At 39.5% G+C, this 72,089-nt stretch overlaps 1 long non-coding RNA gene and 3 other non-coding genes across 6 annotated transcripts; all 4 read left to right on the forward strand.

Annotated features, from left to right (window-relative positions):
- The first annotated feature begins 24,019 nt into the window (after positions 1-24,019).
- Positions 24,020-52,682, forward strand: LOC149002270 (uncharacterized). 3 transcript variants are annotated; one of them, XR_016170200.1, is made up of 5 exons: positions 24,020-24,192; positions 46,969-47,110; positions 50,888-50,936; positions 51,033-51,156; positions 51,681-52,682. It is a non-coding gene; the product is annotated as an uncharacterized LOC149002270 (long non-coding RNA). The 3 variants fall into 3 exon arrangements; XR_016170199.1 differs by having other exon boundaries at positions 50,888-51,156; XR_016170201.1 differs by having other exon boundaries at positions 50,888-51,156; positions 51,690-52,682.
- Positions 25,377-25,474, forward strand: LOC149002271 (small nucleolar RNA snoR113). Its single transcript, XR_016170564.1, has one exon. It is a non-coding gene; the product is annotated as a small nucleolar RNA snoR113 (small nucleolar RNA).
- LOC149002272 (small nucleolar RNA snoR113) lies at positions 26,411-26,513 on the forward strand. Its single transcript, XR_016170566.1, has one exon. It is a non-coding gene; the product is annotated as a small nucleolar RNA snoR113 (small nucleolar RNA).
- Positions 27,759-27,854, forward strand: LOC149002273 (small nucleolar RNA snoR113). The gene has a single exon (XR_016170565.1). It is a non-coding gene; the product is annotated as a small nucleolar RNA snoR113 (small nucleolar RNA).
- Positions 52,683-72,089: the final 19,407 nt, after the last annotated feature.

Below are 72,089 nucleotides of genomic sequence, written 5' to 3' on the forward strand. Positions count from 1 at the left end.
TCGGGAACTGCCAGCTTATAATGTTATCCTCGGGCGACCATCTTTATCCAAGATAGGTGCTATTGTTTCGACCAAACACCTGAAGATAAAATTCCCGACTGATATGGGAATTGGTCAAGTTTCCTCTGACGAGAGGATCTCTCAGCAATGTTACGTTGCCTTTTTAAAAGACAAGGAGGGCCCGAGGAAGGTGATTGCCCTACCTATAGAAGTTCGAGACGATCGGGAAGAAGCAGAAATGCAAAGGCCCGAACTAGTGGAGAAGCTGGAGCAAATCCAACTGTGTATCGAAGATAAGAAGAAGATTACTTATATCGGGTCTGAACAGCTGGAGGAATTCAAAGATGAGTTGAAGTTATTTCTTCAACAGAATAAAGACATATTTGCATGGTCCGCTGAAGACATGCCAGGAATCGATCGGGCTATCGCAGAGCATAAACTCTGGATAGATCCGAAGGTGAAACCAGTGATACAAAAAAGGAGAAATTTCTCCATTGAAAAGTATGAAGCTGTTCGGGGCGAAGTTGAAAAATTGAAGAATTCTGGTTTCATAGAACCAATTGAATGCCCAACTTGGTTGGCTAATGTGGTAATGGTAAAAAAGGCGAATAGGAAGTGGAGAATGTGTACAGACTACACAGATCTCAACAAGGCTTGCCCTAAAGATTGCTATCCGTTGCCTCGGATTGACCTCTTGATACATGCGACTGCAGGATATGAAACTCTAAGTTTCATGGATGCCTACTCAGGGTATAATCAGATCCTTATGAATAAGGAAGATGAGAAGTTTACGGCTTTCATGACTGATCGTGAAAGCTACTATTATAAATTCATGCCATTTGGCCTGAAGAACGCAGGAGCTACATATCAGAGAGCCGTCAACAAGATTTTTAAAGATTTGATAGGAAAGAATGTTGAAGCTTATGTTGACGACATGCTTGTGAAGAGCTTTATAAAAGCAAATCATATCGCAGATTTGACTGAGGTATTCTTAGTACTGCGAAAATATCAAATGAAGTTGAATCCAGAAAAGTGCGCCTTTGGAGTTTCCTCAGGCAAATTTTTGGGCTTCATGGTGTCACAGAGAGGTATTGAGGCTAATCCTGCCAAAATACAGGCTCTGATTGATATGGAGGCTCCCAAAACTGTTCGTGATGTACAGTGTTTAACAGGGAGAGTTGTTGCTTTGAATCGATTCATCTCCAAGTCTGGAGAAAAGTGTTTGCCATTCTTCAAGGCACTCAAAGATTTGAGGGGCAACAAGGAGGCAAAATGGACTGAAGAATGCCAGAAAGCTTTCGAGGAGTTAAAAGAAGCACTCGGACAACCGCCGATCTTGTCCCGACCAGAGAAGGGGGAAATATTACAGCTATATCTAGCGACGTCCCTTTCAACGGTCAGTGCAGTACTTGTTCGTAAGAAAGATAAAAAACAATGGCCGATTTACTATGTGAGCCACGTATTGCTAGATGCGGAGACACGATATTCGCAGATTGAGAAGCAGGCTCTGGCTCTCATGATGGCCGCCAGGAAGCTAAGGCCATACTTTCAGGCTCATCCAATTGAGGTGTTTACAATTTTTCCTCTCAATAAAGTTCTTAATAAACCTGATTTATCTTGAAGGATGGTGTTCTGGTCGGTTGAACTCAACGAGTTCCAAGTGAGCTTTAAGCCCAGAACCGCAATCAAGGCTCAGGCGTTAGCCGATTTTGTAGTAGAAACTACTGCACCAGTGGAGTCCACCATTGAGGATCCCATTATACCAACCACTTGGGAGGTATATGTGGATGGTTCGAGTAATAAAGATGGAGCAGGAGCTGGAATTCTATTGAAAAATCCAGCAGGATTTATTATTCGATATGCTTTGAGATTTGCATTCGGAGCAAGTAATAACGAAGCAGAATATGAGGCTCTGATAGCTGGACTTCGATTGTCAAAAGCATTGTCTATCGCAGATGTTACTATTTATAGTGACTCTCAACTTATAGTCAACCAAGTCCAGGGGGAGTATGGTATTAAAGAACCACGCTTGCAGAAATATCAAGAGATAGTGCAGGCATTTCAAAACCAATTTCGGAATTTGAAGATATCTCAGATTCCGAGGACTGAAAATTCAGTGGCAGATGAGCTATCCCAACTAGCCAATGCCAAAGAAAAGAATCTAGACCCTTCGGTCTATATTGAAGAGATAACATTTCCAAGTTATCATGAGAAAGAAATTTCTTATATTGAAGCAGAGCGTTGCTGGATGGATCCGATAATTGAGTATCTGAGAGATGACAAATTACCTGAGGATCCGAAAGAGGCAAAGTTGATCAAGATACGATCGGCGAGATTTGTCATTCAGAATGGGAGACTATACATAAGATCTTATTTTGGACCCCTTATGAGGTGTATAGGCCCCGAAGGAGCAAAGTCAGCTTTGGCTGAGGTTCATGAAGGAATTTGTGGAGCTCACATGGGTGGACGAGCCCTGGCCCACAAAATTCTAAGACTTGGGTTATATTGGCCTAAGATCCAAAAGGTTGCTATGGAGTATGTTCGTCGATGTGGCAACTGTCAAATTCATGCTATAGTATCGAAGCGCCCAGCGGAAACCATGACTTCAATTCTAGATCCCATTCCCTTTAAGATGTGGGGAATTGATATCATGGGCAAATTCACCAAGGCGTCAGGCGGACGGGAATATCTGATAGTAGCAATTGATTACTTCACAAAATGGGTTGAAGCCAACGCCCTGGCAACAATTACTGAGAAAAAAAAGGAGAAATTCGTGCTTGAATCAATCATATATCGCTTTGGGATTCCAAAGATTATCGTCACTGACCATGGTACTCAGTTCGACTGTCCGCAATTTGAGCAATTTTGTGGAACATATATGATCGAGCATCGTATGTCCTCAGTGGCATACCCCCAGAGCAATGGACAAGTAGAGGTTACTAACCGAACGCTACTGGAGGGGATAAAGAGAAGACTCGAAGCTGACAAGGCTTCTTGGGTCGAGAACTTCATAATGTACTGTGGGCCTATAGAACTACGGTTCGAACACCCATAGGAGAAACTCCATTCAGGTTAGCATATGGGTCCGAAGCATTGGCACCGGTGGAGATAATGGCGGGGACATTACGGGATCGAAAGTTCGAGGAAAAAGCAAACGAGCAGGGACTGCTTGATAGTCTTGATCTGTTGGACGAAGTTCGGGCAAAGGCAATAGCACGAACTCAACATTATCAAAGAAGGATAGCGTCTCATTATAATACTCGAGTGAAGAATCGTCGGTATTTAGCCGGAGATTTGGTGTTGAGAAACACCTTAGCTTCCGACCCGCGTCACCAAAGAAAATTGGATCCTTCCTGGGAAGGACCTTATATGGTTATAACACCAGTTGGTTCAGGAGCTTACAGGCTGAAGAACATCAACACCCAAAAAGAGTTGGATCGTTCGTGGAATGCCAGGCATCTCAAAAAATTTTATCCTTGATGATGATTTCAATTTTGTTCGTGATGTAAACATTTTCAACTCAATCAATGCTATTTTTGGCTTTCAACAAATTATCTTTTGATTGGGGGGCATCATACACCACATTCAAGAACGAGATCCAACTATAAGGCATCGGACGAAAATCCGTGTGGGTCCTTCAACACTTATGGATTTTTTTCGGAATTTCTTAAGTCGAGGCATCGGATGAAAATCCGAGTGAGTTCCTTCCGCAAGGCGTCGGTTTGAAACCCGAGTAAGTTCCTTCAAGACTTATTGAATTTTCGAATTATCCTTAAGTTAAGGCATCGGTTTAAAACCCGAGTGAGTTCCTTCTCAGACTTATTGTATTTCTCCGGAAATCCTTAAGTAAAGGCATCGGTTTAAAACCCGAGTGAGTTCCTTCTCAGACTTATTGTATTTCTCCGGAAATCCTTAAGTAAAGGCATCGGTTTAAAACCCGAGTGAGTTCCTTCTCAGACTTATTGTATTTCTCCGGAAATCCTTAAGTAAAGGCATCGGTTTAAAACCCGAGTGAGTTCCTTCTCAGACTTATTGTATTTCTTCAGAAATCCATAAGTAAAGGCATCGATTTAAAACCCGAGTGAGTTCCTTCTCAGGCTTATTGTATTTCTCCGGAAATCTTTAAGTAAAGGCATTGTTCTAAACAACTAAGACCTAGTACAACAGTGATTCAAGTGGCTAGCAAAGTTCAAGATGAAGTTAATTTCTTATTTCTTCAAAAGACCAGAAGAGGCCGGTCTCAACATCAAACATAAGGTTACAAGAGTTGGATACAATCTTCGGTCCAAAAAGAAAGTCATCATCGATGATCATTAAGAAGTCATACAAGATCGGCACAACTTTGCTAGAACAAACACATGAGTCAATCATTGGCATGGATTCAAGGAAAAGAAGAGGAGAAATGAGGATTACAAAAAAAACATTTCAGTATGTATAAAATCCTCCGCAATTTCATACTCTTTGTCCAGCTTGTCCAGGAGAAGTATGATCCTCGATCAAACTTGCATTCAAGCCGAGCTCGTCATAATTGAATCCTTCCAAGGGAGAATAAACAGGAGAATCTTCCAGATAATGCATAATATCTGGATCAGAAGGCGAAGGATCAATCTTATTTTTGGTCCAGTCAGGAGGAGGAAGGCCCAAGTTGGTAAATACTTAAGGATGGCAAACAACACTATAGGGAGTCATATCAAAATGAGGATCCTTCCTTAATATTGATTCCCATACTTCGTTCTCACCATCCCGGTACGCCTGCAAGTTATAAGCATTCAGCATATCAACAAAGGGCTTACTGTGTAAATACTTGAAGACGCAGGCTCTGCGAGCATCAGTTGGAAGGGATTCGGGCAAAGGAACGACAGCTTGCCTTTGGGGTAACGTTTCAGATCCTTTGGCTCCTGACTTTCCAACTCCTCGTTCCAGTTGCCGGATCTTCTCCCTAGCATCATCCAAGTCTGACCGAAGACGATCGATCACCGAATTCTTTTCTCCTGCAACCTCCCAAGCTAGTTTCCTAAGGCGAGCAATCTCAGCATCTTTAGCTTCAGAGATTTCCCGAAGCCTGGAAACTTCATTGCTCAACCTATTGAGCCTAGAGGCTGCTTCCACTTGGTTGTGGAAGTTACCAGTAAGACTCATGCAAACAACTTCTAAGTTAAAAAGGAGCAGAAGAGTAATATTCAGAATCAAAAGATAATGAAGAAAGACTTACATCACCAGTGACTTCATAAAGACTTCATCTGGAAGTTTGGAAAGAACTAAGCTCTCAGAAGTCATTCGAGTAGCAGTGCACCATTCCAACGCTCTGTCAAACTCGTTTGACACTAATTCGGGTGAAGGATGAGAAGGATGAGCTACACCAAGAGAAGGATGAGCTGCATCACTTGTCACCCGACGGCGCTTCCTGGTGGCAAAATCCTCCAACTCCAAAGGAGAGGAGGAGGATGCCAAACAAGCACTAGAATTGGAAATAGGAGCAGCACCTGCTGGGACCACACCTTCATCAGACGCCAACATAGTTGCCTCAGATGCCCGAAGAGTCTCCTTCGGGGGTGCACCAACGGTCTCTGCAGCAGGGGCGTCAGCAGCGCCATCAACAGCAAAGTGATCAAGATCTTCCTGGGAAGAACGAGCGATCACTTCAGGCAGAAGAGGCGTAGGGGCGGCATCAATAGAAACTATGGGAATCTGACTTGAAGATTCACCAACAGCAGTCGCCTTACACTTGGAGGATTCACTAGCTGAAACCACCTCACTGGCCCCAACCACCGCCGGCGGAACGATTTTCTTACAAGATTTCGCTCTGATAAAGTTCGGATTGATCCTGGGAGCCACTATATAGACAGAAAAGCCGTATCAGTACATATATCCAACAACAAAAGAAAAGAAGGGAAAACCCTAGTTCTCTATCAACTATGAAAAACCCGATTAAATAAACCCCAAGTATTACTACTGTGCAGTTTACTCAGGGGGAAGGGGGAAAGAGATGAGTAATCAAAAAACTCACTTGTTCAGAAGTTGATAGAGTTATTATTGGAGTACGAGGAATACGGAAGCAAGCAGGAGGACGGAATGTCGCTTTAGCAAATCTAACTTGCAGATAGCAGGATAGATGGAGAGTACCCACGAAGGCTTTAAATAGCCTTAGGTATTAAGACGATGGTTGAGAGCTAAAGACAACCAATGGCCCAGATCGAAATGACGCTTCGAAATCCGCAACAAGCAAGATCAACAGTCGGGGGGAGGCCACATGGAAACATGAGTACCCGAGCAAGGATACCTCCAATCGTCGCACCGCCATTGTGATAATGGACGTATTACCAATTCATTGGAAACAGTGAATGGTATATCAAAGCAAGGAAACGTTTGGACTTCGCAGATACCAGAAGGGAAACGTGCGGACTTTGCAGTAAATGAAGGAGTGGGGAAGATTAATGCATCTTTCCAAAACGTATCTTCATAATATCTCTACAAGATTATTATTCGTCGAGGAATGTGAAGTTAAGTGATAAGTTTTATCATTTATATTTTGATATTCAAGACAAGATTTCAGCAGGAGACGAGGAAATAGTAAGGCCAAACATGAAAAAGAAGTGTCTATTCATTAGCAAGGAGGTCAATCTTTACAAAAAAAAAAAAAAAAAAAAAAAAAAAAAAAAAAAAAAAAAAAGATAACTCCCTAAGCCTCTTCTTCATTGTTGCCCGAGGAGCCTTGGTCAGGAGGACTTTTCTCAGGATCTTGAGAAGAGCCTGCCTCAAGATTAACGTTGTCAGAGTCCTCTTTAGCAGCAGCTTGTGACTCGGCTTGTGACTTTTCCTCTGGAAGTGCCGGCTCGTCAGCCAAATATGCCTCATATTGTGGGTCAGCTGGAAAATGATCATCTTCTTCCCGAGCCCAGTTTGGGAGATCCATGCCTAATTTCCCGAAGACCTCTTTATGGCACACCTCACGAAAGGGAGCAGTATCGAAGGAAGGGATTGATGCGAGAATTCACTCCCAAACGTCATTCTGCCCCAAGCGATAAGCTTGGACGTTGTAAGCACCCAGTAGCTGGGAGAAAGGTTCGCTGTTCAGGTATTTCCGAACACAATCCTTCCGAAGCTCTGGCTTGATGTGTTCGGGCTTGCTAGGAATCGCCCACTTCAGATATCTCTCATTCTCCGCACATTGAAATTCCAGCTGTCCACCGAACATCGTGGCAGCTTCTTTTTGCTTCCTGGCCTCGCGCTCGGCAGCAACAACACGAGCCTTTGAAGAATTAAGGGCCTTCTTGAGGGAGTTCACTTCTTCCTCGTGCTTCCTTTGCAGCTCCTCGGCAGCTGCAGTAAGCCGGTCTATCTCAGAATTGGCTTTGGCCAAATTCTCTTCACAGGTTTGCAGCAAGGAGCTGTTGTGGCCAACTCGGCTCAACGCTTCCATGTGTTGATAGAAGCTCAACACAGCATTCCTGGGAAGGCAGAAATTATCAGAAGAAGTCATAAGAAATTCTAAAAAAATAAGTAAGCAGGAAGACCGGTACCTTGTGGATTGACTAACAAGGGCAACGTCGTCCAGGGTTTCAAATTCCTGGCGATCAGAAGGAACAAGACTGAGGGAGCTCCACTCTGCAGCTTTCTCAGGGTCCTGAGTCACCCTGTCGGTCAACTTCAGGGTCCATTGGGGGGTGAAGACCTCCTCACAATCCGCAGAATTTTTGGATTTTTTGTGGGAGGAAGCATCAACTGTATCATGCCTCCTTTTGGTTCGGACGGAGGAGGAAACATTAGACCTCTCCACCATTGGCTTCTTCCCTTTACCCGAAGCATTAGCCACGGGCCTGATATTCCTGATACCCCTATAAGAGGGGTCGGGAGAGGGAACAGAAGCCTCTTGATCAACGGTCAAGGCTTTAGGCGATCGTTGCTCGGCTGTCACAACGGCCCTAGCGGCCTTCACTCGCAGGTTCTTGGGGTTCATTCTTGGAGGCACTGCAAAGAAGAGTAAGAGTCAGAATTGAAGACGTATCACTTCAGTAAAATTTAAAGATGATGGTTAGAAGCTCACAATGAGCCAAGCCCCAGTACTGAAGAATGGAGTTATACTCCACCTCAAGTCCATGTATCTCTTGATACCATGGAATGGATTTGATCTTCCTGATGGCTGCCTCGTCTTCTTTGGATAAGGGTAGGTGTGAAACCCAGCCCTAACCTTGACCCGGAAACCTTGTTATTTGTAGGTCCGATGACCCGAAGTAAAGTAAGAAGTCAGCTTTGGGCCATCCCAGGAGGACTTGGTGTCGCTTGAATCCATGAGGTTGATGATGAGGTTCTATTTATGGAACAGATCCGATGAAGATCTAATTAGTTGATGGCTTGGGTGCTCTCTATCTTGGTTTGAAGGCATTTCTACCTACTAGGTAAGTCACTTGACTTGTGTGCAAAACCCCTTTGGTTTGGTTTGATCGGGCCTTCAATTCCCTGTTTTGGCCTTCTTGTCGCATTGGTCGACGATTGGTCGGGCCGTCGACCAATCCACTCGACCAATGGGTGCTGTCTTTGGCAATTAGGTTGATTCTTGCTCTATTTAAGTCTAACCTCGAGTCCACTTCGTATTTGCTGCCTCCAAACCCTCTGGAGCGCCAAGCCTCGCAAGTCATCTCTCTTGCATCCTTGGGTTTTCTTGGCGGATCTTCGTCGGAACTCTTCTTTTTGCATCAAGGTATGTCTACTCTCTCTTCTTCTCCTACATCTTTGTTTTTCTTTCCTTTTGAGTTGAGGCAGTGAAGAGATGCTGCATCCTCTGTTGCAAACATCTCGACTGTTCTCATGATCATCCTAAGGTTTTTGGGGGGAATTTTTTTTAACCTCTTTCTTTTCGCTTTTGGGGTTCTGTCAACCTGTTTAATCGTCTGTTAATTTCCTAATCTGAATTCGATCTCTTTGGATCTTCTTTCATTGATCATGTTAGTGGTTAATGGTTGTGTTTTCTTTCTATGATCCATAATCCATAGAATTCTAGTTGCTCTCTTCTACCTTACTATGTGTTCTTCATGATGCATGATAGTACATATATGGTAGGTTTTATTTCCTTATTTAGATTTATGCTTCTAGCCTTATTCCATGAAGACCTATGCATGTTTTCATGTTTTCATTACCAAAAGCAATGATCCATCCTCCTATAGTTCTTGTCTTTGTTTTCTATTTCAAAATTCATCAAGATCCATGTTTGATTTATTTATGGTAACTTTTTGTTTCCTAATTTGGATCTTGATACCTTGATTTGATTAGTGTTTTGAGGTCCCCTATATGCTAGAATACTACTGTGTAGTCTACCCCTTGATTAGTACCCTCTTGAACCATCAAATTCGGATTTCATATCTCAAAACTCGATTTTATAAGCTCTTGTCTGCATTGGTCGCTGATTGGTCGTTGGACCACTCGACCAATCCACTCGACCAATGAGTCAGAACTCCAGTTGGTGCTTTCGGATGTTTTGCTATATTTGCTGTTAGGGATCTTTCCTAATATGTTGTATATACTTGTTTAGGACCTTCTTCTCAAGTTTGCCAAGATCTTACTTGATTTCTTAGGATTCTTTGCGAGTTATAAAGGTAGGATGGTTATTTCCTTAATTACATAGATAGCATGAATCTAGTTTCTATGTTTGAATATCATTGATATGTTTCCTAAATTAGATTCTTACAATGATATACTACTGTTGCATAACTTTGATTCGGTAGCATTACTTATTCATATTGGATTGATTCATGTATGATTTACTTACCAATGTTATACAAGTGATTGTAAATATTGATTTCTTTCTATATATGGAGTTACCATATATGTGATGATATGAATTGATGCATGTGTATGCTTCGTATGGTTTGGAAAGGAGAGGTGTCCTTTTGACACTTCTGTCCTTGGACTACTACGGGAATATTATGGGATGTTTCCGGAGATGCCCTCGGACACCTTCCTAAGCTGTTGGATGACATATCTAGGATTGTCTAGTAGTGTTTGGCTAGGATGTCTGTTATGTCGGACCCTAATCGGAGGGGTATTGAGACCGACGCCCGTGGTAGCAATGGGGATTCATGGGCGCTCAAGACCGGTAACCAACCCGTGGAGGGCAGGGAATCACATTGTGGGGGCCATTTGTTGGTGGGTTGCATATGGCTAGACTTGGGCTCACGGGCGCTTAAGCCGGTAACCACCCGTGAGAGGCGTGAGAGCTTCCCGTTTACCATATGTGGATAACCAATAGGGTTGGTGAGTCCATAGTCGGGGACTATGAGGACTCTAGTGTGAAGGATACCGGAAAGGATCGTCGGGGCGAGGAATGGAAGTATCTGGATCCGACTTGATGTAACCAAGTAGAAGACCCGCATTTGGCTAGGTATTACCCCGACATGCGCCGTCTTATACCAAATGGTTGTGAGGAGTGTGTTGACTTAACCCCCTGCCAAGGTTTGTCCTGAGGGATGAAGGACCCATTACCAATCTCGGTCGCCGAGATATCTTAAATGGTTGGAGGGAATCCAAGATATCTTAAATGGTTGAGGATGTGGTGGACTTTCCTAAAGAGTCGGTGCTATGACTTAAGCATGTCCGCAATAGAGACCAGCATACTTAGAGTTAGATTCATTCATTCATTGTTTGTCTCATATCATTTGCATTTATGATTGTTCGAATCCTGCCATTTATGTTATTATGGATTTTACCCGTCTGAGTTTCTTTGAAACTCATTCCTTTATTGTACAATGTTGTTGACTATCCTGGGTCGGAGTGGATCTATGCGGTCCCTATGAGGAAGCGCCAGGCGGAGACATATCTCCGGAGGTGATTGCGGTTACCACAATTCTCGAAGATCCCCGGGTGGTTATGCTCCGTCGATGCTTAGTCCGACCATTGAGTGGGGCGTCCTTGTGCCATTTATGAGATCTATACCTACAAGGATGTCGTCTACAAAGTGGAGAATAATTTAGTTACCCAATGTCCCTCGCTGGGATTAGCTTTTATCTAGTTTATTCTTTCGAGCTACTTTTCCGCGGATGTAAGTGGGATTTTTGCTTCACTTTACTTATCTGTTTGACACTCTGATTATATCTATTATTCTAATTCATTTATGATTCATTCTTTCATTATTGGATCTATGATTTATCTTCCGCACTCTTGTTATGATTGTTCATGATTATGTTATTGTTTATGTGGGAGGTTGATCCTCGATCCTGATCTCTGCCTGGGTGGATCACCTCTCGGGTATGCGCTGGGTCTCTTGGAGGGCGTGAGGGTGGCCTCGGTTATTCTTAGAAGAAGAAGTACACAGCCTCCAGACGGTCGGGAAGTTAAGATCTGATGGAGGCGCTCGATAGAAAAAGAATCGTTCATGCCATCTTTTGTGGTTAGAAGGGCAAGTTCCTTTGACAAGGATGCTGCCCCTCCAATCAAGTTCAGCCTAATTGCGTTTGGACAGAAAAACCCAGCCGGGAGGATGGGAGATAGAAAGAACATGAAAATGCACAAAGAGAGAAAGAGATGGCGTAATGCCAAGTTCAAAACACAAACCCAAGAAGCCGACGATGAGACGCCAGCTATTGGGAAGGAGCATTCCAGGACAAATGTCCCAATGATTTAGAAAGGCTGAGAACAAAGAATTAAAAAAGGGAAAGTGAACCCCGCTTTCCAGTGCATCTATGTACAGAGAAAATTCACCCGAAAGGGTTGAATCAACCCTCTCATCAGGATGAGGGGCCCTAACCTGATAAGAGGAAGGAAAATCAAAATATTGGATTGCTGAAAGAAGGGTTTCCTCCTTGAAAATGGAGGGAACAGAGCAAGTCCACCATCGGACCTGGAAGTTTGAGGCTGCCTAGAAGACTCGGCGGTTACCCTAGAAGTCTTGGAAGATCCAGACTCAGGGAGGACAGAAGGAGTTTCGGTTTTTCTCTCTAAACCTTTTTGAGAAACTTCAGCAAACTCGCGCCAGAGGACAGTTAGGGTTTTGTTATCACTATCCGACTGTTCGGAAGGAGGAGAAGCAAAAGCTTCATTACCACTACTATTACTAACACTGGATACCAGAGAAACCCTATTATCCGCCATTACTTGTTTCAGGAGGTACAAAAAGGAAAAGACCAGTAAACTTACTGATTCAGTGAGGCAAAAGCTTGAGAGCAGGAAGGCGCGAAGCAGACGACAAAGGTTCAAATTCCGGATAGGAAGAATGAAACCTACAAAGACAACGAACCGCTTTTAAAAGCACCCGCATGAGTGTTCGGGAATCTGAACGATCGAGATTGATTCAAAATCAACGATCGAGATTAGAAGATGTTTTGAAAGTTTGAACTCATGAATCCGAAACAAGCGTTCGGAAACCGTCGCTTGGATTACGTGATCCACGACAGATTGACTGCAAGGAGACACGTGGCCTTACCCTCACAACGCTCGAGGAAAAGTGACCACCGCATTAAATGTGATATGACATTCAATGGAACACGCAAGACTATTGCCTGACGAAGAACCTAGTTAAAAACCAAGTCCTCGGGATCGACCGAACGCTTGGTCTGGGGGGCTCGTGATATGGAGAAAATATGATCGAACCGGGTTCATACCTGGTTTGATCCTCGACTCCGGTCGAGACAAAAGGAATCGACTTGCTCCCGAGCAAACCGAATCCATAAGGTGGCTTGCTGAGGAAGAAAGCTTATTCAGCTACAAGCACGCCCTAATTCAACTTATGGATTAGGTTAATTACCCTAATGATGGCAGACTCAAATTGACGGCTGCGGCTAATCATTATCAAAGGGATAAACATCGCATAACCTAAAGGTTATCTCAGGAGTCCTCTACTAGTCCAAACTAGTAGAGGTCTATCACTCAACGGATCTAACTGTTAAGATCCAACGACTATCTGAAGAAGGCTCAAGTGCATCCAACGAAGGAGATTCGAAGGTACACTCTATATAAACCTCACTGCCATACGAGGTGAGGGACTCATATTCAAATACAATACTGGTAGACGTAAACTATTAGAGGCTTACGATCTAGATCACCTTTCCCAGTTCTTCATTCCTTAGCTCTATTGACATTAATAAAGATATCCTCTATTGACATTGATCTATAGTTAAAAATTAAAACATTCAATAAATCAGAGAGGATAAGATTGCTTTCAGTGAAGAACTACAAGGATTTGAAACTCTAAATAGGAACTGTAACTTACTCACCAATAGGTAGTTGAGCCATTCTTTAAAACCTCCAATAAGTTAACTGGAATACCCAAACTTAAATTGTTGGATGGAAAGAACGGTTTCATTTCCGTATGGCCATCATAGGAACTATAGTTCTTATGATCGTTGTTCTCTGTCATTTTGGTAATATACTCAACGCTTCCTCTTTAGGTTATTGGCATGCGTAGAACACAACATTTTTCCTTGAATGCACATGATGAACAATGGGCACTGATAAATTTCAATGTAATAGATGAACTACAAGTAAAATATAAGCAACAATGAATCAGTGAATGCCGAAAAAGAAGAAGTTAACCTATGCACTGAAATCTGAAAGAATCCCATCATTGTTGTGCTCTAGGTAGAACTACTTCTCTTGCGATCCTTTGGAGAAACCCTCATCTCTGATGGTGTATGAGTAGGGAACGAAAGAGATGATATCTTAATAAAAATCATACCCAAAAAAGATTTTAATAAAAAAGATTATATTTTACTTTTTTTTTTTTTTTACCAAAATTGTATTGCCTTTTCAAAAAGTGTCAACATTAAAATATTGTTTTTTTTTTTTTTTGGGTAAGAAAAAAAAATTCCATACTTCATTACATTATTGAAAAAAATATTATATTCTAAAATGACACCAAGATTCCAATTCAAACGATATTCTATTCCATTTAAGCAATTACTAATTCTGCCACCAAAAAAAATCAAAGCAATTACTAAAATAAGTAAAAGGGAATGAAAGAGAGGATATCTTAATAAAAATCATACAAAAAAATTGCGTTCGTACTTGCAAGTGCTTGAGGTTGCTCAAATAATATAGTGAAAGAAGGGATAATGTTCCCACAATGATCGAATTGAATCAATCATGTACTAACTTCCAAAATACTTATAGTTATTTAGTCAATCAAATTGGTACATGTTGGAAAATGCCATGTCAGCATTTGCCACATCAGCCTCCATTGGTTTTGATGATTACAAACATGAATTACTAATGACTATATTGAGTTATGTTTTTTTAGTTCAAGATGAGAACAAGTGGACCAACTCCAAGTGAAAGCCATATGCTCATGCTCAAGCCAAGACCATGCCAAGATGGACATGAAGAATGGAGTACAAGAAGACTCAAGAACTTCAATGATCAAGACTTAGTTGGAATTAGGACTTAGGACACTCTCGCATACACGCATATGTAAATATATTGAAAATATGTAATTCATGTCACTACACTGACCTAGGACATAGTAGAAAGGTGTATGTGGTTTAGGTTTGACCAAAAAGTCCAAAAAAATCCAATCCTAGTCAAAGTCTCAAACTAAGAAAGCAAAACTATGCCAGACGGATGACCGTCTAGTTGCTGACAGACATATTTTGGTCACAAAATGCTAGACGGAATTCCGTCTGGGCTGCATAAGCTAGACGGATGACCAGATGGTCGTCCTTTTGGTCTTGACTAAAACACAATGGCTAGTTTTTAAAGGCTCTTTTCCAGACGGACGACCGTCTGACCCGACGAACGTCTGTCTGGGCTAAAAACAAGACAAAAATTATGTTCGTTTTCCGTTGGGGATTGGGTTTAGGCACTCAAAGGTGCTCTATATAAGCCCAATTCACCTCATTTGAGAGGGTTGAATCTCATACTTGATCAACTACTCCCCAAGTGATCTTAAGCTCTCAAATCACAAGCAAGCAATTGTGCTTTGCCTCTCACCCTCTCCCAACCTTGAAGAGCAATACCAAGGTACTAAGCAAGCATGGTTCCGCAAGCTTGAGGTGATTGAAGGCGTCGGTGGTACATGAATTTCATACATTGAGCATACAACTCTCATTGCATCATATCACACAAAAGGTAAAGTGTCACACCTCTTGTAAGGTAACATCTTTCCTTTGTAGCAGTTTCAATTCTAGTCTAGGTAGATTAGAATTGGTTTTGGGTGCTCTTGCCCTACTTACTAAACAAAGATTGTAAAGGGTTCTCTTACCCCGTAACAAAGATTATTGTAAGGGTTTGATCTCTACCCATTGTATTGAAAGAGAATCATTAGTGGAACACTCTCTTAAGGCCAAGAGAGGAGTAGACATAGACTTGTATAGTTGAACCACTATAAATCCTGTGTTGTGATTGCTTGTTATTGTCTAATTTGTTTGAATTTTCAATTTACATTGTATTTCAGCACAAACAGCAAAATTGGGACAATCCATTAGTTGCAACCGATTCACCCCCCCCCCTCTAGGTTGCACCAATAGTACAAATTAACTAAAATCCAACTACCAATGACTAACGAAAACACGAAACAATTAATTAAGGAAGCTTCAATTTTACCAAACTATGTCATAAATTATTATTTTTCCTCACCCTCTAACAATCAATTTAATCCCTCCTCTTGTTGACGGGATTCTGAAAATTAGATTACCTCACATATTACGCATGAGGGTTCCTAAAATATCAAACCCCTTCTAACTATTATGCACAGAAAGATCAATTAATATGTTGCATGAAACATAAGAAACCCACAAACAATGTCAAATAAATCACCTAACCACTTACGCTTTGTTATTTATCATCTTCCAACCCTAGGTCTAGCTTGCATTCTCCACTATTACATGTATGAAAACATACCATGAATTCATGAATGTTGATCAGGCATTTAGACATTAAGAATATGATTGAAAAAACAAAGGAGATGATTGAATTGCACGAAGGGAAAAAATAATAATTTAGTTTATGTAAAGATCCATCTACACTCTGGCAGCAGAGATTTAGAACATCATGAGAGAAGAAGACAAGAAGAAGAAGTCAGGGGAAACATCACTCTAGGCATTTGAAGAAACAAACTCCAACATTCTAGCCTCCAATCTCTCTCTCCAAAACATCTCCGGTTGCTCCTCTCTCCCAAAAACATCCTTCGACATCCTCCAAAATTCGTTCCAGTGGTTGGAGTTTCCTTCCCTTTTATAAACTAATTTCCTAATCAGACTCAACTAAGGAAGTGCTTGGCTAGGTGGCTTATAAATCACACTTACTTTGAGAGCTCAAATGCATGACGTCATATTGGATTTGAAGAGCAAGAAGACATGAACAAAATCAGCTTGATTGGACGTCAGATGACTACCCAATGAAGGACTTGATCGAAACTGGATAGAGCACACTCAAAAACAGGATTTTCTCTCTTCCTTCTCCATTTTGGGCTTTATTTATTAATTTATTTTTCTCTTTTTTCTTCTTTGATCAAACTTCAAACTCTATAATTGGAAAGTATAAAGATGCGCATGATGTCGGTTTCTTATCTCCTAAAAGGTCTCCATAACTACTCTCCACTATAGATGTGCCCAAAATGCCCCTACAACTTGTTTGATAAGACTCCTCCATTGGTTTTTCTTCCATAAATAACCTATTGAAAAACACAAATAATTAGTCCAAATCCAAAAAGGATAGGGAAAATATAAAATTAGCAACTCAAAGAGAGGGTGTCCAACATTTCTTCTAATGCAAAATATTAAGGTAAAATGATAGAAAAATAAATATAAATAGTTGCGAACACATGAAAATATAGGCATTAATATTCAAAATAATATACATGAAATGCACCTATCAAATTACCCCCAACTTAGGAGTTTTCTAGTCCTCAAGCAAACATCAGAATCATACAAACCCTCATATAAATTCAATGTTTAATCTTACCCAAGTTCAACCATAATTCAAAGAAAGATATAAAACAAGCTAAATAAGATATGAGTATATAGATCACGAAAATCTCAGACTTTGACCCCTATGTGAGTGTGTGTAATCCTTAACCAATTGAGTATATGCACATTGAGACCCCAAATTCAACCTACAACTCCCTAGTCCAAGGGCAATTCTCTTATGTCCAATCATCATCCTTCTCTCTATTAATGAAAGAGCAAACACTTATCTACGGTCAAGAGGGCTTGTGAAGATGGAAATGATGTAAAGAAGGACTAAAAGGATAAAATACATACATGGAGATGACCACATTAAAGCACATCTTCTTCTTCTTCTTCTTTTTTGGGCGACAACATTACCCCCAAAGAAGCTGCCCAAAACATGTCTTACACCTGTAATAAAAAATCTATCCAAGTGTTTTCCAAGAAGATCTATTCACGATGCTTTAACCCTCACCATGCTTTTAAAAATTCCAAGTCATATTTGGTCTATTCAAGGGATCACATCACTCCAGGCATTTGAAGAAGCTATCTCCGGAGTTCTAGCCTCCAAGTTCTCTCTCCAAAATGTCTCTAACTGCTCCTCTCCCAAAACTGTCCTTCAATATCCTCTAAAATTTGTTCCCAATAGGTGGAATTTCCTTCCCCTTTTATAAACTAATTTCCTAATCTTCGACCAAGGAAATGCTTAGCTAGGTGGTGTATAAATCACATTGACTTCCAGGGTCAAATGCACGATCCCACCATTAGATTTGAAGAGCAAGAAGTCACAAACCTTCTATCCAAAAACCAGCTTGATTGGACATCAGATGATCACCCGATGAAGGACTTAATCGAAACTAGATAAAGCACACTCAAAACGGGATTTTCCCTCTTCCTTCTAAATTTTGGGATTATTTTCCTCTCTTTTTCCTTCTTTGATCAAACTTCAAACTCCAGATTTGGAAAGTAGAAAGATTTGCATGATGTGGATTTCTTATCTCCTAAAAAGTATCCATAACTGACTCTTTTATAGATGTGCCCAAAATGCTCCTGCAACTTGTTTGATAAGTCCACTGATTTTTCTTTCTTAATTAACCTATCAAAAAACATAAATATGTAGTCTAAATCAAAATAGCATCCAAATAATATAAAATTATTATAATTATAGCAACTCAATGAGAGGGTGTCCAATATTCCTTTTCATGCAAAATATTAGGGTAAAATAATAACAAAATAAATATAAAATAGTTGCGAACACATGAAAATATAATTAATTATTCAAAATAATATACGTGTAATGCATCTATCATTAAGCAATGTGATTGGGCCTGTGGTTGTGGACATGTGGTTGAGTTTATTGTTCCCAAGCAAACCAGAGGAATTGGTGATTTTATTTGTCCTTCTTTGTTTTAACGTCGTAGGTTCTGAGTAGAGAAACCATTTCAATGGTTTATCATTTGTAGATTATGTCTTTCCGTACGTTAGAAATGCTTGGTGAAAGTGATTTTTGGTTGATCTGGATATCCTGAGTGCTGAGAAATATTTTTAGCGGTTAGTCATTTGTAAATTTATGTTTTGTGTTGGAATCATCTTTAAACAGTTGAAATACATGGTGCAAGTAATTTTTCATTAATCTGGATTTTGTGAATGTAGTTTAAGTGTTTTATCGTCTGTAGATTATATATTTTGCAATGTTGGAATCCTCTCGATACAACAGAAATACATAGTCAAACTGTTTTCCCATTAATGTGGAGAATCTGAGCACATAAATCGTTTTCTATCTGCAGATTATATGTTTGGCTTGTTGGAATCTGATATGGAGAAAATATGATCGAACCGGGTTCATACTTGGTTTGACCCTCGACCCCGGTCGAGACGGAAGGAATCGACTCGCTCCCGAGCGAAACGAATCCAGAAGATAGCTTGCTGAGGAAGAAAACTAATTCAGCTACAAACACGCCCTAATCCAACTTATGGATTAGGTTAATTGCCCTAATGATGGCAGGCACAAATTGACGGCTGTTGATTATCATTATCAAGGGGATAATCATCACATAACCTAAAGGTTATCTCAGGAGTCCTCTACTAGTCCAAACAAGTAGAAGTCTATCGCTCAACGGATCTAACTGTTAAGATCCAACGACTATCCGAAGAAGGCTCGAGTACATCCAACGAAGAAGATTCGAAGGTACACTCTATATAAACCTTACTTACCCACTAGGTAAGGGGGACTCAGATTTCACATACACACTGGTAGACGTAAACTATCAGAAGCTTACGATCTAGATCACCTTTCCCAGTCTTTCATTCCTTAGCTCTGTGCTTTTAGCAGAGCCGTGTGTGATTAAGTTCATCAACTGACTTAGCCTTCGGAGGTGGACTCCCGACCCCAGCGGTCGGGCCACGTCTGACGCTTTCGTTTTGCAGGTTATCACGAGGAGATCTAAGGGCTGAGCAGATTTTGGACGCATCATTTGGCGTCGTCATCTGTGGGAAAGACTTGTAAAGCCATGGTGACTAGATCTGCAGCAGCCGCTGCACAACGCGATTCCGGTGTTCAAATCCCTGGAGTGAATAATCCAGACATTCCCCAGGGAAGCCAACATCCTCTTGAAGTAGATGGTGGTTAGGGAGGACATAATCCTCCAGATACATTCCAAGATCAATTGAATCAAGTGAAGATTCAACTCTTGGAGGAGAGTCAAGCACTCCGCGTGCTCACCAGACGAGTGGTATTACCACAAGAACCTGATCATCGCAATTCAGGGAGGCGTGCATTGTCGCGTGATCAAAGGTTGGTTGAAGATCGGAATATCGGTCAGAACTTTCGTGAAGGTGACCGAGGGCCTAGGAGAATTGACGATCAACCTACGCAGGACGATCGGTTCGACAAACCACAGGAAAGTACAACCGATTCAAATACAAGGTTGGATACAAGAGTGAGGACTCACTCACCAACTGTTAGACAAACCGTTCGTGATGATTGAGCAGTTCGCGATGAGCGGAATGTTCGTGAAGGATGGGCCGTTGGTGATGATCGGATAGCTCATGAAGATCGTGTTGTTCGAGGTCGTGATCGTAATGTAGAAGATCACTCGACTCATATTGGTCAGGAATTGGCCAACATCAATCAAAAACTAGGGCAGTTGGCTAGGGGAAGGATAACCGAGGATATTTATTCAGTTATTCGGAAGACCCCCTTTGCCGAGCCAATTGCGGGATATCAATTTCCCCACAACTTCCGTTTGCCTATCTTTTCTACATTCGATGGCTCCGGAGATCCTACGACCCACATTGGCTATTATCAACAGACTATGGCAGTTGCAGGTAATTCTGATGAAATTCTATGCAGGGTTTTTGGTTCATCTTTAACCGGAGCAACACAAAAGTGGTTTTCGAACCTCCCATCTGGAAGGATCGTAAACTTTGATGAGTTGGCGCGCAAATTCATAGGGCGATTCCAGAGTGGAATCCAGGTCAAGAAGATAAAATAAACCTTGTTTACCATCAGACAAGGAAAGAGCGAATCAATCAGAGAGTATCTGAAAAGATTCAACAGAGTAACGATGGAGATAGAGAATTTGGATGAGCAAGTAGCTAAAATGGCTCTATTCACTGGACTCACTAACCGAAAACTTTTGGAGTTATTACTACAGGATATGCTTGCAACTTATGCTGAGTTGGTATAGAGATGCCAGAAGTAGGCTAAAGTCATGGAGATCTTAGATGCGCGCCAATGAGACAATAAAGCCTCCACTAAGGAATAGAAGGCTCCTGAGCAGAAGCAGAAGCCAAAGAAGAATGTTTGTGATCGAGTTGGAAAATATCAGGCTTGGCGCCAGAGGTCTCCCGGTAAAAGTGAGTATACTCCATTGAATGCTCCTCGGGCTGATATTCTAAACATCATCAAAAGGCAAAATATTTTGAAGTGGCCACCTAAAATTCCTTTGAAGCCTGGAGAGCAGTAGGATCGAGAAAAGTATTGCCAATTCCACAAGGACTATGGTCATTATACAAATGACTGTCGTCATCTAAAAGCAGATATTGAGAGATTAATATCTCAGGGACACTTGTCCAATTTTGTTAGTAGAAGAAGGGAGGAGCCACATGAGCCACGCGGGGCTGCCCCTAAAAGGGATCGTTCGGTTAGTTCAGAATGATCAAAGGAGGCTCCGAAGTCTAAGAAAGGCAAGGAGGTGATTGATGCTACTCGATCACCAATCCTTACAATTTTCGGAGGACCAGAGCCCGAATCACTCCAGAGTTTAAAGACAAAATCCAAATTTATCGGAACCGGAGAGACGTAGAAGCGGAAGAAGCCAAACGGTGAAGATTCTATCACCTTTGGCGAGGAGGATGAAAGAGGCATTTGTTTACCTCATGATGATGCCATAGTCATCAAGGTAGAGATTGCACGCCGAGAAGTGCATAGAGTTTTGGTTGATACAAGGTCTGCAGCTGACCTAATTTCTTATGAAGTGTATCAAAAGCTGAAGGTGGATGAGGACTTGATGGAGCCTTCATCCACGTAGTTATATGGTTTTGTAGGATCATTTGTAGTGGTGAAAGGATCTGTCCAGTTGGACTTATTTATTGGAAGTTTTCCTAAGGAAACGACCGTCCGAATCAATTTTTTGGTGGTTCGGGAACTGCCAGCTTATAATGTTATCCTCGGGCGACCATCTTTATCCAAGATAGGTGCTATTATTTCGACGAAACACCTGAAGATAAAATTCCCGACTGACATGGGAATTGGTCAAGTTTCCTCTGATCAGAGGATCTCTCGGCAATGTTACGTTGCCTATTTAAAAGACAAAGAAGGCCCAAGGAAGGTGACTGCCCTACCTATAGAAGTTTGGGATGATCGGGAAGAAGCAGAAATACAAAGGCCCGAGCCAGTGGAAAAGCTGGAACAAATCCAACTATGTATCGAGGAGGAGAATAAGATTACTTATATCGGGTCTGAGCAGCTGAAGGAATTCAAGGATGAGTTGAAGTTGTTTCTTCAACAGAATAATGACGTATTCGCATGGTCTGCCGAAGACATGCCAGGAATTGATCGGGCTGTCGCAGAGCACAAACTCTGGATAGATCCGAAGGTGAAACCAGTGATCCAAAAAAGGAGAAATTTCTCCATTGAAAAATACGAAGCCGTTCGGGGCGAAGTTGAAAAATTGAAGAATTCTGGTTTCATAGAACCAATTGAATGCCCAACTTGGTTAGCCAACGTGGTAATGGTAAAAAAGGCGAATGGGAAGTGGAGGATGTGTACAGTCTACACAGATCTCAACAAAGCTTGCCCTAAAGATTGTTATCCATTACCTCGGATTGACCTCTTGATAGATGCGACTGCAGGATATGAAACTTTAAGTTTCATGGATGCCTACTCAGGGTATAATCAAATCCTTATGAATAAGGAAGATGAGAAGTTTACGGCTTTCATGACTGATCATGAAAGCTACTATTACAAAGTCATGCCATTTGGCCTGAAAAATGCATGAGAGCTGAGAAAAGAGGGATTTTTTCAGTGAAATCCACATACCACGCCCTAGCAAACAAGGCGATAAAGGAAGAAAGTCTTCAGACCTCTACCTCGCGAGTTCAATGATGGAAACACATCCCAAGTCACATCTAGAGTATGATATGGAAAACCCATACGTTTCCAAAAATTCGCACTTTACTTTGGAAAGCTTGTGCAGAAGGTCTGCCTATTGGGGAAAACTTGCGATGCCGAAAGATAAATGGAGAATATTGCTGCCCAAGGGGATGTACTGAGATCGAAGATGCGGGACACCTCTTCTTAGACTGTGATTTTTCCAGAAAGGTGTGGTTCGCGAGCTCTCTTTCTCATCGGCCACCGGAAAGACAATAGCTCCACCTGGATGAATGGCTCGCAAGCCTCACTGATATTCTGCCACATGAGAAATGGGAAGCCAGAAAAATCCTTAGCCTGTGTTTCTTTATACTCTAGGAGATTTGGCTCGCAAGAAACAATACAATCTATAGTCTAGGAAATCGATCTTTAATAGATGTTGCAAACAGAGCAGCTGAGTCACATCGAGAATTCTAGAAGATAAAAGAATCTGACAAGTTAACCACTACAGCCTCAATGCCTGCTTTTTCGAACACTCAGAGAGCAACACATACACCAATGGGCTGGGTAGTAGTGCAATGTGACGCTACTCTAAAGAAGGACCAGCAGCTCATGGGCCTGGGATATGTTCTCTATAATTCTGATGGGCTGATGATCAAGGCAATATCCAACACTTCATACTTTGAGACTGCTGTAATCGGTGAAGCAATGGCTATGCGATCTGCAATGTTAGAATCCCTTGGAGAATGTATTGATCGAGCTATGTTCTAGACAGATTGTGCAGAGCTAATCAGAATCTTACATCAACCGAAGACACCAACCCCTCTAACTCTTGAGCCTATAGTAGAGGATATAAGGAAATTGAAATCATATTTCCTTGAAAGTAATTTCTCTTTTATTCCTAAGACTTGCAATGTAATTGCTCATGCCCTAGCAAGGAAGGCCCTGTCGATTACTGGCTTGACGGTTTGGCCATTATCCACTCCTTGGCTGAATGTTTCAGCCTCGGCCTATGCCTAGTCTTAATGAAGCTTATTACCAAAAAAAAAAAAGTTTTGAATCTCTAAACAGATCCCTTTTGAGTCCTAATCAAACTCTAATTCCTATCCTTTAGGCTGCGTTTGTTTGCTGGAATAAATGTGGGGTGGGAAAAAATGGGGGGAAAATTCTTGAAAAAAGTGTAGATTTCTTACTTTTCCTTTAAATCTCAAAATGATAGATTGCTTGGGTGCTTGGGATGGGAAAGTGGGAGACAAGTTTCCTTGATTCAAGGAAACTTGTCTGCTGATGTGGCAGCCCAACTTTCCCACCCCATGCTATTTTAAAATCCCACATATTTGGTAGGATTTTGTGGAAAAGTTGGGAAAAAGTAAAAAGTGGGACCCACCCCTATTATTTTTCTACAAAACATTTTCCTTTCCTTTCCTTTCCTTTCCTTTCCTTTTCTCTCACCCTATTACAGGACCACATGTTTTTTTTCCCATCCACCTTTGCAAACAAACACAACCTTATTGAACTCCATTGGGTTTGTCAAAGACCAGCACTCCAGCATGATGACAAGTTGCAGCGCACGATTCCCATAAAGAAACTGCTTTCCTTTATGGCGAGAATTTTAAATGGCGCGTGCGACTTGAAGACTATAGACTTCTTAAAGGTAAGGAATGTATTTGCTGCCGTCACTATGGACCAGTGATTGGAGTTCAGTGGTTCCCAAGCAAACCAAAGGAACTGGTAAATTTTCTTAATCCGTCTTTATTCTATCTTCACAAGATCCGAGTACAGAAACCGTTTCAGTGCCTTGTCATCTGTAGATTATCTCTCTTCATACAGTAGAAGTGCTTGGTGAAATTGATTTTTCGTTGATCTGGATATATTGAGTGCAGATAAATATTTTTAGTGGTTAATCATTTGTAAATATATGTTTTTCTGTTTTGGAATCATCTCAATAGAGTTCAAATACTTGGTGCAAGAGATTTTTCATTAATCTGGATGTCCTGAATGCAGAAATAGTTTGTTCATCTGTAGATTATTGAATGTTTTGTAGTGTCGGGATCCTCTCCATACAGCAGAGTTACGAAGTGAAAATGTTTTTCCATTAATCTGGAGATTCTGAGTGCAGAAATCGTTTTATCTGCATATTACATGTTTGGCTGTTTTGGAATCATATGAACACAGTAGAAGTATCATCTAAAGTGTTTTTTTTGTTTGTGCCAGGGTAATTTTTTCTATTCTACAACTACATGTTTATACTCTAAATTGACATTATGTCTTTCTGGGACTGGGGGGGGTACTGATTACTATGATGTATTGTCTAACATTTGGGTTTATCAAATATTTTCCTCTAACAATGCCTACAACCCCTCCTACAAGGAAAGAAGAGCACACAATGCCCTCTAAAACTGATCCAAATTTTGACCGAACTACAAAGTGCTAATAAGCAAATATGTGACTTCAGATCCCATACCCTCAAACAATGGCTACTAAATTTAACCTTAGGAAATGCCGAGATAGGCACTAGTATGGCCAAGTATGTTTTCAACTGTAATTGTTCTATTCAGCTAAAATATATTAGTATTTCTCTTTCTCATAAAAAAATAAATATGTTTTTTTAACATTTTGACTGGTGACATTATGGAAAGGATTGACTTGCTACAGTTTCTATTCCATTGTTACTGATCCCTACCAAGATCACTCTAATATTGTTCCCAGATACGGTCAATCGCATCTTCTTAATTTTTTTTTTTTTTTTTTTTTTTTTGTGGATTTTATTTGCATTGTAGTTGATATAACTCTCAGCTATGTAAAGCCTGTTTGGCTATTCTAATATGGCAAGTCATTGCTAAAGCCCTAGCACTTGATGTTCTTGGATGTTAATCATACCCATATGGTGCACCAGGATATAGTAATGTTCCTGCTGGCAATGACGACCAAAAGGCTGGGCTTACAGCTGCTTTGGATTTCATCCATTTGGTAGTAGAAAGATGAGACTTACTAAAGGCGCTTGCTGAGCCAGTCAGGATTACTTAAAACTAGGATCAATTCTATTTTCTGGCAATGTTCATTCTTCATCTATGTTGTTACACCTTATACATTTAGGTGTGGTATTAAGTTTCATGTAGTTAATCTTTTTCACTCTGTATTTAAGCCATTTACCTATCAATCTTCAGTTGAGTTTATACTGATGGTTAGTATCATTGGTGCTGGGCTCAGACATAGCCACATAATCCTGCTACGCCAAGCCATAGCTAAAGCCCTTGCTCTTGTCTGGCCATTTTGTTTTATATCCTCTCAGTGCAATAACATTTGGTAATGTTTTTGCTTGCAAAAGTGTGTACAACAATGCATGGGGCTTCTGCCATTGTGGGGTCTAGGAGGTCATATGGTAGTTTTCAATAATGACAAAAATTCCAGGCTTAGAGCTGCATTTGATTTCAGCCATTTGGTATTTCAATGATGATTCCTCCTAAAGTTACATGCTAAGCCAGTCAAGATTAATTAAAACTGGGATCACATCTATTTCCTTGGGGATGTTCATTCCTTGTGTATGTTGTTATACCTTTGTACAATTTTAACTGTAGCAATGAGTTATAATTTTCCTCACTCCTCTTTTTAGCACTTCCTCTTTCAATAATTTACCCAAGATACTTCACCTTTAAATCCTTATTTGAGTATGTAATGATGGTTATTCTCAATGTCTATATAAGATATAGGCCCTATGGCTCACCCCCCCCCCCCTCCACTAATCTCAGACTCAGAAATATAAATCCTATTGCACCATTCTGCTATGGCAACCCATAGCTAAATCCCATGCATTTCTGTAGTTCCATATTATTTCATACCCACTTGGTGCACAAGTGTATCATGATGCTGTTTTTGGCATCAACGTGTACCACAATGCATGATACCCCTGCTACTGTTGGGCTTGGTGGGTCATATGGTATGTTCTTGCTGGCAATGATAAGAAAAAGGCGGGGCTTACAACTCTTTTGGATTGCAAGATATCCATTTGTTAGTAGTATGATAAAACATAACAAAGATGCTTCTAGAGCCAGTCAGAATTATTTACAGCTGATCAAATCTATTTCCCTGGGGATGTTCATTTCTTGTTTGTATTATTACACTTACATACATAAAACCATAAAGGTGTTGTGTTAAGTTCCATCTGTCCGCTCTTTCTCACAGTTTTTTAGCCATTTCCCTTTCAATGTTTATTCAATTTGTAATGATGACTAGTCTCATTATAGAAATGTTATGAAGCTCATCCCCACTTGATGTAGCCTTATATGTGTAAGGGCCAATAACCAATATCTAAAGGCAGAACAAGATTTAGGGCTAAATTAGGACTTCTCTGGTAGGGTTTGATGCTAGATAGGCTTTTAATATAGGCTAGGAAGGATTGGGTGAAGTTTTGGTTGAGTTAAGGTAAAAGGGGAAATTTTTTCCCTGGAGAGGATTTCAGAGAAAACTTCTTGAGATAGGTTTGGGGGACTTAAGGCTTCACTTTTTGGGTTCCAACTTGGATTGAACCTATGATTTGCTGCTTAGGAGTTGCTCGTCAAGTTTGGTTGGATTCCAGTGTTAAGAAATCAAGGTTTGGGATTTGGATTAGGGCATTAAGGAATCTAGGATTCGGCTTGTCAAAATGGGGGAAAACTTGGATTCAGGATTAGTGGCAGTGAGGGGCTTATATGGCTGTACTTTTTAACAAAATTCTGATGGCTGATTATGGAGTTTTTAGGTCAGAGAAGGGATTGAATTGGATTGGGGATTCAAATTTAAATTAAAAAGGGGAGGAGACAAGAGGGATGTTGCCTGCCAGTGGGGAGCCTTCTCATGATTCTCAAGGAGCTGAGATGGCTTATGTAGGTTGAAATCCACAACCAATAAGAGATCCTTGCTTGACTTCGCAAATAATCTATCTCAAATGCTTGGAGGTTCCTTACCAAGAGCTGGGAACACTATTCTGATTAATAGCAGTAAAGTGGCATAATTCTAAACAGTAGACTGATTATTTTATTCAATAATTAAGTATGTTCTATTCCATTGTTTAATTGAAAAAAAAAAAGAAAAGTTTTGGCCACTTTAAGGCAGCTGTTGTGCTGCTGGGCAGCAAGTCCAGGGTTTATCTTGTACCTTGGCCTTCCACCTGGTGTAGGTCTTGGGACCTACATCACCACTACTGGGCTCGGACTCATCTAGACAAATCCTATCACATCATTCTACTCTAGCAGGCCTCTATAGTTTTACATTTCTTTCATACCCTAACCTTGGTGACTAACATATGGTATGGTTTTTGCTGGCAATGATGACAAAAATGCCAGTCTTACGACTGCTTTGGATTTCATCCATTTGGCAGCAGAATGATGAGACTTATTAGGTACTTGCTTAGCATGTCTGGATAATTTCTGACAAAATCCAATTTATTTTCCTTGGGATGTCCATTGCTCATATGTATGGTTACATTGTTATACACATAGATGCAGTATAACTGGTCAGATTGATCAGTTTAACTAATGTGTTACATATCTTGACGCCTTAGATTTGGTTTGTATTGTTCTGATTCAAACCAATCCATTTGGTTCAAAACTTGATTCAGATCTAGTTCTCCTACTAACCTTCCTGCACCAACAACTCTGGAATAAAAAAGAGCCGTTACTCGCGTACAAGGTTCCCCCCTTAAGTTTTGTTAAATATGTTGATAAGCTTATACATGGACCACATAGCATGTGGATGCATGCATATACTAATTGATGCAGAATTGGCAGCAAATACAAAAAAGAGAAAAGCCCAAAGCTCAAGCCCATTAAAGCCTAAGGACATGACCCAAAACAGTCCATGGCTTGCATGGGCTAGGACTATTGGAGTGGGTTAAAATGAGCCCATGGTTTCATGGGCTTGGATCACTTTAGTGGAAGAAGAATATCAGCCCACTATTTTGAACTAAGCCCAAGTCTAGCTTTGAAAAGTCAACAAAAGGAGCTAGTAGTTGGTGTTGGTTAGTGGTGGGGTATAGTTGGTGGATATTTCCATTATTGTTTTGACTAGTGGTGTTGGGTAGTAGTTGGATGTTTCCAATGTTGTTTTGACTAGTGGTGTTGGGTAGTAGTTGGATGTTTCCATTGATGTTTGTAGTAGGTTGTGTTAGCTAGTGGTTGGATGTTACCATTAATGTTTTTGTCTCTTGAGAATGCTATATAAAGAGACTTATGTAAATGGTGAAAAAACAACTTATGAATTGAAATCAAATTGCTTGCTAGCATTCCTCCTCTTTGGAGAACCCTTGTGTTTGATCAAGGTAGATTGGTGTTCGATCCAATCGATCCACCTTGTGGTGAAAAGCCTGGGTGTTAAGACTCCTTGTGTTTGATCAAGGAAGGTTGGTGTTTGATCCAATCGATCCACCTTGCGGTGAGAAGCCCGGGTGTTAAATGTTACTTTGTTGTCCTTATTGTTCTCTTAATTCTCTTATATTGTTCCATCCATTCTTCTTTATAGCATACTACTGTTTTGAAGACCTAGTTAGTCCTTGTTCTTAAACCAATATCCTTGTTCTACCACTTCGGTTTTCAGCCTTCTATTATATCTGAATTTTATCTACCTTAAGTCCATCATATTTGCAATTGACTCCCTTTGAAAAGGTCCTATTTGGGTACTGGTTGATCATTCAAATTCGGTATCTACATTATTTGGTATCAAAGCCATGACAGGGAGTAAAACTTCTGGATTGGATACTGAACTTATGGCACAAATGATGGGGATGTTGCAACAATTGAGCAACCAACTCACTGCAAGTCACAAGCACGAGGAAGAGAGGCGCTCAGCAATGGAGGCTAAAGTTGTTACCTCTACTCATGCTCCACACCCTCCACCCATCAAAGAGTTACCTAAATTCAATGAGCATGTTGGTGATTCTCAAAAGGTAAAGCTTGAACACCAGGAGTTCATTCACACTAGCCATAACACAGGGCTGGTATTGGCTCCTGTTACAAGAGAAGTTACCCCTCAACCTAAGGTGACATTCCCTCCACTTATCAAACAGTTGCCTTCTGATTGCCTTAAGGTGGTTCCTGATGAGTTGCCTAATGAGCTACCTCTTATGCACGATATTTTGCATGCCACTGATTTGGTATCGAGTATGGTGTTACCAAACTTTCCGACCTATCACCTCAGCCTAGCAGAGCACAATGACTTCAAACGACAGGTGGATGAGTTGCCACATAAAGGAGTCATTCAAGAGAGCTTAAGTCCATGTGTTGTACCGCCATTACTCACTCCAAAGAAGGACGGCTCATGGCGACACCACTCTGATGAGGGAGACACTGAACAAATGTTGAGGCTGCCCCAACTCAAGCCACCAATCACTAACATCATTGAAGAGGTTTTGGATGACTCTTACAAAACCACTCGTCGTAGCACTGGATACCATACTTTCCTCGTCAAATGGAAGAATCATCCACGACATGAGAGCACTTGGATTCATGCTGGCAACTTCGAGAAACTCGATCCCGATTGGTGTGAGCGTTACATATCATTCATCCATTCGTCGGAGACGAATGTTTTCAAGCCGGGGAGAGTTGATGTAGAATTGGCAGCAAATACAAAAGAGAGAAAAGCCCAAAGCTCAAGCCCATTAAAGCCTAAGGACATGACCCAAAACAATCCATGGCTTGCATGGGCTAGGACTATTGAAGTGGGTTAAAATGAGCCCATGGTTTCATGGGCTTGGATCACTTTAGTGGAAGAAGAATATCAGCCCACTATTTTGAACTAAGCCCAAGTCTAGCTTTGAAAAGTCAACAAAAGGAGCTAGTAGGTGGTGTTGGTTAGTGGTGGGGTATAGTTGGTGGATATTTCCATTATTGTTTTGACTAGTGGTGTTGGGTAGTAGTTGGATGTTTCCATTGATGTTTGTAGTAGGTTGTGTTAGCTAGTGGTTGGATGTTACCATTAATGTTTTTGTCTCTTGAGAATGCTATATAAAGAGACTTATGTAAATGGTGAAAAAACAACTTATGAATTGAAATCAAATTGCTTGCTAGCATTCCTCCTCTTTGGAGAACCCTTGTGTTTGATCAAGGTAGATTGGTGTTCGATCCAATCGATCCACCTTGCGGTGAAAAGCCCGGGTGTTAAGATTCCTTGTGTTTGATCAAGGAAGGTTGGTGTTTGATCCAATCGATCCACCTTGCGGTGAGAAGCCCGGGTGTTACATGTTACTTTGTTGTCCTTATTGTTCTCTTAATTCTCTTATATTGTTCCATCCATTCTTCTTTATAGCATACTACTGTTTTGAAGACCTAGTTAGTCCTTGTTCTTAAACCAATATCCTTGTTCTACCACTTCGGTTTTCAGCCTTCTATTATATCTGAATTTTATCTACCTTATGTCCATCATATTTGCAATTGACTCCCTGTGAAAAGGTCCTATTTGGGTACTGTTTTGATCATTCAAATTCGGTATCTACATTATTATTATTATTATTATTATTATTATTATTATTATTATTATTATTATTATTATTATTATTATTATTATTATTATTATTATTATATTATTTATTTTTTAATACTAAAGGCATGTATATTTGTGATATAACGTACAACTGTGGCAAATTTGAAGCTTCCCCCAGCCCCTTAAAAGATTTCAATGAACCTACAGTAAAATGGAAGTATAGAGATTTGTTTATAAATAATAAACAGTATTTGAAGGGAGTGACATATGGTACATATTTTTCTGACAAGATGCTTGGAGATTTGTTCTGGAAGAAGTTTTGGGTTTTGACATGGGAAAATTTTAGAATAGCTTCTGCTTTGACACTAGTAGAATAAAATTGCATACTATCGTCTTTTCAAGAACATGAAAAGCTGAGAGATGAACATGGTTTCTAGGTTGGTGGTGTAACATATCTTCTTAATATTCCCTTGTGAGTGCAGTAAGTGGTGACTCTTTGTTACTCAAACCTACAAATGTGACTATGCAAATAAAAGCTAATAATGGCGAGATGTATGCTCTGTTCAACAGAAAGTTCTTTTCATTTGCTCTATTTGAGGAAAATCTTGTACAAACTTAATCCCATACCAAGTTTCTCCAAGATGGCGCATTAGATTTGATGATAAGAATTCATAAACAGTTGCTTGGTTGCTGAATTTTTGACTTGATGCAGGTACCTTTGTGCATGAACTGATCAAGATATACTGATTTCTTTTATTACCTTTTAAAATCTCTAATCCTGCCTATGGTTTCTAAATTCTTGTTGAATTGAAATACTTGCTAGAGTTGAACAAGAAATTATTGAAATTGCATAGGTTTTTCATTTGTAGAATAGATAAATTTGTCAAAAATATTTTCTGTCAGCATTTCAGTTTTAGCTGTGGGAGAATTATTCTAATACTCCGTGTAAAGAAGCTTAACTACTACCCAAATATCTGCCACTTGGAGCTTTATGTTCCAAATCATAACCTATTGGTTTCCCAAGTTTCAGTCCAATACGTGTTAAAGATATAAAATTGCTCAACAATTTAGCTTTATCATCTCTAGATCAAATTTGAGTTTAGCATAGAATTTGTAATACATATGGGTCATATGGTAGACTTGGAGCCTAAAAGTTGCAATCAATTAGTCTATGTGAGGGAAGATCTTCCCATCCAGTGATGCAAACAAAGTGGTCCTATACATGGCTCAAAGATGCCAAAACCATTAGGAGTTTTGTGTTTAATTGCCTTAATTGTCACATACTGAATGCAAATTTTATGATGTGGCCCACCAGATTAGATTGTGATGACATGATGAAGTGGATGTATGCTACTGAAAGGGATCTTTTAATGGGGCTTTTCTGTTGGATTCTACTAGGAGTTAAATTAGAGTTTGTATAGGAGTTAAATTAGAGTTTGTATTCATGTAGAATTCTATTCCTTGTAATAGTGTACTTTCCATTTATTTATAAATAGAGGGCTTGAGATCATTGATCCATAAGCCATTCTACCAACATAGTGTTTCTCAACATGGCATTAGAGCCTAAGTTCGATTAGGATCTTTCTTCTTTTTTCCTCCAAAACCCATCGCAGATTTCCTGCAAAACTAATTGCAGAATTTCTCTATCTTTCTTTTGCAACCACCGTTGCAGAATTTTTCAGAAATTCTCACTTTTCTGAAACTTTATGTAACTAGCTCCCTGATTACCACAATAGAAAGAAAAAAAAATCAGAAGGAAAGAAGAAGAAAAGAAAGAGAAGAAGAGAAGCACCACTGCCTCTGCTTGTCGCCGTTTGTTGCATCGCTCAAAACTCACCGCTGCTTGCTGCTGGCAAGTAGAAGAAAAAAAAGAGGCAAGTAGAAGAGAAGAAGCTGCCCTGCTTTGAATCGGACCAGGTTTTCTTCTCCTCCCTTCTCCTCCACGGAACAACAATCGTAGGTTAGAGGGGCTTGGTTTTGTAAATTTAAACTCTTTTAGGGATATTTTGATAATTCTGCATATTGTCAGGGGCTTATTTGAAAAGTTATAAATTTTCAGGGGCTTATGTATAAATACACATTTTCAAGGACTTATTTGCAAATTTACACAGTTTTAGGGACTTCTGTGTAAATTTGCATAATTTTAGGGACTTAATTATAAATTCAGATTTGTTAGGAATGTATTTGTCATTTTCCAAAAAAAAAAGAAAAGGTATTTGGACCCATTGCTCTTTGGACCGTGTTTGTTTTCTTTTCGGGTATCTTGGAAATGTATATTAGGTGATTAAGTGCATGTCTAGGAAAATTTTGTCTAAAGAGTCTGGTATTTAAGTGGACCGGTTGTGTCCCTCCAGTTTTTCCTAAAAACTTTCCTAGTGTACTTTTGGTTCAACAATATACTAATTGAAGGTAACCTAAGGAGCTACTTTTCACGTGTTATCATTACTTAGAATTGTTTTGGGTTGTTCGGCTATTGCATTCTGCAACATTTTTGTTACTTCGAAAGGTTGAAGACTGAAGAACTGCAGATAATTTTGTCAACATGACAACTATTGATGGTACTCCTACTCCCACTGGCTCCGAACATTACCCCACTCTTCATCCTCTTTTGGTAAGCTTTGATGGGACAAATTATTTGATTTGGTCCCGATCTGCTTACCTGAATATTACCAGAAGAGGACTTTGTTGGACACATTATGAGCATCACTATCAAACCTACTACCTCAGGTGTTTCAAAGGAAAAATGGATCTCGAATGACTCTTATTATATAATTTCTTTTGAATTCCATGATTCCAAATATTGCCCGTGGATATCTATTACTTGATATTGCAGCCCAAATCTGGAAGGCTACTACTGAAACATATGTCTAGAAGGCTACTACTGAAACATATGGATAGTTGGGGAATGATGCACAGGTTTATGAGCTACGAAAAAAGCTTCATAAGACTACCCAAAAAGAACTGACTGTGGCCCAATATTATGCTGAGTTGCACTTTCTTTGGCAAAAGTTGGATCATTATGGGGATTATCACCCCACTAATCCAGATGATGTGACTACTTATAGGAAGCACATTGATAAGATTCGGGTATATGACTTCTTGGCAGGTTTGAATGTGGAGTGATCAGATCAGAGTGCAAGTATTAAGTCGTTCTCCCTTTCCTACACTAGAACAGTCTTATGCACTTGTTCAGTGTGAGGAAAGCCGGCGATTAACCATGCTTCATGCTCCTATTGTGGAGAAATTAGCCTTACAGTCTGTTTGCACTAAATTTGATCCGGCTAAGGAGATTGTCAAAGTGTGAGCACTGTCACAAACCATATCATACCAAGGCCAATTGTTGGAAACTCCATGGGAAGCCTGCTGATTTTGAGCAAAAAAGAGCACAAAAAAGAGGAAAACCGAAAGCTCATAGTTAAGAGGAAAACCGAAAGCTCATATTTTTGAGACAGTTTCCACAACACCCTCTGCAGATGTTGGTCTTTCACAGGAGGAGTTAGCTACTCTGCGACGTATTCTGAAATCTTCTACTGCCGGTACAACCTATACCACTGCTTCCTCTACTAACCAAACCAACTCCTACCTTGCTACTTCAGGTAAAACTTTTACAAGCTTCCAAGTTTCTTCAGTTTCTACTCCTTGGATTATTGATGCAGGAGCCACAGATCATATGACATGTTTATCCTCTTTTTTCTTACAATATTCTCCAACTTCTGGAAAGGATAAAGTTTTAATTCTTGATGGCTCCTATTCTTCCATTGCTGGAAAAGGGACCATTCAACATTCTCCATCCCTTTCTTTGTCTAAAGTTTTACATGTTCCTTCTTTCTCTACTAACTTGCTCTTTATCAGTAGTCTTACACATTACTTGAATTGTAAAGTGACATTTTTCCCATTTTACTGTATCTTCCAGGATCTGGTCACGGGGAAGGAGATTGGACGTGGTAAACTACACAATGGACTTTATTTGCTCGAGCCAATTGAAGATCTACTTTTGCTCTGACTACATCTTCTAATCAGGTCCATTCGGTAATATCAGACCTTCATCAGTGGCACCGTAGGCTCGGTCACCCCCTTTAGGAACTCTTTAAGAAAATATTTCCTGATTTAGTTTTTTCTTGTAATGAGGATAATTTTTTTTTTGTGAAGCCTGCATTTTTGCGAAGCAGACTCGTTCTACTTATTTACCTTCTCTTCATAATAGAAAAACAATTCTTTTTATGTTAATTCATACTGATGTGTGGGGTCCTTGCCGACGTGTGTCTATTACTGGCCATAAATACTTTGTTACTTTTATTAATTGTCACTCTCGTTCTACATGGATTTATCTTTTAAAACAAAAAAAATGAGGTTTTCTGATGTTTTCGTGATTTTCATAATATGATTAAAACTCAGTTCAATGCCACTGTGAAGATCCTTCGCAGTGACAATGGCGTAGAGTATATTGATGGTGAATTTCAGATATATCTCTCTGACTCTTGCATAATACACTAGACCAGTTGCGTTGATACGGCTGCCCAAAATGGGGTTGCTGAAAGGAAGAATCGGCATCTTTTAGAGATAGCCCGTTTTATTATGATTGTATGAATGTACCTGACCAATACTGGAGTGATGCTATACTCACTGCTTCTTTCCTTATGAATAGGATGCCCAGTAGGATACTTGGTTTTAAATGTCCTAATGAGATTCTTCAGAAAGCCTCTTCTTTTGTTATTTACCCAAAGGTTTTTGGATGTGTGTGTTATGCTAGAATCACAGCCCACCAGAGTAAGCTGGCTCCTCGCGGCCTATGCTGCATTTTTTGGGTATTCTGCTACTCAAAAAGGGTACAAATGTTATCATCCTCCTTCCAGGAAAACCATTGTATCCATGGATGTAATTTTTAATGAGTCTTGCCCTTACTATACACCTCTTTAGGGGGAGAGTCCTAGGGGAGAGTCCTAGAGGAGAGGTGTTCTTTCCGACTCTAAGATCTTCCTATCACACACCAACACAACTTAAGAGTCCCAGAAGAGTTTCCTGACCGGGGGAGACTTCGACCATTATAACTGAGGACTCTAATCCTCCCCCTTCGTTTTCTGAACCATGTGAAGAACCTAGCCAGGGGGAGACCACTCATGTGAGACACATTGTTGGGGTCTTTCAAAACCAGATTGACCAGAATAAAGAGGTGCAGACTTATCAGAGGAAGAATTACAACCGGCTAAAGCAGGTGGAGAATGGTGATACGTTACCACTTCAGTCTCCTGCTCTAGAATCAAATTCTATTGTTCCCATTAAGGTATCTTCTTTTGATCTTCCTATTGCTGTTAGAAAAGGGGTTAGATCTTGTACTCAACATCCTATAGCTAAATATGTTTCTTATAACTCTTTGTTTGACTCCTACCGTGCTTTTATATCCTCTTTGTCATCTATATCTGTTCCTAAAAGTTGGCAGGAAGCCTATACTGATAAGAGATGGAAGGTAGCTATGGTAGAGGAAATCCAGGCAATGAAGAAAAATGACACTTGGGAGCTGGCTACACTTTCTCTAGGAAAAAAACCAGTGGGCTGCAAATGGGTATTTGTGGTTAAACAAAATATGGATGGATCAGTCAACAAGTTGAAAGCTAGAGTAGTTGCAAAGGGGTTTGCCCAGACCTATGGGATTGATTATCAGGAGACCTTTTCCCCTGTTGCAAAACTAAACACTGTCGGAGTTCTGTTTTCTGTAGCTGTGAACAAAGACTAGAACTTGCACCAATTAGATGTAAAGAATGTCTTCTTATATGGGGAGTTAACAGAAGAAGTCTATATGAAAATCCCATATGGTTTCTCCGATGACAATACTGCAGGAAAAGTTTGTCGGTTGAAGAGGTCAATTTATGGGTTAAAACAGTCTCTCCTAGATGCTGGTTTGGACGCCTCCTGAAAGCAACAACTTCTATTGGGTACAAGTAAATAAATGTTGATCATTCAGTATTTGTCAAGAAGTCAAGTACTAACATCACACTTCTCATTGTTTATGTAGACGATATTGTTATAACAGGGAATGATGGTGAAGAAATTCAAAAGTTGAAGGACTTTTTTGGTAAAGAGTTTGAGATTAAAGATCTAGGGAAGTTACAATATTTCTTAGGGATTGAGGTGGCTCGATCAAAGAAGGGTATATTCCTATCCCAAAGAAAGTATGTCCTAGATTTATTATCAGAAGTGGGAATGTTGGGGTGTAAAGCAGTTGATACCCCTATTGAAGATGGATTTAAACTTAAAGAAAAAGAGGGAGAACCAGTGGACAAAGGAAGATACCAAAGGCTGGTAGGGAAGCTTATTTACTTGTCCCACACTAAGCCAGACATCGCTTATGCTGTAGGGATAGTGAGCCAATTAATACATGATCCATATTTAGCTCATATGAAGGTTGTTACCAGAATACTACAGTATTTGAAGGGAACTCCTGGAAAAAGGAATACTTTTGTCACCCACTGATAATCTAAAAGTAGAAGCATACACTGATGCAGATTGGGCTAGATCTCCAGAAAGGAAGTCAATTTCAGGTTACTGTACCTTTGTTGGAGGTAATCTAGTTACTTGGAGAAGTAAGAAACAGAATGTGGTAGCTTTATCTAGTACCGAAGCTGAATATAGAGCTATGGTTCGTGGAGTTTGTGAGCTACTATGGTTGAAAGGCTTGCTGCAAGATATTGGAGTCCAAGTTCCAAACCCTTTGATACTATATTGTGACAACAAGGCTGCTATTAGTATTGTTAATAATCCAGTGCAACATGATCGAACTAAGCACATTGAAATTGACAGGTTTTTTGTCAAAGGAAAGTTGGAACAATGGTTTATCTACATGCCTTTTGTAAGATCTAGAGACCAAGTAGTAGATGTTTTCACTAAGGGTTTGAAAGAAAGAGATTTCCTTCCTATTGTAAGCAAGTTGGGCATGACTAATATTTATGCCTCAACTTGAGGGGGAGTGTTGGATTCTACTAGGAGTTCAATTAGAGTTTGTATAGGAGTTAAATTAGAGTTTGTATTCATGTAGAATTCTATTCCTTGTAATAGTGTACTTTCCACTTAATTATAAATAGAGGGCTTGAGATCATTGATCCATAAGCCATTCTACCAACATAGTGTTTCTTAACACCGCTAGATTGTCATGAAATGTTATACGAAAAACAGCATCCAAAGAGAGTGTGGGTGAAGCTTATTTTGGGTAGAAGGTGCAGCCTCGATAGAGTATATTTGGGTGGAAAATTCTACTGGGTAGGTTTCTAGTCGATGGTCTGGTGAAAGGTATGGGATTTCATTAACTGCAAGGTGTGTTATGCGCAAAGCAGAGGAAGAAAGGGTGGAACATGCTTTTATTTGTTGTTGATTCGTGTGAATGTTTGGGCTCAATTCTACGATTGGTTTTGCACTACATGGGACCTAGAGTCACCTAAAGTTGGCAGACTGGTAGAAAAGGAAAGGGAAGGCAATGTAGCTGTGGCCGCCTGGTGTGTAACAAGAGTTCAGGGAATGCAGGTGTATGTTAACACATTAGGGCACCTCCATCTTATGTGTTATGGCAGAGCCTTCAGAAGGTTAGTATAAATTGAATATTGATGGTAACTCATTAGGGAATCCAGGGTTGGCTGGTGCATGGTGAATAACAAGGAATGAGAGGGCTCAAATGGTGGCTGTGTTCAAATCGTTTTTAGGGATCAAAATAGATTCTAAGCACAATTTTAGGCATCACTGACAGGACTTGAAAAAGCTAGATAGTTGGGACTTGATAAATTATGGGTTAAGTGTGACTGTATGGCAGTGGTTTGCTTGGTCAATAAAAATCAGCTCCCATGGTGTGTTTTGCAATGATGGAGGAGTTTGAGGAGCTGGTTGGGGATGATTACATGGAAGATATCCCATTCTTTTAGAGAGTTCAATTCAATTATCGAGTATTTAGCAGGGTTGGCAGCTAAAGAACAATCCTTAGATGTGATTATAAGTCTGCTAAGGGCCTTATGGGAGATGGAAAGGTATGGAACTGGGTGCCATCAATACAGGTTTTGATAGAATCTCAAGGATTGTTGCTCTGATGGTTAGGTGGAATTAATAATCCACTTTGTGTGTGTGTGTGTGTGTGTATATATATATATATATATATGGTATCTTGTATATGCTTTTCATCTTAGCACAAATGACCTTCTACTGTACACTTTGATAAGGAAAATTTAGTTGTGAACCTCATAATTGTTGAGAAACACGATATTGGTAGAATGGCTTAATTTGATCAATGATCTCAAGCCCTTTATTTATAATTAAGTGGAAAGTACACTATTACAAGGAATATAATTCTACATGAATACAAACCCTAATTGAACTCCTAGTAGAATCCAACACTCCCCATCAAGTTGAGGCATATATATTAGTCATGCCCAACTTGCCTACAATAGGAATGAAATCTCTTTCTTTTAAACCCTTAGTGAAAACATCTGTTACTTGGTCTCCAGACCTTATAAAAAGCATGCAGATAAGCCCTTGTTCCAACTTTCCTTTAACAAAAGACCTGTCAATTTCAATGTGCTTAGTTCGATCATGTTGCACTGGATTATTAGCAATACTAATAGCAGCCTTGTTGTCACGATATAACATTATAGTGTTTGGAACTTGGACTCTAATATCTTGCAGCAAGCCTTTCAACCATAGTAGCTCACAAACTCCACGAACCATAGCTCTATATTCAGCTTCGGTACTGGATAAAGCTACCACATTCTGTTTCTTACTTCTCCAAGTAACTAGATTACCTGAAATTGACTTCCTTTCTGGAGATCTAGCCTAGTCTGCATCAGTGTATGCCTCTACTTTTAGATTATCAGTGGGTGACAAAAGTATTCCTTTTTCCAGGAGTTCCCTTCAAATACTGTAGTATTCTGGTAACAGCCTTCATATGAGCTAAATATGGATCATGCATTAATTGGCTCAGTATCTTTACAGCATAAACGATGTTTGGCCTGGTGTGGGACAAGTAAATAAGCTTCCCTACGAGCCTTTGGTATCTTCCTTTGTCCACTGATTCTCCCTCTTTTTCTTTAAGTTTAGCTCCAGCTTCAATAGGGGTATCAACTGCTTTACACCCCAACATTCCCACTTTTGATAACAAATCTAGGACATATTTTCTTTGGGATAGGAATATACCCTTCTTTGATCGAGCCACCTCAATCCCTAAGAAATACTGTAACTTCCGTAGATCTTTAATCTTAAACTCTTTGCCAAGAAAGTCCTTCAACTTTTGAATTTCTTCACCATTATTCCCTGTTATAACAATATCGTCTACATAAACAATGAGAAGTGTGATGTTAGTACCTGACTTCTTGACAAATACTATATGATTAGCATTGCTTTGCTACCTAATAGAAGTCGTTGCCTTCAGGAGGCGTCCAAACCAGTATCTAGGAGACTGTTTTAACCCATAAATTGACCTCTTCAATCGACAAACTTTCCCTGCAGTATTGTCATCGGAGAAACCATGTGGGATTTCCATATAGACTTCTTCCGCTAACTCCCCATGTAAGAAGACATTCTTTACGTCTAGTTGGTGCAAGTTCTAGTCTTTGCTCACAGCTATAGACAACAAAACTCTGACAATGTTTAGTTTCGTAACAAGGGCAAAAGTCTTCTGATAATTAATCCCATAGGTCTGGGCAAACCCCTTTGCAATTACTCTAGCTTTCAATTTGTTGATTGATCCATCCATATTTTGTTTAACCACAAACACCCATTTGCAGCCCACTGATTTTTTTCCTAGAGGAAGTGTAACCAACTCCCAAGTGTCATTTTTCTTCATTGCCTGCATTTCCTTTACCATAGCTGTTTTCCATCTCTTATTAGCATAGGCTTCCTGCCAACTTTTAGGAACACATATAGATGAGAGGATTTAAAAGCACGGTAAAAGTCAGACAAAAAGTCATAAGAGACATATTTAGCTATAGGATGCTGAGTGTAAGATCTGACTCTTTTTCTCACAGCAATAGGAAGATCAGAAGAAGATACCTTAAGGGGAACAGTAGAATTTGATTCTAGAGCAGAAACTGAGGTGGTAACGTGTCACCTTTCTCCATTTACTTTAGCCGGTTGTAATTGTTCCTCTGATAAGCTGCATCTCCTTGTTCTAGTCAATATAGTTTTGAAAGACCTCAACAGTATGCCTTACAGGAGTGGTCTCCCCCTAGCTAGGTTCTTTATATGGTTCAAAAAATGAAGAGGGAGGATTAGAGTCCTCATGCATACTAACCGAAGTCTCCCCCTGATCAGGAAACTCTTTTTGAACTCTTAAGTTGTGTTGTTGTGTGATAGGAAGATCTAGAGTTGGAAAGAACACTTCTCCTTTAGGACTCTCCCCCTGGAGAGATGTATAGTAAGGGCAAGACTCATTAAAAATTACATCCATGGATACAATGGTTTTCTTAGAAGGAGGATGATAACATTTGTACCCTTTATGAGTAGCAGAATACCTAAAAATATGCAGTGTAGGCCACGGGAGCTAGCTTACTTTGGTGGGCTGTGATTCTGGCATAACACACACATCCAAAAATCTTTGGGGGAATAATAAAAGAAGAGGCTCCTTGGAGAATCTTATTAGGACATTTAAAACCAAGTATCCTATTGGGCATCTTATTCATAAAGTAAGAAGTAGTGAGTATAGCATCACTCCAGTATTGGTCAGGTACATTCATATCAATCATAATTGAACGGCTATCTCTAAAAGATGCCGATTCTTCCTTTCGGCAACCCCATTTTGGGCAGCCGTATCAACACAACTGGTCTGGTGTATTATGCCAAAGTTAGAGAGGTATCTCTGAAATTCACCATCAATATACTTTGTGCCATTGTCATTGTGAAGGATCTTCACAGTGGCATTGAATTGAGTTTTAATCATATTATGAAAATCACAAAAAACATCGAAAAACCTCATTTTTTTGTTTTAAAAGATAAATCCATGTAGAATAAGAGTAACAATTAATAAAAGTAACAAAGTACCTATGGCCAGTAATGGACACACGTCGGTAAGGACCCCACACATCAGTATGAATGAACATAAAAGGAATAGATTTTCTATTATGAAGAGAAGGTAAATAAGTAGAACGAGTTTGCTTCGCAAAAATGCATGCTTCACAAAAAAAATTATCCTAATTATAAAAAGAAACCAAATTAGGAAATATTTTCTTAAGAGTTCCTAGAGGGGGGTGACCTAGCCTATGGTGCTATTGATGAATGTCTGATTTTACAGGATGGACCGAATTAGAAAGTGTAGTTAGAGCAGAAGCAAATACTCCAATCGGCTCGAGCAAATAAAGGCCATTATGTAGTTTACCACTTCTAATCTCCTTCCCCGTGACTAGATCCTGGAAGACACAGATGGAAAAAAAAAAGTCACTTTACAATTCAAGTCATGTGTAAGACTACTGATAGAAATCAAGTTAGTAGAGAAAGAGGGAACATGTAAAACTTTAGACAAAGAAAGTGATGGAGAGTGTTGAATGGTCCCTTTTTCCAGCAATGGAAGAATAGGAGCCATCAACAATTCGAACGTTATCATTTCCAGAAGTTGGAGAATATTGTAAGAAAAAAGAGGATAAACCTGTCATATGATCTGTAGCTCATGTATTAATGATCCGGAATAGAAACTGAAGAAACTTGGAAGCCTGTAAAAGTTTTACCTGAAGTAGCAAGGTAGGAGTTGGTATGGGTAGTAGAGGAAGCAGTGGTGGAGGCTGTACCGGCAGTAGAAGACTACAAAATATGTTGCAGAGTAGCGAACTCCTCTTGTGAAAAACCAACGTCTGCAGAGGGTGTGGTGGCAACTGTCTCGGAAAGATTAGCCTTTGGTTTTCCCTTTCTTTGTAGTCTTTTTTGCTCAAAATCAGCAGGCTTCCCATGCAGTTTCCAACAATTGGCCTTGGTATGATATTGTTTATGACAGTGCTCACACTTGACAATCTCCTTAGCCGGATCAGATTTAGTGCGAACAGATTGTAAGGTTGATTTTTCCTTAATAGGAGTATGAAGCATGGCTAATCGACGACTTTCCTCACACTGAACAAAAGCATAAGATTGTTCTAGTGTAGGAAAGGGAGAACGACTTAATACTTGCACTCTGATCTGATTGAATACACTTGAATCACATCATAATACCAATGTGCTTCCTATAAGTAGTCACATCCTCTGGGTTAGTGGGGTGATAATCCCATAATGGTTGAACTCCTGCCAAAGAGATTGCAACGCAGCATAATATTGAGCCAAAGTTAGTTCCTTTCGGGTAGTCTCATGAAGCTTCTTTCGTAGCTCATAAATCTGTGCATCATTCCCCAACTGTCCATATGTTTCAGGTAGTAGCCTTCCGATTTGGGCTGCAGTATCAAATAATAGATATCCACGAGCAATATTTGGAATCATGGAATTCAAAAGAAATGACATAATAAACGAGTCATTCGAGATCCACTTATCCTGTAAAATACCTATGGTAGTAGTTTTGATAGTGGCGTCTGTAATGTGTCCAACAAGTCCTCTTCCGGCAATAGTCAAGTAAGCAGATCGAGACCAGATCAAATAATTTGTTCCATCAAATCTCACGGAAAGAGGATGTAGAGTGGGGTAATGTTCGGAGTCAGTAAGAGCAGGAGTACCATCAATAGTTGTTATGTTGAAAAAATTGTCTGCATTTCTTCAGTCTTCACCCTTTCGAAGTAACAGAAATGTCGCAGAATGCAATAGCCGAACAACAATTCTAAGTAATGATATGAGCCTCTTTTTTTTTTGGCTAACAAAATAGTAAATTTGGAGAAAGGAAAAAATAATAATAATATGATTTGTTTGGTTTAAATTTAAAGAGGACCAAACATATGGTTCGGCCAAAGAGCAATTGGTCTGGTTTAAATGGAAAGAGAACCAAATATGGTTTGGCTTGGTCTAAATATAAAGAGAACCAAACATATGGTTCGGCCAAAAAGTAATGGGTCTGGTCTAAATGTAAAGAAAACCAAATATGATTTGGTTTGGTTTAAATATAAAGACTTTCAGAAGGGTTTAAGGGTTGAAGGTCGTGTTTCAGTCTTTCACAAGGTTACCTAGCTTCATGATGATGGTGATGGTGATGGCGATGGTGGGTGAAGGCTTGGTCGATGATTGAAGATGGTTGCGATGGCGGAAGACGACGATGGCAGAAGATGATGGCAGCGATGGTGAAAGAGAGAAGGTGAAAAAACCCCTTCTCGGTTTGAAGTTTGATCTGTCCTTACGCTCTCTCATCTTCCCTTTTTTACTCTCTTCAACAGTTGCTAACGCCAGAACTAAGGTCGCAACCGATACAAGGTTACCGTCAATGCAAGCTAGAGAAGGAGCTGGAAGCAAAGTCGGAAGACGATGGTGATGTATGGTTTGATGGTGAAGAAAAAAAGAAGCGATGGCTTCTGGAGAGACGTCTTCGCAATGGAGGTAGGTTTTCCTCAACGAGAATTTTTTTTTCTCTCTTCCCTAATCGAACTTAGGCTCTGATGCCATGTTGAGAAACACGATATTGGTAGAATGGCTTAATTTGATCAATGATCTCAAGCCCTCTATTTATAATTAAGTGAAAAGTACACTATTACAAGGAATAGAAGTTTACATGAATACAAACTCTAATTGAACTCCTAGTAGAATCCAACAATAACTCTGGCCACAAATAGACCACCCCTAATGGCATGAAGCAAAGGGAAGGGGATCACTGATGTGACACCTCATCCTTTCATTGAGTTAGTTGCTCACCCTGCCTTAGTTTGTGTCTTTTTTCTCCCTTTCTTTCAATAAATTGGTTAGCTTAACAGAATAATATAAAACATACACTTTAAGTGGAATTTAACTATTGGATAATAAAGGAAAGTGAAGCCAAACAATGACCCCATCCTTTAATTGTTTCTTTTTAAATTTATTTTCTCAATTCTTCCCTGAAAGGTCTAGTATAACATCTGGGAGAATATTTGTGCACCGTCTCTTTTGAAGACCATTTCACTTTTATGGTAGGCAGTTTCTCCTAAATATTCTAGAAGGACAAAGATCCACTACATTCATTTTCTTAAGTGGTTTTTTCGTTTCCTATAAAACGAAAAAGTATTTGTTTTTAAATTTATTTCGATTTTCCTTTCCATTGTAACAACGAATCACTATACTTTGTTTTTGATTTGGGGAATTTGCCGTTTATTGGTTTGCACACACTCTTCTTCGACATCCTTCAATATATAGGTTTAATTCCCTTAGAACTTTAAAATATTTTTCTTATAATAATAGAAGAGTTAATATCTTTTAATATTCTTCAACAGGCCATTAAATTTGAAGTAACATGTGAATTTATTTTAACTTGCCTTTTTTACTGCATCAACCAATCACTATCAGTTCTTTTTTATTTGGGGGACTGCGTCTTTTATTGGTTTCCATATAGGTTTCTCTAATTTTAAGATTTTAGCACTCACATTAATTGGGTTATCTCTATATAGCTAGCCTTCTCCATAAACCCCCATTAGCACTTTGAACTTTAATAAAGACATCCTGCAATCGGTAGGAGAGCGTACTCTCCATTTTGAGAGTTGAGAGAGGGTTCTGTGAACGAGGGCTTCGGCGCCTCAATGGTTTCCTCATCATCACGGTGGGTTCTTCTCCCCTCCCCTTCTCTGTTTTTGCAAAAATTTTGATGAGCTTGATCTCAGATTTGAGATCCAAACTCCTCCCTCTAGTTGTCCTCTTCTCATTGCTTCTTCTCTCTCTATTTCTATAGAGGTTAGGTTGAGCAGGTTCTCAGATCTGAGATCTGTTCTCTTCCCTCTGATTCTCCTCTTTTCTTTGTTTCTCCTCCTCTCTCTGTTTTCTGCAGAGGTTAGGTTGAGCATGATCTCAGATTCGCAATCCGTTCTCTTCCCTCTGGTTCTCCTCTTCTCTTTATTGTTCCTCATTCTGTTTTAGTGGAGGATTGGTTGAGCAAGATCTCAAATCTGAGATCTGAACTCTCCGATCCACTTCTCCGCTTCTCTTTACTTCTACTCTTCTCTCAGCTTCTCATATTTTCCCACCCTCTGGCTCTAAAAAAATAATAATAATAAAAAAAAGAGAGCGGTATGGGGCTGTTTCAGGGTTCATCTCAGTTTGTAAAGGGTTCTAGTATCGATCGCTTCTCTGGCGTCAGGGGGAAGCCATGATGGGTGTCATTCCCGATCTCTCCGAATCTTGTTCAAACTTCTCTGTTTTTCCTTTTCTCTCCCTCTACCCTTTCTGTTTCTGGGTTTAGCTTCGAATTGTCAAGGGTTCTATTCCTTAGTGGCCTCTCTAGTGTTGGGGGGCAAAGCCATGAGGGCCACCATTGTTGATCTCTCTGAATCAGGTTCGAACTTAGGTCCGGATTCTTCTTCTCCCTCTGTTTCTCCTGTTTTCATCCCAATCCTTTGATGCTTCCAACCTCAGCATATATGGTGCTGTGTTAGTCCATGTTGCATGTCTTGCGCTTTGTTACATCGAAGGCTTCCTACTGACCCATCGTATGGGAATCTACACCATTCTAGCTGGGTCTACTGCCCTTTTGGTCCATTTTGCCTTAGTTTTGTGCTAATGTTGTTTTTCTGGTTTTTTTAAGGCTATGTGGCTCTTGTGCTAGTAGTCTACACTCGTTTTATTCATCCTGTCTTTGGCTTTGTATTATTTCCCTTCCCCCTTTCTCCCATTTGGTTAATGAATTTATTTATTCCCTCCCCCTCCCACCCCCACCCCCCCCCAAAAAAAAAAAAAAAAAATCTTGCAATCAAGATTCATCGGGGTAACCATCCATCTCTCCCCTGCCCCCCACCTTTTTTCCCCCTCCTATGTTCGATCTCATTTGTTTTCAGTTACCATTTTGTTGCTGTTCAATTTTGACGCGAAAAAAATTCAAGAATATGCATATGATTGTTAGGATTTATTTCATGGAAAAGATTCTCTCCGGTCTTAGCTTGAGCTATAAACAAGCTGATGATTCTAATCTGAACAGTAGTGTATATTTATTATATGATGATCTATTACTTTTTGCAGGGATTTACTTTAAGAGTATGTATGTTCGGAATCATGGGAAGTGCATCACATGAGAAGAAATGGAGGGTTACTTTCTTTGAGCGGTTAAGAAGCAAAGGCTAAAATGATGGAAAATTATACAATCAGATCAATGATTTACCAGGTGTGTTACATAATTTCACTCTTTCTTATTGCTGCACCAACCAATTGCTGCTACTCCTGCTGTGACTGTTGTTACAGATAAGTTTGCTGTCAATGTTGTAACCATTGTTTCTGTTGCTTTAATTGCTTCCAATTCAATGTCCATGATACTTAGAAATATGTCTTGCCCACATATTGCGTCTTATTGATGTGCTGCTTAGAAATTAGACCAACTCTTTGCATTGTATAGGGTCTGCCTGCGTCAATGATACCAAATAGTGCTCCCTCCACTAATATGACATATTGAGTACTGAGGCTTCCACCCCAATGGGGTCTGGAAATGGTCTTAATGTATGCAGTTTTAACTCTGGTTTTGTCAGAGTGGTAATTTCTTGACTTCCAACATTTGACCACTTAGTCACAATGGAGAAACCCTAGTTGTTGCACCAAGGCAAAGACTTCAACATTTGACCACCTAGTTACAATTGAGAAGCCCTAACCATTGCACCAAGGCACACCCTTATGATGCTCCTTCCCATAGTCCTATTTTTGGCTTCTGATGGTTAGGCACCTGAAGTTTGTTAGTTTTTTTTTTTTTTGTGTGTGTGTGTGTGTGTGTTTTCCTGTAGAATTAGTCACGACACCAATAGGCTATATCTCCACTCTGTCATATGTTTGCCTCAAATTATTGTGCCCAATTTGTAAACTGATCCACCTGGACTAATTTTGGAGGTGACTAGAATGGACCATTTTCTGAGATCCATGATGAAAGCAGAGGACTTGGGCCACTAGATATATTGATCCCCTTTGTCCCTGTAAAATTTATCTGTATACCTCTTCGTTCTATTGACATGGGAGGGAAGATTCTGTGATCCATGTCGTTCATAGTGCATAAAATCTAATGGTGTCCTGCAAAAAATGAATCCATGTTGAACATCATGAGAATTGAAAACAAAAATATTTTCAAAATGCAATTAGTTCGAAAAGTTTCAGGTATATACCTCAGAAATACTGCCTGTGGTTTCACCAGGCTGAAGTCGCAGTGTTAGATCCAGAGGAGAACTCTGTCATGATGTTCTCAATACTTAGTATTAAGTTCTTAGAGAGAATAAATTTCATTAATCTAACCCATGCCATTCTTCATCAAGGTTAATATTCAAAACTGGAATTGGAACTTAAGAAATACAAGAATAATAAGCCTAAAATTGTTCACAGTAGTAAAGAATCAGATTACCAGATGAACTGAGCTGGAAGCTACTCCAGAGGAAGCTTGGCTTCTAATTGGCACATTCACAGCAGGGGAATTGGAAGCTTCTCCAGATGAAGTTTGTCTTCCAATTGGCACACTCAGCAAGTGAATTGGAAGCTACTCCAGCTACTCTAGATGGTGTTTGTATTCCAATTGGCACATTCGTAGAGAGTGAGTTGGAAGCCACTGGAGATGAGTTTGTATTCCAATTGGTACATTCATTCCAGCTCTGAACTGACTCAGAAAAGATCTACTGCATAAGCCCTACGCATGTTTTTTTTAATAATAACCGCACATTATTTTTCTTCTTCTTTCCAGATTATGTCACTGTAAATGCTCCATATTTCCATTCTTCCCAAGAAAAAGTTAGGTTCTAAGTTTTTAACTATGCATTATAGAAGAGTAGGACCTTTGGGGCATTATACTCTGACTTGAGCTGTTGCTTCTTGTGGGAGCAAATGCAAACCAAGCTTTTTCCGTTTATGCCTGGGACTTGAGGCAGCTGCTGAGGCTGCTGATAACATTTTCTTATTCAGTTAGGCAAATTCTATATTTATTTCACAATTGATTGCTTTGAAGTCCACAAGATTTAAAAGCACAGATTCTTATAAGATTTTGTGTTCGCATAAAGTTTGGAAGTTGATCAGCATATTGAGGAACCAGTTGATCTTCCACATTATAATGAAGGTGATTGTGTTGCACAATGGGGACTTCGTATAGCTCAGGATCCACAGGTAACTTGCTCTTTTGTTTTGAGACGTTGCAAATGGGAGCGCTTCTGAATCTCTTACAGGATAGTGCTAAGGACTGGGGATTACAGCTCCTGCACAGAGGGTGACTGTGATGCATAATGGGAGGTTCATGAAGCCTAGGAAGGGCAGGTAACTTGCCCTTTTGTTTATAGGGACTATGATTTGCGAGAAGTTTTACAAGAATTTCCTCTAGTCCAGGAATTCCAGGAAATTTGCCCTTTTGTTTTGAGATATCATGAACTGGGAGTACTTCAGAATCTGGTCTGGGAACTTGGAAGGGCTCAGAATCATGATTCCTAGGTTTACTGTGACACTGATACATGATGAGTACTTGATGTAGCTGCAAAACAAGAAGTAACTTGTCATTTTGTTTTGAGATAATTATGAACTGAAAGTAATTGTGATGGAATTGCTGTACTTGGGGAGAGGGAGGAGGTAGGGTGCTCAAGGTGAGGTCCTCACATTCTTTCATCTTCCTTTGAGGGTGTGTGGATTGAATAGAGAGTTCAATGTATGTTAGTTTGTAATCAGGTGGTCAAGGTGGCTGTTGGAGCTTCTATCTATTAAATTTGGTTGGAGAGAAGTGCCTGAGGGCTTCTTCATCAGGTAGTCTCAACCACATACGGAGTTCCATGGAGTTAGTAAATCATCTCCTTGTTTTCTATTAAATTCTATAAAGAACTGTCATATTCTGTGTAGTGGCTCTTTTTCCTTTTTTTTTTTTTTTTGGGGATTTCTCTCTTTGTTGCCACTGGGGATGGTAACTTTGTACGGTTCTCCATTTCTTAAAAAAATTTGTTATTCACCCAAAAAAAGTTTACATTAAGAGTAGCAAAGTAGTTATGGGAAATACATGTACCGTGAGTACGAGCTTTGTCTCCAAAGAGTCATTAGAGACAAGGAACAGGCCTGTTCCAGGTTTTCTGATTGACCTTCTACATCTTCTAGGATATCAACCACTTGATCATTGGGTTAAAAAGTCGAACAAATTCAATGCATCTTACACTGTATCTTGATAAACATTTGTTTTGTTTTATTTGGTTAGAGAAAGAAATAAATGTATAAGCAAGAAGGGGGATGGAGAGAAGTGCTTTTTTTCACTACCATAGGAGTGGAAGGTGTAACTAGTTTTCCTTCTCTGGAGTATGATTTATTTGTAGTCCTTGGTCTGTATTAGCAAATTCCTGCAGGGCTTGTTCACCTGCTACTGCTGCATCAACTTTATCATTCATTCTTTTTTCTTGATTACTACAAAATGCAAGAAAAGAAACATGTGAGATAGCAGAAAAATCAAAATAACATGGTACCACGAATACAAATCATTATCAATTTCTACAGCTGCAACTAAAATTTTATTTTTGGAAGCATAAGAAATATCCTTCTTAGGTAGGATCTAACATGAAAAACTTAGCTACACGATCCAAGCTTTTGTACAGTTGATACTTCCTATAAGGTTCAGAAGCAACTTTGAATAATTTCTCTCTGAGATTTCAACCATACAACAATACTAGCAAGCCATCATAGATTAGATAAGGAAGATGCCAGCTAGGGTAAATGGTTTCATCACTACAAGAAAAGCAGTTAAATATGAATCACTTCTTTTGTGATGTTAACCAATTTCCATAGTAATAAACAGCATTATACCAATTTCTGTGGTTAGTTGTTCTTACTTTTCTGTTTTTTCTTAATCTGTGGTGCTTTCTAGGATGTACATGGTAGCCTTTATTGTTGCGTGCATGTCTCTTGGCTATTGCTCGTTTCTCATCAAATCTGATACTTGTCCTATCTGACATCTCAGGAATTTGTCAAGGAAAAGGTTAGAGAAGGAAAAAAAGGCTAACTGAGAGGTACTTTTCAACAACTTATTGCCATGAGCAATAATATTGATTGGAAGTTCTGATATTCCATGTTGCCAGTTCTAACTTGTGGAAACTAAATTTTAGGCCAGGGAAGCCCGCAAAAAGGCCCTGGAGGAAATGAATGAGGAAGCTAAAGCAGCATACCATGCAATTTTTTAAGTTTTATCCAGTACAAACACCTGATATTCCAGATATATCCAAACTGAAGGTAATTTTCTACTCCAAACTGCTCTATCTGTTTATCTGAAGCACTTCTTAAATGTGGAATGAATATGCCACCGTATTGTAGTTGCTGAAAGCAGGGTTTTTTTTTGTGTACAAAAATCAAATGTACCCGCCAAAAGTCTAACAGCCATAGGAGATAAATAACAGATACCGCTCTTCCCCAGTTTATCTTCCATCGTTTTAGGTATCCCCCGCTCCTTTTTACTTAACAGTGAATTCACTTCGCTAGTTTCTGTTCATTCAATAAATTTCCATTTTTATTCACTTGTCCTCATCTATTTCTGGGCTAAACACAGTATAGCTTTACTTTTTCTCCTGTGTTTATTAGGGCTACCTACCCTACTACAGGTGATTATTATAAAATCCATCAAAGTTAAATGTTAGTAAACAATTAGATTAGACTAGGAGTCTAGGAAAAGCTCTAACTTATTTGGGTTTGATTCTTTGTTTGTGAAGATAATGTTATATGATGGGTATGGAGATTGATTTTGCTTTTGTTTTGTGGAGGTGGGACAGATTCTGGCTCCTCTTCCAATAGGGTTTGTAGTGTTCTTGGTGCACTTGGCAACCATCCCCATCACAGGAACAAGTTTATATCAGCCCAGCTGGGACTCTTGGAGCAGCAATCATCTACAACAGTGACAATGCCTGGGATGAGATGTGGATCTTCTGGGTTGGTACCTTCATTGGAGCTGCTCTTGCTGCCGTTTATCACCAGATCGTCATCAGGGCCATTCCATTAAGTGTAGGGCTTAATTAGAGTCCTGCCCATCTGCAATTTTTTTTTTCCAATCAAGTGAGATGTATTTCATCTCTCCTACTAGTAGTTTTTTTTTTTTCTTCGGGAAATTTCTCTCATGGTGTCTGGAGTTGTAGCTTCTTTGTTTTGTGTGTTGTAAATTATTATGTCAATTTATGGAGGGTGTATCCAGGTGGAAGTGTGAGAAGGGTTTCTGTCTTAGTTTGACATGCGAAAATCCCATTCTTCTTATCTTTTCAATGGGCATTTGTGTCAGAGTTCGAATCCCCTCAAGGCCAGGGGCGAAGCCTTGCCTTATATTATGTAATACCCCCTTCCTCAATATATAAATTTTCCTGTTTCAAAAAGAGACTACAGATTTCTTGAAGGTAATCAATGTGAGTGGTTGTGGACCTGTGGTTGAGTTTAGTGTTCCGAACCAAAGGAGCTGGTAAATTTTCTTTAGCCTTCTTTGTTGTATCTTCACAGGATCCGAGTATAGAAACCATTTCAGTGGTTTGTCACCTGTGGATTATGTCTCTCCATACTGTAGAAATGCTTGGTGAAAGTGATTTTTTGTTCATCTGGATATCCTGTGCAAAGAAATATTTTTAGTGGTTAGTCATTTATATGTTTTGTTGTGTTGGAATCATATTAATAGAGTTGAAATACTTGTGATTTTTCGTTAATCTGGATTTCATGAATGCAGAAATAGTTTAAGTGCTTTATCATCTGTAGATTATATGTTTTGCAGTGTTGAAACCCTTCGATACAGCAGAAATACATAGTGAAAGTGTTTTTCCAGAAATCATTTTTTATCTGTAGATTACATGTTTGTTTGTGTTGAAATCATATGAACTCATCTGAAGTATCATTGAAGTGTTTTTTCGTTAACCTAGATTTTTTGGGACTGGGAGGTACTGAATACCATGCTGTATTGTCTAACATTTGGGTTTATCAAATATTTCTCTTAACATTTTGACTGGTGTCATTATGGAAAAGCTTGACTCGCAACAGTTTTCTATTCAATTGTTACTGATCCCTACCAAGATCAGTCTAACATTGCTACCAGATGCGATCAGTTGCATCTTCCTGCATTTTGCTTTTGCATTTTTTAATTTTTTTTGCAATTCTAGTTGATATAGGCTTTGTGGTCCCAAATGCATCTGTCATAGCTTGATTTCAAACTTTATACAAAGTATGTTTCTTGGTTTTTTAAGCTTGGACAAACTTTATTTTGGTATTGCAGTTTATATCTAATTTAATCTTTATTTTCTTTTAAGAAAATGACATATTGAACTATTGTTGGCATTCGTATTTTAATTTTCTCTGCAAATGCCTGATGAATCTCCTACTTCTTGTTACATGTTTTGTACATTTACAAGTGCTGCATTTTGGTTTTGTTCAAGAAAGTGAAGTGCCACTTATCATTATGATTAGAGGAAAGTGTGAGTTATATGGACTTAAACACTGTTCAGTTTCATTACACTTGAAGGCCTACTATAGCTAAGCATTTTACAAAATCTGAGTTTTTTCCCAGTCATTAGAAGAACTCTTTATTCCTTTTATTCTTCAGTTAGATAAGCCTTATCCCAATCTACTAGTATTTGTTATGCAAAGCCTATTGGGCTATACTTAAACCCCAGCCATGAAATGTCTGAGATGGATGCCGTAACCCAATTATCATGGAGAACCCAAGATATAGAGATTGTTGAGGGAGAATGATTGAGATTTTCCAAAGGAGTATGATGTTCTATCTTAATGCGTGTCTGCCACTAGAAACTAACATATATAGAGCTAGAAGCATACTTGTGTTATTGTCTCATATCATATTGCATCATGCTTGTTCTGAACTGTTTGTAGTTGTTATTTATGATTGAACTACTTGCTAAGCTCTTTTGAGCTCATCCTTCGGGGACAATGTTTGTTAGACCTTGTTGTAGGTACCAATGACTTCGAGATGCAAGACTGCGAGGCCACGTAGAGTGACTCGTATTGCATACAAGGTGCTGGCTATTACAAACATCACAGTGAAGATTTCCAATGTGAGGATTGTGAGTACCATGATTAGTCCTATTTTGGAGCTAGAGTGTCCCGTATTAGATTCAGAAGTTTTTGAGTTTAGACATACTTATTTTGATACGGAGATCTATTATGATTAGGCTTAGATTGACTCTTAGACTATTTTATTCCTTTGTTACAAACGGTTGTAATACATTAGAGTTTTGATCTACCTTTCCGCTTTGATTTTAGAGTTATTTCTGATATACTCTGTCAGTGATTTATTATTGGTATCATTTTTTTTGCACTCTGATATTCATTGTGATCTTTCTTACACATGCCAGTATGTTCAATTTGCATTTTCCAAAATTTTCAAATTTGAGGAAAAATTACGAAAATGCCCTTCTAGCTGAATTTTTGAAACAACTCTAACAAGCAATGTCTTTTGTCTTTTCCACAGACATTCATCATGCAGAGAGGAGGACGAGGTCGAGGCCGTCTAGTTGGAGCTCGGAGGGGTAGAGGTCGAGTTTCAGCTCAGCCGAGAGTGGAGGTACTTCGACTTGATCGATTCGATACGCCGCAGGCAGAGTTCCTGTATGAGGTGTTCTTCGAGTATTGTCATATTGAGTACGGGCGACTACTTCACTTACGACGACTGAGGGTGTTCAGGATTCGACAGAGGTTCGACACCTTAGGGTGGACCCATCTCTTCACGGCAGATTTGCCCGTCTACCTAGAGCTAATGAGGTTGTTCTTTAGTAACCTCACGTCTATCGACAAGGCCAGAGGACATGGCCGTCCTTTTAGACTGATCATTGAGAGCAGGGTCATGGAGACACATATACGGTTCTCCACGAGGACATTGGCACAGATTCTTGAGGTGCCTTACTATCCACATCAGTGCTTATGAATACCCTCAGGAGCTAAGGTGGACCGTTACTTGTTGCCTTATGAGCTTCATGAGATATGTGCCACTCTTTGGGATAACTCAGAGTGTTATCTTCCATGGAACAACGAGCAGATGACTGATTTGGCTTGGATTATTAGTCGCATTGTTGGCCGAAACAACATGTTGAAGGTCGGACATCATCACAGGGTCACAGTGATGGAGGCCGTAGTCATCTACCGTATCTACACGGGATTCTAGATCGACTTGTCCTACATCATTCAGAAAGTCATGATAGACTTGGTGGCGCATCCCAGTATGAGGAACATATGCTTTGGGAGATTACTGACATTAGTCTTCCAGCACTTCGGGGTGAGTCTAGAGGGCGCAGATGTAGTCACTGGAGCACTGGAGTATATGATCGGGACGAGGACCATCAGACAGATTCGGCTTACTCAGACTGTGAGATCTCCAGGTCTAGAGGATGAGGAGGATGATGATACTGAGGAGGATGAGGAGGAGGATACTGAGATGCATGAGGCTGATCCAGAGCATCATGAGATTCCCAGATCATCACATTTTGAGACTAGAGGTCCTTCACACTCAGTTCCAGAGACTTTGGATTTGGGTGCACAGGTGAGATCGATGGCTTCCATAAAAGAGAGGATGGAAGTCAGACAGGAACAGATGTACAGTACTATGGAGTTGCGGCAGGAGCGTATAGAGTCTCCGCTTACTCAAATGGCCGAAGACTTTAGAGCATTCAAGAGATCGAGTAGAGCACCTAGATAGATTGTACTTAGGATTTTCCATTATGCTTTATCAGATGTAATCGTTGTAAACTTTTCTTAAAATTAATGAAGTTCATTTTGTTTCTCTTTATTATTGTGTATTATGCACTTTCCTTTATTGCATTATATGACATTTGTTAAAATATAATTATTGTGTATTATTTAAAAGATTCAGTTATGCTTCATTAAGTAAGTTTCTAATCCAAGTGATCTATGACTTAGGAATGTTCCGTTATTGTTTTTTGTGGTTAGGATTTCCTTGAACTTTGGGCTCTGATACCACTCTGTCACATCCACTCAGCCGGTACCCTATTTGGCATACCTGGGTGTGTGATCCACAGCCCCGAAGATCAAGTATCGAGGAAATCATCCTCCCACATAAGCAATAACATAATCATGAACAGATAAATAAGTGTGTAATAATAATAATCAAGAGATCTAAATAAGGAAAAAATAAGATTATATAATATCAGAGTGCAAAAGATAACAGATAAGTATCTAATCAAAAGAAGTAGAGTGAGGCTGATTCTCATTGCATTAGTGTAGCGGAATGTAGCTCAAAAGAAAGAAAAGAAAGTACAACTGTTCCCAAAAATAGAAAGTAAACAAAACTAAACTAAAGAGTTTTCAACTTTATAAATAATATCTTTATAAGTGTAGACTTCTGAAATCAGGCACGGACGCTTCCACTCCACGGTCGGGCTAATCATAGTACGAAGCATGATCACATGAGGGATCTTCACTGTAATCGTCGTAACTGCTATTACCTTGCGTGAAGTATACCTCTTCACCTTGTGCTTCCTCATATGGACCGTCATAGTATTTAGAACCTGTAGAGAAGTCTAACAAAAGATATTGTACAAAAGGAGTGAGTTTCAAAGAAACTCAGTAAGGCAAGTTAAATCCACAATAACATAAATAACATGATTACAGAACATAACATGATGCAATATGATATTAAACAGACAATGTATGTATGAATCTAACTCTATGTATACTGGCCTCTATTGGCAGACATGCTTTAAGTCATAGCACCATACTTCTTTGGGAATGTCTCATCACACAACGCTGTTTGGTAGTGGGTCCGCAATCCCTCATGACATTCCATGGCTAGGGTTTAGGTCACTGCTCTCTCACATCACCATTGGTCTAAGTATTGGCACATGTCAGGGTTAAGCCTAGCCAAATGCAAGTCTTCTACTTAGTCATATCAACTCAGTTCCAGATACGTCCATTCCTTGCCCCTGGCGATCCTTTCCGGTATCCTTCGCAATAGAGTCCTCATAGTCCCTGACTACGGACTCATCAACCCTATTGGTCATCCACAAATGGTAAACGAGAAGCTCTCATGTCCTCTCATGGGTTGGTTACCGGTCTTGAGCGCCCGTGAGCCCAAGTCTAACCATTTGCAACCCTACCAATAAATGGCCCCCACAATGTGATTCTTGTCCTCTCACGGGTTGGTTACCAGTCTTGAGCGCCCATGAATCCCCATTGCTACCACGGGTCTTTCGGTCTTAATACCCTTCCGATTTGGGTATGATATAACGGGGACATCCTAGCTAAACACTGCTAGACAGCCCTAGGTATGACAACCAATAGTTTAGGAAGGTGTCAATGGGCAACCCTGAAACATCCCATACTATTTCCGTTGATATCCAAGGACAGAAGTGTCAAAAGGACACCTCTCAATCCCAAACCATACCTAATCAGTCACATTCTCAAATCAGTCATATCATACACACTTCAGTAACTCATCATATAGAAAGTATACAATGACATGATCAATCTCATATACAATTGACAATAAAATATATCCATAAACAAAAGAATACATATGTGTAATGCTACTGTACTTGAAGTACTTGCATCAGTAGTATAATAACAAAGAATACATTTATGGTAATGAATCCAAATATAGAAACTAGATTAACGCAATCTGTGTAATTATAGAAGTAACTGTCCTCACCTTGTATAGCTTTGAAAATATCCGAGAATCAAGGAGAATGATTCTAAACTTAGCAAGAAGATCCTAAAAAATCATAGATACCATATTATGAAAGAGATCTAAAAGATAGAAGGTCAAACCAATCAGAACAGACCAAAAACAGGGCTTCTGTCTTCATTGGTCGATTGGTTGGTCTACTGACCCAGTCGACCAACAGTGTAAAACCCAGCCCTAACCTTGACCCGGAAACCTTGTTATTTGTAGGTCCGATGACCCGAAGTAAAGTAAGAAGTCAGCTTTGGGCCATCCCAGTAGAGGACTTGGTGTCTGGCTTTGAATCCATGAAAGTTGATGATGAGGTTCTATTTATGGAAACTGAATCCTGATGAAGATCTGATTAGTTGATGGACTTGGAGTGCTCTCTATCTTGGTTTGAAGGCATTTCTACCTATTAGGTAAGTCACTTGACTTGTGTGCAAAACCCCTTTAGGATTGGATTTGATCTGGACCTTCAATTCCCTGTTTTGGTCTTGCTGTTAGCATTGGTCGACCGATTGGTCGATCGGGCCAGTCGACCAATCCACTCGACCAATGAGTGCTTGTCTTTGGCAATTAGGTTGTTCTTGCTCTATTTAAGTCCAATCTCGAGTCCACTTCGTATTTGCTGCCTCCAAACTCTCTGGAACGAACCAAAGACCTCTGCAAGTCATCTCTCTTGCATCCTTGGTGTTTTCTTGACGGATCTTCGTCGAAACTCTTCTTTTTGCATCAAAAGGTATGTCTACTCTCTCTTCTTCTCCTCCATCTTTGTTTTTCTTTCCTTTTTGAGTTGAGACAGTAGAAGAGATGCTGCATTCTCTCGTTGCAAACATCTCTCGAACATGTTCTCATGATCATCCTAAGGATTTGAGGCTAGAACAATGATCTTAACCATGATCATTGCAAGCTTTTGAAGGAATCATGATCAAACCATGATCTAATCTTTGTTAAACTTCTAATCTGAATTCCGATCTCTTTGGATCTTCTATGTTGATCATGTTAGTAGTTAATTACTGTGTTTTCCTTCCATGATCCATAATCTATAAATCTCTAGTTGTTCTCTTCTACCTTACTATGTGTTCTTCATGATGCATGGTAGTTACATATATGGTAGGTTTTATTTCCTTATTTAGATTTATGCTTCTAAGCCTTATTCCATGAAGATCTAAGTATGTTTTCATGATACCTTTACCTGAAGCAATGATCCATCCTCCTATTGTTCTTGTCTTTGTTTTCTATTTCAAATTCATCAAGATCCATGGTTGATTTAATTATGGTAACTTTTTGTTTCCTAATTTGGATCTTGATATCTTGATTGGATTAGTGTTTTGAGGTCCCCTATATGTTAGAATACTACTGATGTAGTCTACCCCTTGATTAGTACCCTTTTGAACCACCAAATTCGGATTTCATATCTTAAAACTCTGTTTTTTAGGCTACTGTCTGCATTGGTCGACTGATTGGTCGACTGGACCAGGCGACCAATCCACTCGACCAATGAGTACAAGCAACTCCAGAATTGGTCTATGTTGGATGTTTTGGTATCTTTTCTGTTAGGGATCTTTCCTAATATGTTGTATATACTTGTTTAGGACCTTCTTCTCAAGTTTGCCGAGATCTTACTTGATTTCTTAGGATTCCTTTGCGAGTTATAAAAGGTAAGGATGGTTATTTCCTTAATTACATAGATAGCATGAATCTAGTTTCTATATTTGAATATCATAGATATGATTCCTAAATTAGATTCTTACAATGATATACTACTGTTGCATAACTTTGATTACAGTAGCATTACTTATTCATATTAAATTGATTCATGTATGATTTACTTACCAATGTTATAAAAGTGATTGTAATTATTGATTTCTTTCCATATATGAAGTTACCATATATGTGATGATATGAATTGATGCATGTGTATGCTTAAGTATGGTTTGGAAAGGAGAGGTGTCCTTTTGACACTTCTGTTCTTGGACTACTACGGGAATATTATGGGATGTTTCCGGAGATGCCCTCTGGACACCTTCCTAAACTGTTGGATGACATATCTAGGATTGTCTAGTAGTGTTTGGCTAGGATGTCCTGTTATGTCGACCCTAATCGGAGGGGTATTGAGACCCGAACGACCCGTGGTAGCAATGGGGATTCATGGGCGCTCAAGACCGGTAACCAACCCGTGAGAGGACAGGAATCACATTGTGGGGGCCATTTATTGGTAGGGTTGCATATGGTTAGACTTGGGCTCACGGGCGCTTAAGACCGGTAACCAACCCGTGAGAGGACGTGAGAGCTTCCCGTTTACCATATGTGGATGATCAATAGGGTTGATGAGTCCGTAGTCAGGGACTATGAGGACTCTAGTGTGAAGGATACCGGAAAGGATCGTCAGGGACGAGGAATGGACGTATCTGGATCTGACTTGATGTAACTAAGTAGAAGACTTGCATTTGGCTAGGTTTTACCCTGACATGCGCCAGTACTTATACCAAATGGTTGTGAGAGAGTGTGTTGACTTAACCCCCTGCCAAGGTTTGTCCCGAGGGATGAAGGACCCATTACCAATCGGCTGCTCAAGACCGGTGAAATGATCCGTGAGAGAATCCAAGATATCTTAAATGGTTGAGGATGTGAGTGGACTTTCCTAAAGAAGTACGGTGCTATGACTTAAAGCATGTCTCGCCAATAGAGACCAAAGCATACATAGAGTTAGATTCATTCATTCATTGCTTGTCTCATATCATATTGCATTCATGATTGTTCTGAATCCCGCCATTTATGTTATTATGGATTTTAATCGCCTTATCGAGTTTCTTTGAAACTCATTCCTTTATTGTACAATGTTGTTAGACTATCCTGCAGTACCGAGTACTATGACGGTCCCTATGAAGAAGCGCAAGGCGAAGAGGCATATCTCCAGGAAGGTGATTGCGGTTACCACAATTACTCTGAAGATCCCGCGAGTGGTTATGCTCCGTACGATGCTTAGTCCGACCATTGAGTGGAAGCGTCCTTGTGCCATTTATGAGATTTACACTTACAAGGATGTTGTCTATAAAGTGGAGAACAATTTAGTTACCCAATGTACTTGCTACTGGGATTAGGTTTTGTCTAGTTTATTCTTTAGAGCTACTTTTCCGCTGGTTGTAAAGTGGGATTTTTGCCTCACTTTACTTATCTGTTTGATACTCTGATTATATCTATTATTCTGATTCATTTATGATTCATTCTTTCTTTATTGGATCTATGATTTATCTTCCGCACTCTTGTTATGATTGTTCATGATTATGTTATTGTTTATGTGGGAGGTTGATCACTCGATACCTGATCTTCGGGCTGTGGATCACACTCTCGGGTATGACAGATAGGGTACCGGCTGGGAGGGCGTGACAAACAGAGTCAGTAAGGTACAGAAGTGATGTTTCTGATCTGAAACTTGATTTACTTGATCCAAAACATCACCAAACTTGGAGGAGACCTCAATGATAGTATCCTTACATTAAAGAGTAAGTCTAAACACCAACATTGAACAAAACACAAAGATACAAATTTGGAAACAAAACCTTCCATAAAAGTAACAATTAGGGTTTTCGATGAAATCGTAGTATGATCATGAAATGAAAACCAGAGATGAAGGAATAATCATTCTAGTAAAGAATAAACTAAGATCATACACTAATCAACCAAGAAAAACAGATCTAAAAATGATAAGGATCAAATCAAGGAATTGGGTTAGGATTAGACATTGTTTCATGATGATTCCACAATGATCATGGCGAAGATCATTATGAAATCATAAAACAAAGATAACAAGAAGATTTTAGAAGGGATGGTTGCAAGAATGCATCATCCACTTCATAATCCCAAACACAAAGAAAAGGAAAATCAGAGATGAAGAAGAAGATGGGAGAGATAACCAACCTTAGAAGCAAGAAGATGAAAGATTGCTTGAGTTCTTCAAGATTATCACCAAGGATGCAAAGAGAGGCTTGGAAAGGGGTCTTCACACGTCTCAGAGGGTTTAGGAGGCAGAGGAGACGAAATAAACTCATACATGCACTTAAATAGAGCAACCAAGGCCTAATTAGCAAAATAGATCTGGTTGGTCGAATGGCCCAATCGACCAAGCATGACAGCAAGGCCAAGACAGGGAATTGAAGGTCCAGATCAAATCCAAACTTAAAGAGCTTATACACACACATCAAGTGACTTACCTAGTATGTAGAAATGCCTTCGAACCAAGTCAAATAATACTCCAAGTCCATCAATTAAACTCATCCTTATCAAGATGCATTGTCCTTTTTAGTTCCGAACAAGTTTCCATAAATGGAACACCATCATCAATTTCCATAGTTTTTGGGTCAAACACTAAGTCTTCTACAGAGAGGGCCCATAGTTGACTTCTTCCTTTACTTCGGGTCATCGGACCTACAAACAACAGGGTTTCCGAGTCATGGTCAGGTTTAGGATAGGGCTGGATTTCACACACACGATATTAAATAGTGTGATAAGGTTTTAGTATGCAAAAAATGGTATCTAAATGATTTAGTGCGGTACGATTTGGATATAGACTACGATACCAAACCCACAACTGTTACTGTGACATACCGCAATGAAAACCATGAAATGTTTTGGGATGGTACAATTTTTTATGAGTGGTTTCAGTTTCAATATATGATTATTGTAATTGACACCCTTAACATAGCCTAATGCAAGTATGCTAGATGAGGGTGTGTGACTGGATGTTCCCAACTTCCAAGTGTGTTTTAGACCATATCTTGGGATTTCATCTGTCGCTTGACTAGAGAAGGTGGCCTCAATCTCAAAAAAAGTGCTGCTTTTAACCTCGCTTTTCTGACTCAGAAGGCATGGGAATTGCTTAGTCCCTCATCTATTAATGAAACACAAGTATTTCAAGAATGGCACCTTCCTCGACACTCCCTCCCCATCTTTTGCTTTGTGGGGCTGGAAATCGTTGATCAATGCTAGGGAACTTTTACTACAAGGCCTCTTCCTTCAGATTGGGGATGAATCACTAGCAAGTCCTTGGAACCTTAATTGGATCCTAAATCATCCGTCGGATTTGGGTTGCTTTCCAGCAGCTTCTCTTCCCCTTAGAGTTTCAACCTTCATCAATACCGAGACCGCTTCTTGGCATAGGGATAAGGTTCTCGATTGGTGGCCTTATGACATCGCAACTAACATTTTCAGCATCCCAATCCCCCTTTTCCCCCAGGCTGGTCACCTCATCTGGAGACCCACTTCCTTAGGCAAGTTCACTGTCAATTTGGCTTATCAGTTGGCAACATCATCGCCCTCCCCTCCCTCCTCATTATCCAACCTTAACTAGCTCCAGCTTTGGCACCTCCCCCTCCCACCTAGAATTCTCTTTTTCCTATGGAAGGATATTCTGGGCAAACTACCTGTGGCTGACTTGCTCCTTGCAAGGGGCTGCAATGTCCCATCCCATTGTAGCCTCTATGGACACCCCACTTTTTCAACGCACCACCTCTTTACCTTATGTCCTTTTTCCGAACACCTCTTGCATTCTCTCAACCTTCATCGATGGGATTCCTCACGTCCTTTTGACATCCAACATCAAGCCCTTATCCCCCAATCAGCTGGCTCTTCCCCTCACAGACAACAGAACTTCCGCACCCTTATTGCCCTTTGGGCTCTTTGGGGATATTATAATACAATTATCCACTCTTCATAGCCCCCAAAGCATCAAGATGTCATGCTGCATTTACAACTTGTGATCCACGAGTTCGCCCCCCCCCCCCCCTCTTCATTTCCCTTGCAATTTCAATTCTCATCAGATGGGAACCGCCACCTCCAGGCAAGATCAAACTTAACGTGTATGGCACCTCCTTTAATCATGTAACACGCTCAGGAATTGGTGGACTCACATATGACTCTTCTCATCAGGTGGTGTTTGCTTTTGGCCAAGGCACGGGTTGTCAAGCCTCTCTTATAGCTGAGGCGCAAGCGATTCAACGAGGCCTGAGCCTCGCTCTCAACTTCTAGATTTCCCATATCCAAGCGACAACCAATCGCTTGTTCTCTCTCTTACGAATCCAACTTCCTGTAGTAGCTGGAAAGTCTCTCACCTAATATCTGATATCTGCAGACTCAACGTGCCCTTTACAAAATGTTCCTTCTCCTACATCCCTCCCGAAGCAAATTTTGTAGCCAATGAACTTGCAAAAGTAGTGGCTGTTTCACAGGATTGGTTCATGTACCGTTTCTCCCCACTCCCTTTTTATCTTGGATTTTGCTCTTTGACTCTTTAATGTGTAAGATCCTGCGGGGATTTCAGTTAAATAAATAAAGCCTTTATTTTCCCACAAAAAGAAAAAGAAAAAGTGTGTTTTAGACACCCTATTTCATTATGAGGAGCCCCATGCATATTTGTTCATACATATGGTGTACACCCACACACGAAACATCCCATCCCGTGCTTTTATTGTTTTTGTTGTTGCTTGTGTAGGGTTGCAACAGAAACAACTCTAAATGTTCTTAGGTAAGCCCATTTATGCCCTGACGTTGACTTAGGGCATAAAGTTCTTTCCTTGGTTTTGAACCCCTTAATGGGCCAAGCCAAGCCCAATCTCACCCTAATTGTCTTTGATTAAATTGGGTTAAAATGGGTTGGCCCTATCTCTGTTCCTATCCCTAATTGGCTTTGTCCTTATCCCTGATTAGCCTTATTTATCACACTGGCTTTAATAAATCTAATAAAAAAAATTAATTGTCTGAACCTAGAAGAAAATACAAGTGTAGATAGCATTAGTCCTAAAACAAAGTAACATTTTAACAATAATTCATTTCTCAATCTCTTTGCAAGTTGATTTCGCATATATTGGAATTAGGACCAAAATTAGGATAAGAAAATCACGGGCAAGTCCTAACGGATCATGTGGCACAAATATTAACCCTATGGTACCCTTGGCCTTGATTTAGGGCCAAAATATTTTGACGTTGACCCACCTTTAGAGCCAAAATAGCCTTAAGCATAGGCTTTAATCTGACTAAGCGCAGGTCAGGGTTGGTCAAGGCCAACTTACAGTCTTACACCTTATGTGTGTGTGTACGTGTGTGCACGTGCACTGGGATGAGGGAGGCGTTAGTTTAAAGCTTCTCATGTTTTGAAAATTAATTTATAATCATCACGAGTGATGTACACGTTTCTTCTTTTCATGAAAAGAATGATTTACCTGAACCATATGTGCATTTCCTCTTCTTGTTATCTTCACTGCAAATGTCACTATTCCTGACTAATTTGGAGTGACAAACTAGCTTTAAACATTGTCCAGAATTATGGGCTTTAATAGTCTCAAACTAAACTTCTAAATGAATATTCGAAATCTACCTTTGAACTCATATTCATATGTTCATATCTAGAATTTTTCTTACTAAAAAATATTTGTATTCGTCCGAAAAACAATTAATTTTGGATTTTGATAATTGCTTATTGAATTGAATAAAATCCATTTAAAATTTCATCTGATTAGAATAAAGTTTTTTTTTTCTTTGCTGGAAAAAGAAATATAAGTGACATTTTTAATAGATGAACAGATTTACCCTAATTAATATGTTGAACTCACCGTAAAACATATGAGTTATATATAGCCAATTGACCAAACTATGTGAAAATCATTAGTTAAAAACATTTTTTTTTCTGTAGAAAAAGCTGATAAACAGATTCGGAAACCAGTAATTAACAACCGGAAAATCGGAAATCAGAACTCAAAAATTCAAAATCAGAAATCAGAAAATGACAATCAACAATCAATAATCAGATAATTTATCGGATCAAATAATTGTCAGGTATCCAATAATGTTCTAGATTCAAATTTGAATACCTTCTCAAAATTTATGGCAGATATCAAATTGGATTCAGACAACGGTTTTGCTTATAAGATTTGTATATGGATAATGATGTATCAGAGCCAAATTCAATTCATTTACAAGTCTATCTCAAATTGGGTGGATTGGGTTTCCGTTTCTTTCTTTGTTATGATACCTCGACAGGGTCAAGGATCCAAAAGAAAAAAAACAAAATAAGTAGTGGCCAAACTTCAACAATTTGCCTAGAGGATCTCAGCTAGTTCTAATGGAGGATCTATAAAGAATGTCAAAGAGTTCTATAACACCAGTGGTACCTTTGACAGTCAATCAGTGACAACATGAGCTTCTTTATAAGTATGAACTATCTTGATGTGTCCAATCTTGTTCATCAATAATCTAATGTAACCTGCTATCCTGGCCAAGACTATTTGATCAACCTTTAAGATAGCGTGTGTCATTCTTAGGGGTGTCAATTTACAACCCAAACCGGCTTGTTATAGCCCGAATCAAACCTTGACGGTATGTGTTTGGGCTGAGCATCCCCGTTCGGGCTGATTCGGGCAAACCCATGTGCAGCCTGCTAACCTAAGCCAATTGGCCAAAAACCGAACCATCCTTATAAGTCTGTTATAAATAAAATAAGTTAAAATGTGAAATGAAACCTAATTCCTTAGTTTTCTCAGAGAAAATGTAGGAGTGATACAGGAGATATTTAAGTTGTGCTGCTTGCCTTTTCTTTTCCTCCCCCATCAATATAAACTCTTTCAACCTCTGCTACTATGAGATTCTCCTCGTAGTATTCGTTTTGAACTTGAAAATTGTTTGGTCGCTGGTATTCCGGTCAATGTTTCTGGTGTTTGAATTGTTTTTTACACTTCATTATTAAAGATGGCTTATGCATATGGGAGGATATGTGGGAGTTCAGGGGAATGTTTGCTCTTTACTCTTTTGCATAGGTGAACACATACAGCCACATGAATTCCATGAGAAAATCTATAGCTGTAAAAACTAAGGGATGGTTGGAAAGCCATCAAAACAAGAAGAATGTGCTTCGTGTACTTGTTGGCATGGTTATTGGGGATGGGATTTTAACTCCAATATTTTTCTATGTTTAAGCTATGTTTTAACTGTAGTGTTTGAACAAGAAACCATTAGTCAGCCCAAAAAATAAAAATAAAACCATGACTTGAACCCGAGGAACAAGAAAATTAAATTTGAATGTTAAAACATTTTTTAATTTAGTCCAAACCATTAATGAACCCGATTCTAAACCATTAGCCTGTACCGTTAGTCAGTTCGAACCGAAATCACATCAAATCGAAGCTGGTCTAAAACCGTTATTTTCATAACAGACCATGTTTAAATTGAGTATTTTTCAGCCCAAAACTGTAAACCTAGCCCGAGACCGCCCCAAACCATGCATTTGACACCTCTAGCCATTCCTTTGGATCAATTTCTCAATCAGCTAATTTTGATGTTAGCTATTTTTTCCTCTCACCTAATATGTCTTACTTGTAGACATTTAAATATTTAGCACATGCATATCCGTCTTACATTAGGTTGTTAGGTGCGTCTCGTGATGTTTACAAAGCATAATACAGCTCAAAAGATTGGTTTACCATTTTAAGGTGGCGTGTGTCGTTTATTTGTTTTCCTTCTCATCAAAACCCATAAATGAAGTATGGTAAAACTTTACTTTTTTCTTAAAGGTAGCTTATATTATTGATACCTTAAAAAGAAAGTATTACAATCTATAATACTTCTTTCCGTTGGTGTCTTTTTAACAATATTGAAACAGGTCACAGAAAGAGTCTTGAGTATGGAAATGAACTTCCTAGGTAAGAGAGGCAAAGACATTATTTTGAAAATTAAAAACAGAGATTTAACGTAAGAGAGGCAAAGGCGTGACAAGACGAATATAATAATCATGATCGATTACCCTATCCAAGTGTATACTTAACACACTAACTAAAACTAATTATTTATATCATCTTGATGAGTCCAAAATTTGCTCAGTCCTTAGATCTCCTTGTGATGACCTGCAAAACGAAAGCGTCAAATGTGGCTCGACCGCTGGGGTCGGGAGTCTACCTCCGAAGGCTAAGTCAGTTGATGAACTTAATCACAAACGACTCTGTTAGATGCACAGAGCTAAGGAATGAAAAACTAGGAAAGTGATCTAGATCGTAAGCCCCTGATAGTTTACGTCTACCAGTGTGTATATGGATCTGAGTCCTCCTCACCTCATAGGTAAGTAAGGTTTATATAGAGTGTACCTTCGAATTTCTTCGTTGGATGCATTTGAGCCTTTTTCGGATAGTCGTTGGATCCTAACAGTTAGATTCGTTGAGCGATAGACTTCTACTAGTGTGAACTAGTAGAGGACTCCTGAGATAACCTCACGGTTATTCAATGATTATCACTTCAATAATGATAAGTGATAGCTGCCAAGTTGTGTCTGCCATCATTAGGGTAATTAACCTAATCCATAAGTCGGATTAGGGCGTGTCTGTTGTCGATTTAGTTTTCTTCCTCAGCAAGCTATCTTCTGGACCCGGCTCACTCGGAAGCGAGTCGATTCCCTCCGTCTCGACCGGGGTCGAGGGTCAAACCGAGTACGAACCAGGTTACATCATATTTCCTTTGTATCACATCTAAAAACTAAAATTATTTTTTTATTACAAACATAGAGGGACCACCAAAGGGATTTACATAAATAAATTGAATATATTTGGCTTGAGTGCCTTAGTGAAGTTGTAATTAATATCCAATGGTGTTATATTCTTTTGCCCATGCATGCATGTGAAAAGTGTGAAGTCTTAAGTTCTTAACTTGAACAAAGAGTAGGATATCAAAGCAATGGTTATTATCATGTATCTAATGGGTTTAATCCATTGAATTTTATAAGTCAATCTGTCTAGAACGCAATATATCTTATGTTAAACAACTTTGCCCAGTTAAAGAACTAGGGGCGTTGAAATCTGAACCAACCCAAGGTTAATTACACGGGGTACAGGTTGGGGATTAAAACACTATCGGTTTCAGGTTGGTTTTCGGTCCAACCTGTTAATGGGTCATTAGCTCGAAAGAATGGACTGAACCACTAAAAACCTCAACCCATTATAAGCCGACTTAAAGAGCTTAATGTACAAGGGCTTATAAGACATGAAACAAGGAGTTTGGCCAAATTCAAACAAAGATAAATGAGTGCTTAAATGAGTTGGAAATACTTCAGAATCGTCCCCCAACCCAGAGCAATCGATAAAGAGAAGATTGTCTCAAAAGAAGGCTGGAGATTGAACTAGAAATGGAGGAAAAAATTCTTTGGAAACAAAAATCAAGGAAGACTTGGCTGAGTTGTGGAGACAGGAATACAAAGTACTTTCATTCAATCACCCAACAAAGAAGAGCTAAAAATAAGATCCTCCAGCTGAAACTAAATTCAGGGGAATGGACCAAATCAGAAAAAGAGATATATCAGGAGGTTAATAGGGGTTATGCTGATCTTTACCAAGGAAGTAATATAGACTAGGAGGCTCTTAACCTGGTTCTGAGTTCAGTCAACAGTTCTATACCTGAAGAGATAATGAGAAGCTACTAGATATACCAAAAGAAAATGAAGTTAAAGCTACTTTATTTGGAATGTCCCCCTTGAAATCCCTAGGCCCAAATGGATACCCCTGCATTCTTTCAACAATATTGGGAGCTGGTAAAAGAAGACTTAACTAGTTTTGTGAAGGAGGTGTTCAAATCAGGTACTCTTCCCCACTCAATCAATAAAACTCATATGTGCTTAATTCCTAAGATTGATAACCCTGAGACGATTGAGCAGTACAGGCCCATAAGTCTATGCAATGTTTGTGTCAAAATTGTTACCAAGATAATTGCAAACAGACTTAGACCCCTAATGGATAGCCTAATAGCCCCCACCTAATCAGCTTTTGTGCCTGGCAAACATTTCTCTGATAATATCATTGTAGCTTAGGAATTATTTCATTACCAAAAACTCAGAAAGAAAGGAAAAAAATGATAATGACTATGAAATTAGACATTAGGAATGCCTATGATAGTCTTAACTGGGAATACATGGAGAAAATTCTACTACAATTGGGATTCCACCAGAGATGGGTAAAGTTGGTTATGGGGTGTGTTACCTCGGGTTCACATTCTATCTTGGTAAATGGGACTCCTAGGGGAGAGGTCACTCCTGCTAGGGGAATCAAACAAGGAGACCCACTCTCTCCTGCGCTTTTTGTTCTATGTTCTTAGGGATTTAGTTCTTTACTAAACAAGGCTAAAGAGGTAGGATTGATCAAAGGAGTAAAGATTAGGGGAAGAACAGACTCGTTATCTCATCTCTTGTTTGCAAATGATAGCCTACTGTTTGGTAGAGTCAAAGTGTGAAATCCAGCCCAAACCTAGCCAGGACACCCTATCTATTTTGGGTGAAGAAAGTTTAGTTTAATGTTACATCTTGAAGTTAGACCTTCATTTCAGTGTTCTATCTCCTTCTTCTCTCTTTTCTTCTTCTTACTGTTCTATCTTGATGTTTTGATTGTGGAGAAGGTGTTACACTACTATAACTACCCATTCTCTAATCTTCTTATGTCTTAGAGTGAACTCCCAATCACTCTATGCATTCCTTGAAACCAAATGGTGAATCTCCTCAATTCTTCACTGATTTTGATTTAGTTTTGGACAGCATGATCATTCTACTGTAGCTTCTTTTCTAATTGATGTTTAACATGTTTGATCTTAGCCTTTACTGCTGTTCCAATGTGTTTCATCTCCTTGAATCAATTCCCCTTTCTTTCTAGCCATTTTGGCCTTCTATGTTGACCATTGATATAAGCATTCTAGTAAGTTTCTATTTTTGATTCCTCTCATTCTAGGATTAGTATTCTTTTGATTTTCTATTTAGTTATTCTTGCCTCTGATATGTTCTTGATATTCCATTAGAGAGAAGCCTTGTTCTCTCTAATTCTTCCCTTGAATCCATGGTGAGTTTGCTATGAGAACCATGTTGTTTCCAATTTAGAAACTCATGTTCCCAAGTAATAAAGTACTGATGTTTGGACCATGTATGATTCCCAATTCATGCTAGATAGTCTTAGTATGTGTGTGTGAAGTTCCCTTTCGAATTTCGGATCAATCGAACTTCAAACGAAGAAGTTATGACCAAAACAGTGCAATCTGTACCTTGCTGTCTCCATTGGTCGACTGATTGGTCGACTGGGCCAGTAGACCAATCCAATCGACCAATGAGATCTGTTTTCCAGATTTAGGTCTTTCTTGCTCCATTTAAGTCCAATCTCGGGATTAGTTCGTCTCCTCTGCCTCCTAAGCCTCTGGAACGAGTTAGAACTCCATTTTAATCAATTTCCTTGCATCCTTGGTTGATCCCTCGCAAGAACTCAAGTAATCTTCTTCCTCTTGCATCAAAAGTATGTCTACACTCTCTTCTTCTTCTCTATCTCTGTTTTTCTTTCCTTTTTGGGCTGACATAGTAGAGAAGATGCTGCATTCTCTGTTGCAAACATCTCTCTACTCATCCCTCATGATCTTCCTAAGGATTATTGGCTAATACGATGATCTTAACCATGATCATTGCAAGCTTTTGAAGGAATCATGATCTAAATCATGATCTTGTCTTTGTTCATCTTTTGATTCAAATTCTGATCTTCTTAGATCTGTTTTATTGATCATATTAGTAGTCAATCGCTGTGTTTTCTTTACAAGAGTTGTAACCTATCAATCTCTAGTTCTTTCTTCTTGATCATACCATGCTTTCTCCAAGAACCATGACTAATAAATTTATGGTAAGTTTTGTTTCCTTATTTAAATTCATGTTCTTCAGTCTTAGATCTATTTTTCTTGAAGATCTATGCATGCTTTTCATGATTTCTTTATCACAATCAATGATCCATCATCCTATCGTTCTTGTCCATGATTGTTACTATGAATTCTTCAAGAACCATGATTGATCTAATTATGGTAACTTTTGTTTCCTAATTTGTAACTTGAAGACTTGATTTGATTAGTGTTTTGATGTAAAACCCAGCCCTAACCTTGACCCGGAAACCTTGTTAATTGTAGGTCCAGTGACCCGAAGTAAAGTAAGAAGTCAGGTTTGGGCCATCCCAGTGGAGGACTTGGTGTCTGGCTTTGAATCCATGAAAGTTGTTGATGAAGTTCTATTTATGGAAACTGAATCTTGATGAAGATCGGATTAGTTGATGGACTTGGAGTGCTCTCTATCTTGGTTTGAAGGCATTTCTACCTATTAGGTAAGTCACTTGACTTGTGTGCAAAACCCCTTTAGGATTGGATTTGATCTAGGCCTTCAATTCCCTGTTTTGGTCTTGCTGTCAGCATTGGTCGACTGATTGGTCGACTGGGCCAGTCGACCAATCCACTCGACCAATGAGTGCTGTCTTTGGCAATTAGGTTTTTCTTGCTCTATTTAAGTCCAATCTAGAGTCCACTTCGTACTTGCTGCCTCCAAACTCTCTGGAACGAACCAAAGACCTCTGCAAGTCATCTCCCTTGCATCCTTGGTGTTTTCTTGACGGATCTTCGTCGAAACTCTTCCTTTTGCATCAAAAGGTATGTCTACTCTCTCTTCTTCTCCTCCATCTTTGTTTTTCTTTCCTTTTTGAGT

Source organism: Hakea prostrata, chromosome 10, assembly GCF_041222555.1.
Source record: "Hakea prostrata isolate BN-2017 chromosome 10, UWA_Hpros_2, whole genome shotgun sequence".
Lineage (NCBI taxonomy): Eukaryota > Viridiplantae > Streptophyta > Magnoliopsida > Proteales > Proteaceae > Hakea > Hakea prostrata.